The sequence below is a fragment of the Vipera ursinii genome (genome assembly GCF_947247035.1).
Source record: "Vipera ursinii genome assembly, chromosome: 5".
NCBI lineage: Eukaryota > Metazoa > Chordata > Lepidosauria > Squamata > Viperidae > Vipera > Vipera ursinii.
Window position 1 is genome coordinate 10582017 of NC_139518.1, and position 72089 is coordinate 10654105.

Here is a 72089-nt window from a genome sequence, read left to right on the forward strand (position 1 = left end):
AAAAGGAAGGATATCATATTGTATGCTTAATTTGTTGACATAGAGGGTGAGAAATTAAGTAAATGGGATATGTATTTTGAATATTAGATTTTGTGAGGAATGGTGATAGATGAATTGGGAGTATATTAAATTTTTTGGCAATGATAAATATCAAATGTTAAATCTAAATGTTAGTGAAAATTAAAATTCAAAAATTTATTAGGTCATTGATTGTCTAAAAGATTGTATGTTAAAACAACTAGAATATGTGTAAACTAAAAACTATGCATATATTTATATTTATATATATTTATATTTATTAAATGTTTATACCGCCCTTCTCCCGAAGGACTCAGGGCAATAAATATCAAAATACGAAATACAAAAGTTAAAAAACATTAAATAATTATGCCCGATGTAATACATTAGTTAAAATCCATATTAAAATCCCAGACCCCAAACCCATCAGACCAGGCCGGCTTGTTCAAATAAATAAGTTTTTAGATCACGTCGGAAGGAGCGAAGGTCAGGAGCCATCCGGAGCTCAACCGGTAAGTGGTTCCACAGGTCTGGCGTGCCCACAGAGAACGCTCTCCCCCTGGGGGTCACCAGTCGACATTCTCTGATCGGTAGCACCCTGAGGAGGCCCTCTCTGTGGGAGCGCACTGGACGGAGGGAGGTTGACGCCGGCAGCAGGTGTTGCCATAGGTAATCCGGACCCATGCCATGTAGGGCTTTATAGGTCATAACCAGCACCTTGAATCTCACCCGGAGGGCAACTGGAAGCCAATGCAGCTCACAGAGCAGAGGTGTAACATGGGAGTATCGGGAGACCCCCAACACAACTCGCGCGGCTGCATTCTGCACCAGCTGAAGCCTCCGAGTGGTCCTCAAGGGCAACCCCATGTAGAGAGCATTGCAGTAGTCTAAACGAGAGGTCACGAGGTCATATATGTAAGAAAGTTATTTTTTATGTGATTGATAGGATAAAACTTGTCTTTAAATTCACAGACTACATATGAATGGAAAAAGAGAGGAAATGTTTACAGTAGCAATCTGAAATCTGTACTAATGATATTTGTTAGTAATTGAATTACTACTACCCAGCCACCATGCTGCTTTTCAAATATGTAAAAGTAATATTAGAAAATCAATAAAATTTGTAAAAAAAAAGATTTAGGAATAATCTTCCAGTGACTGTGGATACTGCCATCAAGAGGAAACATTCTAGTTTAGGAAGAGTTAATGTTTTTGTGGCTCTTTTTAGTTTTAACCATAAACCTACTGTCAAAGAAAAATTGAGAAACAACACTCTTCCAGCAGAATGTACCAAAAATAACATCCCAGCCTGATTTGCATAAGCAAGGAGATTATCCAGTATATGGAAAAGGCTTTTTATTCAGATTATCTTTGTTGTGTATGTAAATAGTTAGCAATAAGCCATAGAAGATATTGCAAACACTGTGCAGCTTTGCAAGGTTTAAAGCGGGAAAATAAGGTGCAATCATTGGACGCCACAACCAAGGAGCGGGAAAACAGACAGTTTGTATTGGTTACAGTTCAAACGCTTTCTCTATAAAAGGGTTGCAACATTTGACATTTGACAGTTGACTTTGTGTATTCAATAAACTCGTTCAGTGTTAACCACTCTGAGTCCTCGTCAATTCGAACCAAACAATCTTCATCACCCATCTCTTAAAATGGCAGAGATTGTGTGAATCATTTTTAAAATGTATTCCCAGAACTGCACTCAGAGTCTATACTATAGACCAGGAGCATCCTGTTAACAAACATCCTCTAGAAGTTAAAGAGAAACAGGATTTGGCCACTGTCCAGCCAACATCTGACCTCTTGAAATTCATCATATATTGGCTATTACTTGGTATACAGTAGCACATTCATGTGACCCTGAAGTTTATAATCAGAATCCTAAATGTGATCACTAAAATCTAGTCATAATGTTATCAACCATACATAATCACGATTCATGCTTCAATCTTTGAAATTGACAAGAGTTGCCTCCCTCCCTCCCCCTTCCTTCCTTCCTTCCTTCCTTCCTTCCTTCCTTCCTTCCTTCCTTCCTTCCTTCCTTCCTTCCTTCCTCCCTCCCTCCCTCCCTCCCTCCCTTCCTTCTAAATTAAGCTTGTCTCACTTCACCTTCATTTTTAGAAGAGGAATTCCTCAGTAGTAAGAATTTGGATCCTTAAGCATCCACTTTTTTTCCTGCCAGTTCTAAAACCTTTTACAATTTTCCGATCCCATTTTAACTGAAAATAAGAATTTTTTTACAAGGTATTTAATTGGGGGGTCGAGGTACCTGCTACTGGCTGTTGTGTACTTAACCAGCTCTCCAGTCGTTTTTCAACTGACCAGTATTCTTGATAATAATATGTTTTTTAAAAAAAAACATAGGAAAGCACAGAAAGCTAAAGGTGACTCGGTTTAACGCAGATGTATGCCCTTAATGGATGAGCACCTCCAAAGGGCAACAAATCTTTTAGAGCAGTAATGAATACAGATTTTTGTCTTGCGCACTGCATGAGAGAGGAGCTTTTCATGCTTTCTCCCATAGAACTGCTAGGAAAATTGGACCCTAAGCAAGGCTGTGAGTCACTGATGAATACAGCTCCACGGCTCCATGCTGGGTTCTGCTGCGAGATCGGTAAAACACATTATAAGAACACAGAAGTAGGACAAGAATTGAAGGCAGATTATACCAGTTCGAATGTTGTTAACTCTACCAAAATGCATTTGTACAGAATGGTTCTTAAATAAAAACAAAACAAAAGATCCCAGTTCATAATTTTGGATAAGCTATCAAAGTGACAAAGCCACCTATGGGCTGGATTGCTTTTGCTACCAAGTTCCAGGTTTGCATCTAAAACTAAAGTGCAATCATTGCTTGCATTGTTATCTCTGACCGACAATAGAATGAGCAATATTTATTCCATCACCTGAATGGATGTCCCACTAGAAATGTAGATTATTACAAACATAAAGCTAAACCAAATTAGTTGTCTTCGTACACAGAGAGGTTTTTTTTTCCTTGCCCAAATCTGAAGTGAATTTTGCACAAACGAATTTGGCAATTTGAGATTTATTTCACTGAACTGCAAGCAGCTTTTGGTTCTCTTTTTCAGCTGGAAATTCTTAAAAAGTGAAATCAGCTTGCTAAAATCAATATACTTACATTAAATCTTCTTCCTAAATTGTCAAGCCATAATTCCATATCACAGCCAGCTTCTATTCTACAACCATTTTGCACCTATTTGTTTTATGCACTGTGTCCTTTCCTGGATTGAAAGGCCCTTCTCACAGTCACCCCCTCCCCCCAAAAAAATATTTGGACTACTGATTTCTATGAGACCATCTCTGAAGACTACTCAGAAGTTACAACTGGTCCAGAATGCAGCTCAGCATCAATTTATGGGTGTACCTAATTTTGCCCATGTAAAATTCCTGTTCTACAATCTATGCTGATTACTGATCAGCCTCAAGGTACAATTCAAAGTGCTGGTTGTCACCCATAAACCAAGCACTAATAAAGTACATATTTTGTAAGCAAAGTGCTCCTAGTTCAACTTAGACCTAGAAATGCTTTCTCTTGTTGAAAGAAAAATCTTCGTCAGGGTCCAGTCCAAGCTGGGAATAATCAAAATGGAGACTGCTGTAGAAAGAAGGTTGTAGTTTATTGAAGAGGAGAGCCAGACAGAAAGATGGCTCTGGAAAAACTGACTACATGTAGCAGGGAGTGGTGGGTTTTTATACCTTCTTGGGCTTTTGTTGGGAGTTGTTCCTGTGGCATGAACTTTGACCTGAGTCTGAGTGTGCCTTTCTGGTATTCTGATGGGGGTGGCTTAATCCTATTATGACCCAAAGGTCATATCCTGCTTCCCTGGGGCTGTGGCTGATGACTGTTGGATTTTTTTTTGGTGTGAGGGATTGTTGATTCTAGGGATCTTTATTTTTCTAATCCAAGCTTCCTGGCTCCAATCTTTCTGACAAGATTATCACATCTGCATTTCTGCAGACCTGGTTTCTGTTTGGGGCAAAGAGACTTGCGGGGGGGTGGGGGGGTTGGTTTCTGCCTTTAAAATCCTTTGGCGAAACATACTCTGCCTTTTTAATATTTCTCAAAATATTTCTTTCTCTGGATTCTTCCCACATTCTAAAAACCCCACTTCAGTTGGCTTAGGCAATACTATCAATCAATCAGAATAGGCTGGAAGGGACCTTGGAGGTCTTCTAGTCCAACCCCCTGCTCAAGCTGGAGACCCTATACCATTTCAGACAGGTTGCTGTCAGTCTCTTCTTAAAAACCTCTAGTGATGAAGCATCCACAACTTCTGAAGGAAAGCTGTTCCACTGGTTAATTGTTCTCACTGTTAGGAAATTTCTCCTCGATTCCAGGTTGCTTCTCTCCTTGATTAGTTTCCATCCATTGTTTCTTGTCCTGCCTTCTGGTGCTTTGGAAAATAAGTTGACCCCCTCTTCTTTGTGGCAGCCCCTCAAATACTGGAATACTGCTATCATGTCACCCCTAATCCTTTTCTCTAGACTAGCCATACCCAGTTCCTGCAGCCATTCTTCATATGTTTTTGTCTCCCGGCCTTTTTAGTTGCTCTTCTTTGTACTTTTCCCCAAGTCTCAACATCTTTTTTGTAATGTGGTAATCAAAACTCGATGCCATATTCCAGGTGTGGTCTTACTAAGGATTTAGAAAGCGGTGTTAATACTTCACATGATTTTGATTCTATGTCTCTGTTTATAGAGTCAAAATACGAAACAGAGTTGTCCGGTACTCTAGTGTTTGATAAAAACAAACCTTTCCTGCTTAGATATGGTCTGTGTCCTGCACCAGTTCATAACCTCAAAGACCTCATGGAATCAGAGCTATTACGGGCAAATTATTTAACTGACTCTTAAAAGTGGTATAATTACAAAGCAATTGCTTATCTTTTCTCTTCCTCTCAGTGATGTTTGCTTTCTAATCAGCCACCTTAAAATATTCTTTATAATCCCCATAACCATTTTTAAAGATGGTATTTCATTACATTCATGGGTTCTGATAGTTTAAATTGCTTTGTTATTCTTACATTCTGTTGCATGCTGAACAAATATCTATTTTCATTTGTATTGTATTTGGCAAGGTTGTTTCCGCCCCGCCCCCTTTTTTTTCTTGGAAAAAAGAAGTAAAACAATAGATCTGAGAAATCTGGATGTTTGCAAAAATACATATTAAGGACATTTAGTTGCTTTATTATTATTTTTTAAAAAAGAGTTCTTACAACTTCCTTATGCAAGCATCTCTCCTTTTGTAAATAGACATATTTACCAGTTTAGCCAGAATCTCTCATCCACAGTACCGCTTCTTGTTTTGTTCTCATTCACCAATAGTTGTTTCCCTTCTTTCTGATGTTGAATTTCAGCTGTCAACACATTTTCCCATTTAATCTTTAACAAAAGTCTCAATGGTTCACACCATTATTATTTTCTGAACTCTTTATTATCTTAATAGCTTTTCTCAGAATGCTTTCCAACTTAACTTCCTTGTTGAAGTAGGCTGTTTAAAACACAATGCTGCAATAACATCTCACTGCTGTACCGTAAAACGTAGACTACACTGTATCTCTTTTCCATTTCTTAGAAATAAGGTTTTCCTAGAATAATAAGAATAATAATAATCAGGCCCTAAAAGATTTGTTCAGTAATAATAATAAAAAGTTGGTTACATATGGCTATATCTATACAAGGGTATTTTGAGTTTTCAAGTATGCTTACAAATTGATGTCTCTATTAAATAGTAATTTTGATTCTATAGCAGCTTGCCTCAATGATAGAACTCAAGATTACGGTACTGTGATGTCTGTACAATATATCAATAACCCTCTAGGGTAATTAGTTCTCAACTGTGTGAAATTCAGCATTCTTTGTATCACAGTCTTAAGGCTGTAGTGATAGTAGAAACTAGGGATGTGAAACTTTCTTTAAAAAATCAAAGATAGTTGACTCTTGACCGTGAAGAATTCAAACAATATTTTAAGTATCAATTGTATGTACTAGTAGGATGATCGGTTTTAAACTGTACTGGAAACGTGATCAAGAATTTCAAATAACTTGATGACTAGGAAAGTATTAGTTTTCACCACCTCCTGAAGCTGACATTTTGAGTTGAGAAGCAGATGAAAGCTGCAATAAAAACACTTAGATGAATATGGCAAAAAAGCAACAAAACCCTACAAACTTCACAACTTGCCCTCATATGATGGGGTCCCATTTGGTCTACAGCTCTCAGCCTCCCAAAAGACTTCTTCATCCTGGTTTTCTTTGGATATGTTAAGAGTTCAGCTCCCAAATGTTTAGCCAACACTCCCGATTTTGGAAGCTGAAGTCCAGTATATCTGCTCTGTCCCTTTATCATTGCAGTGATATTTGCAATGGGGCACTAAATCTAATTCAATATGGCTCATAGACCCATTATGGAAAAAAAAAAGATTTGTTTTCACATTTATACCACTAATACATTTTGAATGTTTTGCTTTTGATATCAAAGGACTCAATGTGAAAGAGTTGGAATTAAAAATATGCAGACAGGCAGCACCATCTACTGGAATAGTGGCATTTTATATAAAGCAAACATTAACATTCCCAGGCATATTAGTTCTTCACATGCCAAGGCGGGACGTGTGGTCAACTAGCTCAACCTACACCTTTCATAAAGGTCACTCACATTGTTATGCAATCCAATATTCCTTCATCAACTTCAGGTAGTCCATGACTTACAGCAGTTCATTTAGGGACCATACTAAGTGATAACGACACTGAAAAATGTGACTTATGACCGCTTTTCACACTTATGGCCACTGTGGTATCCTTTTGGTCTTGTGACGCATGGCAACTGATTTATATTTATGCTGTTGCAGTGTCACAGGGTCATGTGATCACCTTTTGCGACCTTTGGACAAGCAAAGTCAATGGGGAAGCCAGATTTACTTGACAAGAGATTCACTCTTCTTGTTTTACCACACGTTTCTTAAAACACCCAATTCCCATTGCATTCAACTTATTTTTATGTTTCTCCTAACATATCCAAATCTCTTTAACACAGTGAGCAGAAGCTCATTTTGATATGTAATGCCATTTCCTCTTCTTTTATCCAGCAGCCATCCCCTGTAACAGACTACAGACTCCTGATTACTTTTCTACCAGCATTTGTTAGAATAGAATAGAATAGAATAGAATAGAATAGAATAGAATAGAATAGAATAGAATAGAATAGAATAGAATAGAATAGAATAGAATAGAATAGAATAGAATAGAATAGAATATGGAAGGGACCTTGGAGGTCCAGCCCCCTGATCAAGCAGGAGAACCTATACCATCTCAGACAAGTGTCTGTCCAGTCTCTTCTTAAAAATCTCCAGTGATAGAGTGCCCATGATTTCTGAAGGCAAGCTGTTCGACTGGTTAATTGTTCTCACTCTTAGGAAGTTTCACGTTAGTTCCAGATTTCTTCTCTTGTTGATCAGTTTCCAACCATTGTTTCTTGTCCTGCCCTCTGGTGCTTTGGAGAATAATTTGACCCCCTCTTCTTGGTGGCAGCCCCTCAAATACTGGAATACCTCTATCATGTCACCCCTAGTCCTTCTTTTCTATAGACTAGCCAAACCCAGGTCCTGCAGCCGTTCTTATTGTTGAAAGAAAAATCTTCATCAGGGTCCAGTCCAAGCTGGGAATAAACAAAATGGAAACTGCTTTAGAAAGAAGGTTGTAGTTTATTGAAGAGGAGAGCCAGACAGAAAGATGGCTCTGGGAAAGCTGACCACCTGTTGCTGGGAGTGGTGGGTTTTTTTATACCTTCTGGGGCTTTTGAGGTTGTTTCCTGTTCCTGCTTGAGGTTTTGTATTTCCTGTGTCATGTACTTTGACCTGAGTCTGAGTGTGCCCTTTTGGTATTGGTGGGTTAATCCTATTATGTCCTCAAAGGTCATGTCTTCTAGAGTTTGGGTGGGGTATGTAGATTTTAGGTCTCTTTGTCTTCCTAATCTTTTAGCTTCCTGACTCTAACTTTCCTGAATGGATTATTACATCTGCATTTCTAAAAGCTGGCCTCTGCCTAGTTTCTGCTTGGGGGAGAGAGGCTGGGGTTGGTTTCTGGGGGCTGGTTTCTGTCTTTTCTTTTTAAGATCTTCTCCATTATTCCTTTGCAGAAATATTTCTTTCTCTGGATTGTTCCTAAACTATGTTTTAGTCTCTAGGCCTTTGATCATCTTAGGTAAAGGTAAAGGTTCCCCCACACATACTTGCATTTTTACGTGCTTTCGAACTGCTAGGTTGGCAGAAGCTGGGATGAGTAACAGGCGCTCACTCTGTTACGCGGCACTCGGGATTCGACCCGCCAAACTTTCCGACTTTCTGATCGACAAGCTCAGCGTCCTAACCCACTGAGCCACCGCGTTCTCACAGATATTAATGGATAAATCTCTTTAGAAAAGTTTTTGTAAAATCTGGATTCATGCCACGGCAAGACCGAGCTACCGGCTTGTGAAGATCTAAGATTCAGAGGTTGTTTCCAAAATCTAGTACCAAGTTGTTCAGATATTAAAAACAACAACATTCTTTCCAAATTATTTTTGAAGCCCCCACAGAACTGGTTTGTCATTGGCACACTAATAAATGATCTCTGGAGAGCTCAGGACAGAGGCTGTTCCTCTATCCTAGTTCTTCTAGACCTCTCAGCGGCTTTTGATACCATCGACCATGGTATCTTACTGCAGCGTCTCAGGGGATTGGGAGTGGGAGGCACGGTTCTCCAGTGGTTCTCCTCCTATCTCATGGGACGTTCGCAGTCGGTATTAACAGGAGGGCAGAGATCGAGTTCGAGGCCTCTCACTTGTGGAGTCCCTCAAGGATCGGTCCTCTCGCCTCTCCTATTCAACATCTACATGAAACCGCTAGGTGAGATCATTCGTGGTTTTGGAGTCGGGTATCACCAGTATGCTGATGATACCCAGCTTTTTATTTCAACCCCAAACCACCTCAGTGATGCCCTGGATGTGATGTCCCGTTGCCTGGAAGCAGTTCGGGTCTGGATGGGGAAGAACAGGCTTCAACTCAACCCTGACAAGACTGAGTGGCTGTACGTCCCTGCATCTCGGGATACTCAGAACATTCCATCTCTTTCTATAGGGGGTGAGTTATTAACCCCAACAGATAAGGCTCGCAACTTGGGAGTCCTCCTAGATTCACAGCTTTCCTTGGAAGACCACATAACATCTGTGACTAGGGGAACCTTTGCCCAGGTTCGCCTGGTGCGCCAATTACGGCCCTATCTAGACCGAGATGCCCTACGTAGGTCACCCATGCACTCGTGACCTCTCGTTTGGACTACTGCAATGCTCTTTACATGGGGCTACCCTTAAAGACCACTCGGAGGCTCCAACTGGTACAGAATGCAGCCGCGAGAGTTGTGTTGGGAATCTCCCGATACTCCCATGCTACACCTCTACTCCGTGAGCTGCATTGGCTCCCAGTTGTCCTCCGGGTAAGATTCAAGGTGCTGGTAATGGTTTTCAAAGACCCTACATGGCATGGGTCCGGAGTACCTTAGGAATCACCTGCTGCCAGCATCAACGTCCCTCCGTCCAGTGCACTCCCACAGAGAGGGCCTCCTCAGGGTGCCGCCGTTCGGAGAATGCCGTCTGGTGGCTCCCAGGGGGAGGGCGTTCTCTGTGGGCGCGCCTGACCTATGGAACCGTTTACCGGTTGAGCTCCGGATGGCTCCTGACCTTCGCTCCTTCCGATGCGACCTAAAAACACATCTGTTTAAGCAATCCGGTCTGGTCTGATGGGTTCTTTTGGAATTATTATTTTAAGGTAACTATCTTCTACATTTGGGCTAAATTAGGGTTTAATTTGTTTTCAATATCTGTATTTGTACATTCTATTATTTATGTCACTGTTCACCGCCCTGAGTCCTTAGGGAGAAGGGCAGTATACAAATCAAATAAATAAATAAATAAATAAATAAATAAATAAATAAATAAATAAATAAATAAATAATTGTCTTCTTCTGGATTTATTTTTTAAAAAACTCCCTGGCATTTCCTGGTGGTCTCATATCTGAATTCGGTTAACCTACAGCCCTGTCATCCCCAGCTCAGACAAAATCCACCAGGGGCTGCCACTTGCTGAGCCCCGAGCACTACAATTCCCATCAACCTCGGCAACCCCTCAGCTGTGACTGACAGCGGCTGCAACCAGCAAAAGAGGCGGGGAAGGGAGGCGGGAAGCGCGCGAGCGAGCCGGGTAGACCGAAATCCGAAGCTCCGCGCGGCGGTTGCCGAGGCAACGCGTTCTGGCTGTTGCTAAGGCAACCAACGGCGGCCCCCGCAGCCGCGACGGTCAAATTGAGGCAGGAGCGCCATGAGTAACGAAGGCGATGGCGGCAGCGGCCCCATCATCGGTTCTGCCGCTTTGGTGCTGGCCGAACTCGACTGGGACGATGGGTTCGCCATTCCCGTGGCTAACGAAGAAAACAAGGCGCTGGAGGAAGAGGCAAGGCGGGGGAAGGCGGCGGGTGGGGTGGGGAACTCAAGGCACGCTTTATTTGGATGCAGGGTCCGGCAATGGAGGCTGCAGGCCAGGAAGACAAAAAAAACAAAACCTGGTTCCTCTCAAGATGAGTATATTTCCACCCGAGAGCGAGAGCATTCTCTGTCTCTGTGTATCTCCAGGGAAGTTGTGCGGGTCTTAATTTGCCCAAACAAATAATAATAATAATAATAATAATAATAATAATAATAATAATAATAATAATAATAATAATAATAATAATAATAATGTTGGAAGGGACCTTGGAGGTCATCTAGTCCAACCCCCTGTAACCCAGGATAGCCATTGAGATAAGGAAAACCCGCTCCTTTTTGGCCCGGCTTTGGTTTCCCCCTTCTTGTTATCTCCTCTGGAGGGCTCTCCTTCCAACCAGCTCTAATAAAAATTATCATTACGGGACAGAACCGGAGTTGCCTGGCTGATGCATTTAGAATAAATAATAATCTGCATATTGAGAAGAACTTCATACGAAAACTAAGATCAGCTAAAGAGCCAGTAGCTGTGATTTCACATTGTAATAACAACAGCAACAACAACAATAATAACAACTCAATAGGTAGACAGAAATATCAAATCCAGTCAGTACATCTGGCTGTCTGCGCGATGATCAATAATAATAAAAATAAAATTTAAATGTATGTGTTGCCCAGCTCTGATTCTGCCCTATCTCGATAGGACTGATAATGGAAGGCTCCCTCACTTTCCAGTTCACTAATCCAGACTCAATGGCAAACCAGATTTTTCCCTGGTTTAACATCAAAACTACTGGGACTCAGTGTACTGATTCAGAACATGGTCCATTTTGTATAATTCTATGCATCTATGCATATAGGATGTAAACCTGTCTGAGTGTATTTTTTATTTATTTAGCATATGGCGTCTACAGAGGTTATACAATCACTGATAAACAAATTTGATAGATAGATAGATAGATAGATAGATAGATAGATAGATAGATAGATAGATAGATAGATATGTGTTAAATGTTTGTTAAGCATTCAGAATATACTTGCTTAGTCCCAGATACCGGACAAATCTTATTTCCTGTTTCAGCCTAGCCCAAGGCCATCTACAGGTAATAGCCACAGCAGTGGCAGCTCATATTTGTGTAAATTTTTTGGCTTGCTAACAAAGAATAAAGGGATATATATACATATATCTATATATCTATATATCTATATCTATATCTATCTATCTATCTATCTATCTATCTATCTATCTATCTATCTATCTATAGAGAAAGAGAGAGATACATATACATATATGAGATATATAATATAATACAATATATAATGACAATACAATATAACATCTTCATTAACGATTTGGATGAGGGGATAGATGGGGAACTCATCAAATTTGCAGACAACACCAAGCTGGCAGGAATAGCCAATACTCCAGAAGATAGGCTTAAAATACAGGAGGATCTGGACAGACTCAAACACTGGGCGCTATTTAACAAAATGAAATTCAGTGGTGAAAAAAGTAAGGTTCTACAGTTAGGCAGGAAAAATCAAATGCACAGGTATAGTATAGGGGGTACCTTGCTCAATAGTAGTAACTGTGAGAGGGATCTCGGAGTCCTAGTAGACAATCACTTCAATATGAGCCAGCAGTGTGCTGCAGCTGCCGAAAAGCTGCATTAACAGAGGGATAGAATCAAGATCAACTGAAGTACTAATACCACTTTACAAATGCTTTGGTAAGGCCACACCTGGAATACTGCATCCAGTTTTGGTCACCATGATGTAAAAAAGATGTTGAGACTCTAGAAAAGGTACAGAGAAGAGCAACAAAGGTGATTGGGGAACTGAAGGCTAAAACATATAGGGAAGGGTTGCTGGAATTGGTTATGTTTAGTTTAATGAAGAGAAGGGCGAGGGGTGACATGATAGCAGTGTTCCAATATCTCAGGGGCTGCCACAAAGAAGAGGGAGTCAAGCTATTCTCCGAAGCGCCCAAAGGCAGGACAAGAAGCAATGGATGGAAACTAATCAAGGAGAGAAGCAACCTAGAACTAAGGAGAAACTTCCTGACGGTTAATATAATTAACCAGTGGAACAACCTGCCTCCAGAAGCTGTGAATGCTCCAACACTGGAAGTTTTTAAGAAGAGACTGGGCAGCCGTTTGCCTAAAATGGTATAAGGTTTCCTGCCTGAGCAGGGAGTTGGACTAGATGATCTCCAAGGTCCCTTCCAACTTCTTTATTACTATTATTATTATTATTATTATTATTATTATTATTATTATTAAATAAAGATAAAACCATAATAAAATCACCATAATATGAAGCCATAGATTTTTTTTTTAAATCCCATTTATATCCTGCCCTTCTCCGAAGACTCAGGGCGGCTTACAATCTAAAGCACAAATCAATGTGCTTAGCAATAGCCTTCATTCTACATATATGCCTGCTTATTAGGGCTTTCGCCCCCCCCCCAAAGCGGCAACTTTTTCTGGTGTGATTGTGGTGAGATCATTCCAGGTGCCTTTCCTGAGGTCACATTCTTGACCTATCTGGGTATATATCTACTGTATAGGTGTATATAGCCCAATAAAATGGGATAGTGAATACCATGGGGTGTATGTCTAAATAAAATGACTGCTTATGGTACAGATTTAGATTTCTTAGGAGTAAGCTTTTTCAGTGGCAGCCCTTAGGAACTTCAGTCTAACAGAGATACACTTGATGCTGCTAGTTGTCCCACTTACAGGCATTTTACAGGTATTTTCTTCAGATCTTTTAATGATTTAATTCTATTGTGATATTTTTAAAATTTTACTATTAGTTTTACAGTGGTTTATACTGTACATTTTATCTTACATTTTTACACAATATAGGAATATGTTTTTATTAATGTTGTTAAACTCCCATTTGAATTGTTTGAATTTAGTTGAGAATTATGTTTTTAAAGCATAAAGTGTGGGAAAAATATTAAATTTCTTCCAAATAATCTCTGCAGAGGTTTATCTTTGCAAAACAAGAATATTTACACTCCACAATAGTCATGTTGTTGTGTGCTTCCATTTTCTGATATTTGAAAACATTAAATATATTGATTTTTGCTTTACAGTTGCAAAAGTTACAAAAAGAAAAGGAAAATTCACAAAGTCAGTTGTCCGACTATGAAGACCGTATTACAGCAATGTCCTCACACTTGAAAAATGTCAAACAGGAATTTGATTTGACACAAGTAAGTGGCTGTAGACTTTGATCACCTGTACCTGTAAAGCACAATTTTATATGCATTCATTATATTGTAAGCCTAAGATTTTTGCCATAAGTATTATTCATTGATCCAACTTTTCTCTGTCATGGAATTTGGCAACATACATAAAAGTCTGAAGCAATTTCTCACCCAAGTATTGACCAGACATAGATCTTTTAATTTCAGTAAGTTTATTGCATTGCACAACTTAGTGAGCAGTTCTAAGCAGAATTACTACATGATAATTTTAGTACATGCAATATGATTCAAAGCTAGCATGTTAATTTGGTGTATGAAGCTGTAATCCTATGGATAACAATTTGAAATTAGTCACATAGTGATAATGACTTAGCCCTTTTAAAACAAAACTTAGCTTGGAGTTTCACTACCCCAAATCAGTAGGTGTTTACTTTCCCCACTTTACAGTATATAAGGCACTTGTTATGTCTTTATTTTGTATTTATATTTAAATACTGGAAAAATAGTCCCTTAGTTGTATTTATAAAATCTGTAGATTCATTTCTGCTTCGTATTATTTACCAGTAACATTATGAACATTTTATATAATCAGAGGCAAAATAATAGCATATAGTTTTGTATATGTGTAACTAAATTTTAAATATTTATAAGATGATAGCCTATAAACCAAAAAGGAGCTTAATTACATATTGGATTTATTATGTTAGTTCTAGATAGATAACACCTTCATGAATTGGTATGGGAAAGGAATGTTATTATCTGGTAATATGTTTGTTTATTTGTTAAATTTATATGCTGCCCAACTTCCCTATAAGATGACTCTGGGTGACTTACAGATCATAAAAAGAAAAATAGTAAAGCAATTTAAAACTATGCAAATTAAAATTTTTCATTCCTATATACAGATGGAAAGAACACATAAATACCTGTTAATTCATTAAATCCATTAAAACCATTAAAATGTTCGCTTGAGTCATGCTTCTTGGCTGTAAAGTTATATGAATATAATTAATCCTATTGTTCTTCTGTTCTGGGCTACAAAAAACTACAACAATGGATAGAAAATGGCATCTCAATTTTTTGTGTGCCAAGGATTGAAAACTGATCTGAGAGAGTCAGTGCTGATCTCTTCTTATAGAAGATTCATACGTTTATATAAATACCAATTAATGGGCTTATTACAACAACATTCCTTGGGTATTTTTTGTTTTGATTTTTACATTATTTTTCAATTTCTAATACCTAAACAAGAGAATGAAACTTTAAAAGTAGTTTATAGATTATAATTGCTCACTAAACTGGCAAAGTAATTGAATAACCTTGTTTTTAAAGTCTCTTTTCAGAGCCAGGCAGAATGAAATAGAAACTGAGCGACATTTTAAAGCTGTTGCAGAGAGAGAAGTGGGCCGCCTGAAGACTGAGATTCAAAAGCTGGAAAATGATTTGGTTTCGCTAAGAGAGAAGAAAAATAGTCAGGAAGTACGTTTCAAATATTTCATTATGCCTCTGAAAAATATCTTGTCAAAGACTATTTTTTCCAATTCTTATTCTTCAGCTGTGTTGCTGCAAAGAAAACAAATATAACAGTGCATTTATAACTGGTTTTTGGAGCAGTCATCCCAGTGATGCAAATATTTAACAACGTGCTCCTCTGTTTCAACAGAAGATGGAAAACTTATTCATAATTTTCTCTTGGTCTAGCAGTTGATTGGTCTTATTTTAATTATCTGTATGTTATCTGTTGTTTTTTTAATTGGAGATACCAGGAATTGAGTCTGGAACCTAGTGCAAAATATATTTTATATCATGGAGTTATAGACAGTATGTGTGTGTGTGTGCAGCATATACAAATATATTGTGATAAAATGATACACACACACACACACACACACACACATGCAATATATCTATATCTATCTATCTATCTATCTATCTATCTATCTATCTATCTATCTATATCTCTATCTATCTATATCTCTATCTATCTATCTATACACACACACACACACATACATATATGTATGTACACACACATTATATACATATACATATGTATATTGCACCTTATAGGAAAGGAAAATAATTGGATCAAAAAATCTTTAGGCAAAGGCAGGATTCAAATTCTTACCCAGCAGGATGTCTCTTAAGTGGACTACATATCTCTACCTAGTGAAGAATTATGGGGTTTGTAGTCTAAAAAGTTCCAGTCTGGGAAAGCTGGATTTAAGTATTATTTTTTTCTTATTGCTTTCCCAATTCTAAGTTTTTCCTCAGGAAAATTACCTCAGTTATATATGTTTGCCTTAATCTATAGAAATCCTTCTTTGTATCAGTATTTAATCCATTTTATAAGGATAAAATAAGATTGGGAGTTTTAGAAATTTGAGAAAACTTTGGAATATTCCAGATCATGTCAATTGTAGTGTGCAATTTTGGAATAACGTCTGGATCACTACTGGAATGGCAAGTTCAGGATACCCAGAAGAACTAAACAGTGTTTCCAGATAGAAGGTGTTGCATTTTAAGTACTTTGTTTATACTGTTATGTATGCCTTTCATTTTGTTTAACAGAGTTAAATACTGAAAAACAAATTGTTCACACAAACAAAATAAATTGTTCATATTTAATAAACCCAAATTAATTATTTGTATGACATGTAAATGTGGCTGTGTTCAGATTAAGTTAACTAAGTTTTTGAATTACTTGATGACAAATAGAGAACTGTCAGATACACATTTAATTCTGCCATTGTTTAAACTGAAGGTTTTCTTTTACCAGATACCAGACATAACTTTGTTACAGTGCAATAATAATAGGCTTATTGATTTAATAACAATATGAATATTCCCTTCATCTTATATATTTATTTCTTTTCACCATCAATATTAGAATAACGTTTTCAAGATGAGTCAGAAACTGGAAGCCTTAAGATGCCAAATGAACTGGGACCAACAAGCTTTAGAGGCTTGGCTAGAAGAATCTGCTCATAAAGATAATGATGCACTTACAATCCAGAAATATTCACAACAAGATGATGGAAAATTAAGAGTATGTATGTTGTATTACACATAAAGTTATAAAATACCGCATGCTAGTTTTATTTTGATGGAAAATCTCTTATTGTATAGCATCAGGTTGGATAGGAAACTAATATCAAATTAACTAGGACATGGGAGATGTGTGAATGTCTAGAAACTTGTTGCTTTTTATTTTAATGAAAACATTAAGAATTCTGAATTTGAACAGAACATCTGAGGGTTAGATTATTAAAACCTTTACCACTGAACCATTTTGAAAACTTGTTTTTTTTTCAACTGGGAAGAAAATAGCAAATGATGATGATGATGATGATTGCATTTCAAGGAGAAAGATAATTGGAAGGATAGCTGGAATTAGCCAGTGTGGTCTAATAGTTAAGTTGCTGGTCTAAAAAGTGAGTTAACTCAGATTCTAATGTACTTCTCAGTCTTTGGTCACAACCTGAGTCATAGGGCTTTTGTTATTTTGAAATAAGCTCGCCAAGGAATACAATTTGTGTTATCTTTTCCCTTATGGTGTTGGGTCAAATTTAGTCTGCCCATCAGTATTTAATTAAAGTTAAATGTGTAATTAGCTAGCTAGGCCCATAATATCCATTCCAAAATTCCTTTCTTGTAGAGAGCCAGTACGGAACAATTCTTTGTGACTTAATAGAAGCCTCTCTTACATTTTACCTACCTATATATATAGAGAGAGATACAAATATATCATCATCCTGTCATACCCGTCTTCTTGCAATTTTCTTCTTCCCAGTGAATATTAAATGAACTGGGAGATAAAGGGAAGCTGTAAGAGTTCTCCCATGATTATAGATTATTTCTGTTATGGGAACCAAGGAGCTTAGGCAGAATTCCCCTCCCAGTATTAAGGTGATTCAGCCGAGGATCACTATTTTCAGCAGAAAACAATAGCAAAGTGTCTTCCCTTCCCCTCCCCGCCAATAATCTATCTCCAGATCCGTTGTTTCCTACTGCAATTATCAGAAACAACCAACAATTTAGGTTTTACCTTCGAAATATTCAGCTGGGGGTATGGGACTAGATCAGTAGGGAACTTGTATTTAGTTTCTTAATTGTCATCTACTTGTATTAATTGGTAATTGGTGGGAAATACATATCGATAGCTTCAAAAGCCGTAGTTTTTGCAAATGTGTATAGATTATAATGGGATGTGGTGGCTCAGTGGTTTAGGACGCTGAGCTTGTCATTCAGAAGGTTGGCAGTTTGGCGGGTCGAATCCCAAGTGCCGCATAACAGAGTGAGCGCCTGTTACTCATCCCAGCTTCTGCCAACCTAGCAGTTCGAAAGCACATAAAAAACGCAAGTAGAAAAATAGGGACCACTACGGTGGGAAGGTAACAGCATTCCGTGCGCCTCTGGCGTCTAGTCATGCCGGCCACATGACCACGGAGACGTCCTCGGACAAGCGCTGGCTCTTCGGCTTTGAAACAGAGATGAGCACCAGCCCCTAGAGTTGGAAATGACTAGCACGCATGTGCGGGGGAACCTTTACCTTTACCTTTATAGATTATAATAATCTATAATAGATTATTATTATATATGTATAAATTATCTATTACTCTTGCCACAGATAATCCAGACAACATGCAGTGAAACACAATATATTATAACTGTTTACTATACATAATATAAAATGCTGTTATTAAGTATTGATTAAATTGATTGGAATAGTTCATCTCCCCAATAGCTCTCTATTTAAAACAATATATAATAAGGTTCAAATAAGGAACTAAAATAGTCACCATGGCACAGTGCCTGGTTATAGGGTTTCCTGCCTGAGCAGGGGGTTGGACTAGATGACCTCCAAGGTCCCTTCCATCATCATCATCATCATCATCATCATCATCATCATTATTATTATTATTATTATTATTATTATTATTATTATTATTATTATTATTATTATTTTGTTTCCCCCTGGGCTAGTTATCTGTGCTATTTTGTGGTGTGTTTTTTTAAAAAAATATTTGCTATTTCATAAACAGTGCCACTGTTTCTTTTGAGATTACTGTTTAAAAGAATAAACTTGATTATTCTCTATTTTCAGAAATTGAGTCTGCAAATCGAGATGCTGACAGCTCAGTGCAATAATAAACACAGAATCCTTGACAATGAACTTACAGAAACCTTAGCTTCTCAGGTGTGTTCACAAACGCATTTAGAAAATTAATGTTGCTGTAACATTTTAAGGGTTGCTTGTAAGTAAAATATTTTTGCTAACTGAAACCCATTCTCTTTCAGATCGAATTGGACAAAACAGCCGAAGACTTCCGCAGAGTTCACCAAGAACGACAAGACCTTATCCGACAGTGGGAAAACACTATAGAGCAAATGCAAAAAAGAGACCAAGACATAGATAGCTGTGCCTTGGTAAAAAAAAATATATCTTGGATTTTGTTTCTGAATTATGGAATATCATCTGACCTAATGAGCCTTCCTATATGTATATGCATATGTGTATAATTTTTAATAACTTACTATGTTTTTGTTACGTAGTTTATTCTGTATTGCCCATTTTGTGAGATCACCAGAAAACAGACAGTGCTGCTTTCCTAACTTTACTTAGAATGTGGTTATTCGTTTTATTGTATATCCATTCGTTCGTTTGATCATGTTCTGTTGATAGCTTTTAGCTCAGGCAAGAAGAGCAATCCGTGGAAAGGAAAGTGTGCTTAAAGACAAAGTCCAATTTTTGGCGAATGAGAGTGGGAACAACGTAGAGTATGAGAAGAGAATTACCATTGCTGATCGACAAGCTGCCAAACTGAGATTAGAATACCAGACAGAGGAAAATAACAGAGATGCACTCCAAAATGAGGTAATTTAAGCATAAATTGATATGTATATGAATAATGGTCTTTATTATCTTTTAGGTTAGAATCCATATGTAAACATTTTGTTAGTACTGATTCTGATTACAGAGTGGAAGGGGTATCTTTTAGAATAGAAATAAGAATAGAATTTGAATAAAATTAGTGTAAGGATTGTTTGCTTATTTTGCATTCACACAAAAGCTTTGGATGACAATGGTGCTAAAGACGTAGATGCATGGTAAAATTAAAGAAAATGTTTATGTTCCCAAAATATTATTTTTTTCCAGCATCAAATTATTAAACTGCAAAATTGTTAAAATATTTAAAAAATACAATCTATTTCCCAAAAGGGCAAACAGCATTGTTCCTTATGAACAAAAATGTTCCTTATAACTACATTTCTTTAATTGTTTAGTTGGATACACTGAAAGCTACTGTGGATGGGACAGCTTCTGAACTAGAATCAGTGAGAGCCACTGTAACCAACCTTAAGAAAGAAATCCAGGACAAAACTTTAAGGTATGTATTAAATACTTAAAAAAACACCCTGAAATAGACCTTGAACAATGCTGCACTATAACCTAACTATCTGGCTATGTGCTTTAAACTTCTTAAATTTATGAGGTAACCAACAGCCATAGTCACATAACACACTTAATTTGACTATTAAGTTAGTCCATTTTGTCGATAGATAGTATATTTAACCAGGAAATATTTAACAAGCTGAATTTGCACAGCACAGTAAGCTAAATCTAACTATGTTTAGCCTGCTATACTGTATGCATGCACCATTTCATTTTTAACTGGCTTAGTTAAATGTTGGGCGGCTTGTAGATCAGCGGTTAAGATGTTGGCTGGAAATCTGGCAGCCCAGGTTTGAGACCTGAGCACCACCCAGTGGTGTTAGCTCCTTTTTTTAACCCTAGCTCCTGCCAACCTAGCAGTTCAAGAGCATGCAAATGTGAATAGATAAATAGGTACCACGTTGGTGGGAAGATAACGGCACTCTGTGACTTCATACCACGAAATGTCTTCGGGCAGTGCTAGCTCACTGAAACAGGGATGAACACAAACACACACACACACACACTTATAGTTGGCAATGATTAGCGGAGTAAAATCTACAAGGACTCCTTTTTTTTAGTTAAAGTAAATCTATCTCATATTTGAACTAAATAGAAATCTAAGAAATAGATACCTAGCTAGTTAGGATAGCTTCAGATGAGTTTTGATTGGACATTTACCCTATCTCATTTACAGAATTTGACTAGCATTAAACAACATGTTCTGATGTAAATCTCCATGTTTTCCTTCCATTTTCCATTAAGAAGGAAAGCCAGATTTATTACTTTTGTTAATAAAAATTATAATATTAGTAGCCCTTTGTGCAGGGGCAAAACGTCTGATTCAAGATTCAGTGTATATGGATCAACCACACAACAGTAAAATCTCACAGAGAGAAAGGCCTTTTTTAGTTGGATAGATGTAACTTTGCTGATTTTAACTAGATGCTAGCTCTTTTCAGATTACTGGGTTGTTTTTTTATTAGCTACCTTGAATATCCTGGGAATGGAGAGGTGGTAATAAATTGAAAATAATAATATTATCTAATTCTCCCCAGAGTCAGTATTAATATGGCTTGCAGACATAAGCAGATTTCTATCAGATCTCTCTTAATAAAAGCTTTTTTAGTGCATTATATAATGGAATTTTAAACTGGCTTTTAATATACAATGGCTTTTATTTATTTATTTTATTTTATTTATTTGTTTGTTTTTATATACCGCCCTATGTGGCTTTGTCATTAAAAATTATTTTTAAAATGCTCAATGTTTGTCTTGCATCTAATAAGCAAAACTGATTTTTAACAGTTGTATGAATAATTTTTAATTTCTGTAATATATTTTATAAACTCTGCCTTAGGCTAAACTTGATTATGGAGCAGAATGAAACTCTTACAAATAAATTGAAATTTGTGACATACCAAGCATTAAGTGAAGAAGAAAAAGCATGCAAAATGGAGGAACTATTAAAAGACAAAGAAAAAAATTTGAAGGTAAAAACACTTATTTCAAAGAGTCTTGCAATCTGTTTGTTATTTTTTTAAAAAAGTCTGCAAAATACTATTTAAACAATTGTTGATTTGGCCCAAATGGGGAAACCAGAGGCACCATATATCGCAGGCTATGTAGATAGATGAAGCAAATAGGCTTCGCTGTCTGTTATTACTATCACGTGACATGTAGGAAGTTCTAGCAATATTTTTATAGGAATTGGTTGTACAACAAAATTCTCAATGATTACTGTTTTACTTTTTCAGATGTGCCAAATCATAACATTGTAATAACATGACAAGACCTGTACTCTAATTGTGTTTTTTGTCTGAGAATTATGTACTTGGTTCACACATAATGTTAGATCATAATTTGTTTCTATCATGATTTGTTGAAAAGATCATAAAGGTCCGATTAACAAAATATACCGAGGCAAAATCCTTGCTTTATAAACCATACTGGCTGGATTCACACATTACTCCACAGTAAAAAGAAGAAACTGCATTGTGGATTAGCAAGATGCTCAAAACTATTTAGGTTATTAAATCTTAAATGTCATTGTAATTGAATGTACTTTAAGCCCTGACCCGCAGACATGTAAAATTGATTTAATGTGCATTAGCTATCTACAGGTAGTCTTCAACTTACAATAGTTCGTTTAGTGACTATTTGAAATTACAACTTATGACCGTTTCCCACACTTAATGACCATTGTAACATTCCCATGATCATGTGATCAAAATTCAGACAGTGGGCAACTGGTTCATATTTATAACAATTACAGTATCCTGGGGTCATGTGATCACTTTTAGCGACCTTCTGACAAGCAAAGTCAAAGGAGAAGCCAGATTCACTTAACAACCCTGTTACTAAATTAATAACTAAAGTGATTCACTTAACAAATGTCGCAAGAAAAGTCATAAAATGGGGCAAAATTCACTTAACAAAAGTTTCACTGAGCTCATTTGTGGTCGTAAGTCAAGGACTACCTGTATAGATCCTTAATTTTTAAAAATGAAATTCCTAAAATCATTTATATGGTGCAGGTTAATTCAGCATACTGTAGAAAATATATATATATATATTTATATATTCAAAAGACTTGACAAATTTATATATGAAGCGGAACTAAAGAGCCTCTTGTTGCGAGTGAAGAAGGAGAGTGCAAAACTTGGGTTGAAACTAAACATTAAGAAAACCAAGATCATGGCATCTGGCCCTCTCAATTCCTGGCAAATAGATGGGGAAGAAATGGAGGTAGTGACAGATTTTATTTTCCTGGGCTCCAAGATCACTGCAGAAGGGGACTGTAGCCAAGAAATTAAAAGACGCTTGCTCCTTGGGAGGAAAGCCATGGCAAATCTAGACAGCACACTAAAAAGCAGAGACATCACCCTGTCGACAAAAGTACGTATAGTCAAGGCTATGGTCTTCCCAGTTGCAATGTATGGCAGTGAAAGCTGGACCATAAGAAAGGCTGAGCGCCAAAGAATTGAAGCCTTTGAACTATGGTGCTGGAGAAGACTCCTGCGAGTCCCTTGGACTGCAAGGCGATCAAACCGGTCAGTCCTAGAGGAGATCAACCCTGACTGCTCTTTAGAAGGCCAGATCCTGAAGCTAAAACTCAAATACTTTGGCCACCTAATGAGAAGGAAGGACTCACTGGAGAAGAGCCTAATGCTGGGAAAGATTGAGGGCAATAGAAGAAGGGGACGACAGAGAATGAGGTGGCTGGATGGAGTCACTGAAGCAATAGGCGTGAGCTTAAATGGACTCCAGAAGATGGTAGAGGACAGGAAGGCCTGGAGGAACATTGTCCATAGGGTCGCGATGGGTCGGTTGCGATGGGTCGGACACGACTTCGCAACTAACAACAACAACATATATATAATTTCAAGTAATGTATTCAGATCTCTGGGTATGGGTGATTGATAACCCAAGATAATGCAATGTAACAATTCCAGTTTAACATGGATGAATCATTCTTGTTTCTACAGTGTTTTAGCTGGAATATAGCTTTTCATCAGAATTAATTCCACTTGTGATTTGACATCCATTAATATAATATGAAAAAATACAGCTTGAAGATTATAAAGATATGGATAAATATGTGTCTTTTCTTAAGACATACGTGGTTTGCAAATTAGGTAGTCTTTATGTTTGGCCTGCATTGTTGCCCATCAAGAAAATAGGCAGCCAGAACGTAGGAAGAGTTAGGCTAAAGGGATATTGCTCATCTGAAATAGAAGGGAAAAGAAAATATCAATGAAAGAGGATCAGGGATAATAGAGCCGAACATGGTTGGCTGGCTCAGGAATTCTGGGAGTTGAAGTCCATGAGTCATAAAAGAGCCACGGTTGCCTACCCCTGGCTTAAGCAAAACTTGGTTCGATTGACATCTGACTTAATTTTTACAACTTCAGATTTAGGAAAAAATGTATAAAATATTTATAAACATTAACATATTATAATTATAATGTCAGGAGAAAGAGGCACAAGCATTACAACTGAGAGACGCACATTTCAAGAAAACAAAGGAGTTGAAAACACTTCAGGAAAATGAAAAGGGTATCACATCTTTAATCGAAGGACATTGTGGTCAGAAAAAAAATCTTCGGAACCGATTACAGCGGCTGGATATACAAGCACTTAACCAGCAAGAACTCATGTATAATCAGGTAAGGCTTGTTTGTATGCATATCTGCAGATATATGAACTTCATTTAATCTTATAGCAAGATGGCAGTGTCACAAAAAAAATAGGCACGAGTGGAAAAAAAAACCCTAACAGAGCTTTAAAATCTGCTGTGTGCCATGATGGTTGATTTTAATGTCTTGTCTTCTTTAATGTTTTATGATGTAAGCCATCCAGTTGTTGGATACGAGATGAGTGGTAAATAAATTTTGTAACATGAATGAATGAATGAATGAATGAATGAATGAATGAATGAAATAAATGGAATTCCACTTAATTTCAAATCAGTGTTATAAACTGGGTTGTGCAGTCGAGAAACCAGGTTTTTGTAATCACTTCTCTTGCAGAGAAGTTACACATATAATTCTCTTAACAAATAATAAGAATTGGATATGTTCATCTCTTCTGTTCTTTCAAAAATTTACCTTGACAGTTATTTCTGAAGGAATGTATCCAAATCTTGCTATTATTTTATGTATAAATTATGTGCACCACTTTGAAATCACTGGTGGTCCTCGGATTATGACTACTCATTTAGCAACTGTTCAAACTTGTCACAGCACTAAATAAGCAGAACTTAACGACAGTCCTAGGATTTTTTGCTGCTTCAACATGTCTGCGGTCACATGATGGCAATTTCCAAAATTTCCTGCCTGTCAACGTTACCACGTTGCTTAGATTGCCAATTCCAGCAGTCCCAGTTGCCATGGTTAAATGAGGATTGTGCAGGTCATAAAATGAGACTTCATGTGACTGCAACTTCTGACCGGCCTGCAGGAAATTGGAAGTTGTAGTCACATGAGATCCTCATTTAATAACCTTCATAATCCTTGCTTAATGATGGCAACTGAGGCTGACAGAATTGCCATGCTTACAATTGACATAGTAACGTGATGTCATCGCTTAGCAACGGCGATTCCACTCTCAATTGGCATCATAACCCGAGGATTACTTACGCAGCTAGAAGCCTTTCTATTTAGGAGTACTTTATTATATTTTAGCAAGTTAATCATCAGGGATTTTTCTACCCTTTCTGCTAATTTTTTTTTCTTGCTTGAAATATTTGAATAGGATTTTTACATACAGCAAGTGGAGAGACGGCTGTCACGTTTGAAGGGGGAACTTAACACAGATGAGAAGCAAATTTTAGAAGCCAAACTTGCTGACCTAATAAAGATAATGGATGAAAAGAAACAGGCATTCAGTACTTTACAATCACAGGAAAAGAAACTTCAGGTAATGTGATTTTTTTCCCCATGAGAAGATGCTTTGTGGCATTATAGTAATATTTAAAGAATCGTTCATCATCTACATTAATCCTGTTTTCCCTGAAAATGCCACAAATGGAAAGGAAAGGAAAGGAAAGGAAAGGAAAGGAAAGGAAAGGAAAGGAAAGGAAAGGAAAGGAAATGGCAGAGAGGAAGGAACAGGAAGGAAGGAAGGAAGGAAAAGGAGGGGAGGAGAACAAGGAAGGAACAGAAGAAGGAGGAGAGAGGGAAGGTAGAAAGGAACAGGGTTGAAGGAAGGAAGGGAAGAATGTGAAAAGGAAAGAAAGGGAGGGAGGGAGAAAAGGAAGGAATAGGAGGAAGGAAAGAGAAGAGGGAGATGGGAGGGAAGGAAGAAAGGAAGGTTTCCAATACTTCAATATTAGTTAAAAAATTATCTCTTAAAATGATGACACAATGGGTCACAGGTTGTCTAATATAACCCAGCACAAAAAACAGTAAGATGAGATATTGGAAACCATGCCTCCTAACATGGATGACTTTTGTTTAATGCATTCCTGGTTTAAACTAAAAGGAGATTTTGTATTTGTTTCTTTCCAGAGTGAAATCCATTTTAGCAAGTTGGCCATAGATAAAACTGGAGAAGAAATGCTTGGTTTGAATACTAGACTGGATGAAATAAACCTTTTCACAGATAAATCAGACAAGTTATTAAAAAAAGCCAGAGCAGAAAAGCAGGTGTGGTTATTTTTCAAATGCTAAGTATGTGTTTTGAAAAAGTGCTTAATATATAACAACTTTGCTGTCTGAAATGAATGTTTTGGCTTGGGCTGTCAGACAAATTTGTATATTTTTATGTCACACTTGTGGGCATTTATCTTCTTCAATGGTTTTAAAATGTTATATTTTTATAAGCCTGGGCATCTTAAGGGGAGTCGGGTGGAGTGAATGGAAACATCTGGGTTATGATATCATCACACAAAGGCTGTGACTTGCATCTGACCTCTTAATGCAAATATTCTTTCTGTCCTATCAATGGAAGGATCTGATGATTGAAGACAACCTCCTAAAACTGGAACTGAAACGTGTAAGAGACTTGCTGTACAATAAGGCAGAGACAGTTCTCTGCCTCGAGAAACGGAAGCAGCAGTTAAAAACAGCAATGGAGGAGAGAACTGCTGATATCAAAGTTCATCAGGAAATGATTGAGACTCAGACACGACTCATTGAGCAAGAGCGTCAGACTCTAAGGTAATCACTCCGCGAAGCTGAGAGCAGAATCTGCTTTCAAGAGAGTATCTACTTTTCAGAGATTCTGTAAGAATTGCCCAGGTCATGTATTCTGTTTTTGAGCATCTCCTAACAACTAGCATTTCAACAGCCTCTTAAACTGCATGGAGGAACAACTTGTCCATTTCTTAGTGGTTAGAAAATGCTCCGCCTATTTTCCTCCGCATCAATATTTTAGTGAATTCAAGTATTCATAATTCAGAACAGCCAACGGTACCCTTTATTTTCTTAAAACGCTTTCCTTGAAGAAGCTGTAAAGCCTCTCATTTAATTTGTTGTATCACCTAAGCTGTAGTTTCTTGCTGTGATTTAGTGAACAAGCCATAGAAGTTTGATTAATATAACATGCTAAGTCCAAAGCATAGGGGTTGGGTAAAAGACAAAGCTAAATGGAACACTTTTTAGCTTACTGTGAATTGTTGAACTTGGCTACTACTGCCAGCAAACTCGTCGTTGAGAGGGATCTTAACCTGGCATTTGCTTGCTCTTCATCTGCAAACTTTTCTGAAATTGCATTTATTCATCTTTTCGTAAAGCATTCTTGCTGTCCTTCAGATTTCCTTTACGTTACATTAAAATGCAGGGGTACAGGTAGCCCTCGACTTAATGATCACAACTGAGCCCCAAATTTATGTTGCCAAGTGAGAAATTTGTTAAGTGAGCTTTGTCCCATTTTACGATTTTTCTTGCCACAGTTGGTAAGTGAATCACTAAGTTAGTAGCAGGGTTGTTAAGTGAATCTGGCTTCCCCATTGACTTTGCTTGTCAGGTCGCAAAGGGTGATCACATGACCCCAGGACACTGCAACCGTCGTAAATATGAGCCAGTTGTCAAGCGTCTTGAGTGTAAATCATGGGGATGCGGCAACGCTCATATGTGTGTGAAAAATGGTCACAGGTCACATTTTTCAGTGCCATTGTAACTTCGAATGGACACCAAACCAACTCTTGTCAGTCGAGGGCTGCCTGTGTGGCAGAAGCAAATGCTTACTCTCGAAATTCTCTCCTGCAGAATTCTCATATCGGGAACTTAAATGTATAACAGAAAAGAATCTAAAGCACTTGACAGTAAATTACCAGTCACACGTTAGGGACTAGAAAGCCCTGTTTTCCCCCCCAACTTTAAATAACAAGAAACAAGGCTGTGTGTGCAGCGGGTGGTTAAACCCAACTGGGAAATGAACACTCAGCCGGCTGATCTGGCAGTCGTTTCCCCACCCTCCTTTTCCATCCACAACCCACGCAATAGGAAATTAGAGTGTTTTACTATGACTGGAGCTTACTCTTTCGCCAAAGAGGCAGACTCTTGTGTTTTTCCGTTGATAATTACATTACTAATTGGTACTTGCATATAATTTGATTTGAGGTTGTTTCCTGCTGTTGCTCATTCTCTTCTAGCAGTGGCAATATTAAGATATAATCAGCAGGGGGCAGCTTTTGCAGCTGTAGGACTGAAATGCCAATCTTTAAATATTTGGGTAAGATTCACTAGATAGTTACTCCCTGTGATGCAGGGATCTGCAATGTAATACCATTTTTTTCTTTCTTTCTTGAAAAAGTAGGGAGAATTGGGAGCGCACTTTAATTATTGCTCCATCGCTCACTCTGCTTAGAGTTCATCCTCTGTCTTATGGGGAAGCAAAAACTACCTCCCAGTTGCTTTTTTATAAAGTTTGGGACTCACAGTTTTGTGAAAAGGCAGTGTGTCTTGTGTCTTGTCCCTCAGTGTTATACGTTGGTCCTGTTGGAACTATCAAATAATATTTAGATGATTTCCTCTAATAACATTCATGATTAAAGAATGCGTTCCCCAGTTGCCCTCCTCTAATTTGTTTTACAGGCTTCCATGTTTTAGCCAGAGTTTAAGGACACAGGATCAAATAAAAAGAGGGCTCACTATGAAGATTTAAAAAGACTCGATTGAAAAGAATGTAGTTATAATAATAATAAACTTGGAAGGGACCTTGGAGGTCATCTAGTCCAAACCCCTGCTTCACTGCCAACCATGTTCTGTCTCTCTTTTACAAAAATGAAAGGGTGACAGACAGACCTAGTTTTTTATGGGAAACCATCTCATGTTTGAAATGTGTCGTCTCAGTTGATGCAGTTTGTAAGTTCATAAATAAAAGTAAAGCACTTTTTTTTCCTGTCAAACATCTGTTGGCTTATTTTTCAATTTCTCCCTCAATTAGTTCAGAATTTCACGAGCGACTGAGTAAAATTGAGAAACTGAAAAGCAGATATGAAATAATTACCATTGTCATGATGCCTCCAGAAGGAGAAGAAGAGAAAACTCAGGCTTATTATGTTATAAAGGTAACTTTTTACTTAGATTCAATCTGGTATCTTGAAAACTCTGTTGTTGTTTTAAAAATTATTGATATGCTGACTATAATCATGAAATAAAGAGATGCTACTTAAGAGAAAGACTGACATATGGAGATAAAATTGAAGTGAAGAATTATTTTTCTGACAACAAAGGTGAGGAGGAGGAGGAAGTCCATACTTTATCCCAGTTGTAAAATATGATTGTAAAAGCTTGACCGTCAAGAAAGCTGAACAAAGAGAAATAATGCTGTTAAAAGAGAAATTAAATCTTTGAATTGTGGTGCTAGAGCAAATAGTCGAGAATATCTTGGACAGCATGAAGAATAAATCAGTATTAAATGAAAGTAAGACACTAGACACGGTAGAAAGAATGACAATCAAACTAAAACTTAAATATTTTGGATACGTAACGTGAAGGCAAGAGTCATTGGACAAGTCCCTGAGGCTTGGAAAAATGAAGGCAGTTGAACAAGAGGCCAGCAGAGGATAAGGAGATTAGACGCTGTCACTGAAGTTGTTACTAAGCACAGAACTTAAGCATTTACTCAGAGAGTAACTTCAGCTTTTCTTTTTAACATAAATGTTTATTTCAAGGCTGCCCAGGAGAAGGAAGACCTTCAGCGTGAAGGAGATTCCTTGGATGCAATGATCCAAAAAGCTGAGAAAGAATGTATAGCCCTAGAAAATACTCTGCACGTACTTGATAACTGTAACAGCAACTACAGGAACTCATTCAAGCAAGTTGTAGAGAAAAGTGAGTACATTACGGCTTTATGTGCAAGGCAGAAATGTGAGGCATAAGAGCAAAGAAAGGATGAGAAGGAGCTATATTGGGTATGGTCCATGCAAATGTAAATAGAATGCCTTTGTACTAAACCCGTGGGGATTAGAAAAGATCTAGCTATGACAGTACCGTTGTCATACAATGCCAGTTTTGGTGGAGAAGATATCCAGGGGCATTCTGGGAATCTTGACTTGCTGCATAGCTTTGGGCAAGTCATTAGTAAAAGTATAGCTTATCTCCTAGAGCTCTTGTATGGATATGCCTGGAGTAGATGGAATAGGAATAGGATATAAATTGGATAAAGATACATACTATACTTACATACGTGTGTGTGTGTGTGTGTGTGTGTGTGTGTGTGTGTGTGTGTGTGTGTGTAAAATACCTGTGACTACAAATGAATTTTTTGGTGTAGAAATTGTGTTTCACTTTCCAGTTGCATTCATAATTTTCAGGACTGAGTAATACTATTTAACTGCCTGATTGGGCAACCATCTCCTCCCCCCCCCCTTTTTTTCCTTTTCTTTTCTCCTAACTGCAACTTGTATTAGGATGAAATCATATATATATATATATATTATCAAGTATTACCAAAATAAAATAAAAATATTGTCAGCCAAAGGACAGTAAATTCTGCACTTAGAACGAGACAGAAAGTATTTAATTGAAAGATTATTTAAAAACAAAAAATCTTCCCTATTCATTGAGCCCCGATGTTACAGTTACTACTTCAGAATAATGTAGGTCTCGAAAGCTATTTTCGATAAGCTTTTGCTCCCTCTGCTGGCTCTATTATTTATGATTATGCATCGTTATAATTAATATATGATTTCTTAAAATAATGTGAGGCAGCATAAAAAAGAAAATGCTTTTTTTTTTAAAAAATGAAAGTTTTATCTAAACGATCTTGAGCTAACTAAATGATAATTAAGTAGTGGCTAAAACGTCTTCAAAAGCCCATCGACATTTAATTCATTGGATTACATGTCATCTAGATTTGTATAATGCCGCTTGGGAGGGGGGCGAAAGCCCTAATAAAGCAGGCATATACATAGAATGAAGGCTACTGCTAATCACATTGATTTGTGCTTCTTAGATTGCAAGCCGCCCTGAGTCTTCGGAGAAGGGCGGGATATAAATGGGTTTAAAATAAAATAAAATAAAATAATAATGTATTCCATATTGGAAGAGCTATTGCAGGCTAGCTATATCCATTTCATTATGTTAGAAAGGAGACCTAAGTAGCTTCCCTCAGTGGAACATATAATGGCTTCAATATCCAGTAATACTTCATAGGTGAAGAGCATAAAGAGAAAACGAAACTGGAGGAAGAGAAGAGAGCTGCTGATGAAAAACATCGATATAAGCGAAGGCAGATCAAGGAGCTTCAAGAGGATATTCAGGTAGAGGCGACTGGAAGTAATTTTCTTCAGATCCTGATGCATTTTTCCTTAGAACACTCTATTCGTGTCTGCCTATATCAGGCGTGTCAAACTGCCGGCCCGCATCACGACGAAACCGCGCCCTCCCCATTGCCGGCAATGGGGAAAAAGTCGCGATACGTCACGCGACGTCGCGAGTTTGACATGCCTGGCCTACATTCTCCCCCCCCCTTTGTGTATTATGACTTCACACAAACATGAAACTGCTGGGCTTGTGTCACAAAAGGGCTGCTTTTCAACATTTTGAGGAAAAGCGTGAATCCTACAGACGGCTTTGGACCTGAGTCATGCCCAGTGCATTTAGATCCAAAATCAGTGTGCAGGTTGGATATTTCTGATGGGCTTTTAGGAGTAGTAATTGCAGGAATAGGTTATGGAAATATGAGAGTAAACTGCAGTCTCAAAAGTGTAAAGATGGTATCTTTTTCTCACACCAGAAGTGCCTAAAATATTGTTACTGTAAAGTGGATTTTATATTTTACATTATTTTACTCCTAAATAGATATAGGTAGTTCTCAATTTTACAACCACAGTCCAGCCCAAAATTTCTGTGGCTAAGTGAGATGTTTGTTAAGTGAATTTTGCCTCATTTTACCATCTTTATTGCTACAGTCGTTAAGTGAATCAGTATAGTTTTTAAGTTAGTAATATGGTTGTGAAGTGAATCTGGCTTCTCCACTGACTTTGCTTGTCTGAAGGTCACAAAAGGGGATCACTTGACCCTGGGATACAGCAATGGTCATAAATATATGCCAGTTGCCAAGCGTCTGAATTTTGATCATGTGACCATGGGGATGCTGCAATGGTTGTAACTGAAAAATTGTCATAAGTCGCTTCAGTGCTGCTGTCATTTCGAACACCCATAAATGAACTGTTGTAAGTCGAGGACTACCTGTATTGACATAGTCCATAAAAAGGAACTTTTCAGAGTTGATACATGAAGAAAGCAATTTTTTTTAGTTTCAGCTAAAAAATAAAAATAGGTTGTTTTTATTATTTGTGTCTGAGTCTGAGTCCTCCGGGAGAAGGGCAGTATATAAATAAAATCATCATCATCATTATTATTATTATTATTATTATTATTATTATTATTATTATTATTATTATTATTATTATTATTATGTCTTCTAGAAAGAGGAGGTAATGCATATTCAAGCTATAGTGTTTATTTGTTCATATTTGTTTTGTTATAATGATTGCTAGTTGGATAGTTTCAAATAAATTTCTAAAGAGACTTTACATATACCGGTACATTTGTTTTTCTAGGCTATGCAAAACAATCTTGATACTCTTGTGAAAAAAGAGGCCCTCCTCCAGGAAAAAATTAAAGATAAACATGCACATGCTTTGAAATTAACCAGAGAAGTAGATGATCAGAAGCCCAGACTAGAAAGAGTCTCAAAACAGGTTAGTTTAAACTACTATGATATATTCAATTTAATTTAGAACTTGGTAAAATCATAGTTGGGGTAAACACGATTGGTTGTAGCTAAGATAACACATTTTAACATAAAAGAACTGGTATTTTAGCATCTAGTATTCTGCTTTAAATCTTTTGCTGCATGTCTAAAAAAGGTTGCTCGATTATCCCGAGAAATCCGAACACTACAGGACACTCGGTCACAAACACGAGAGGAAAAAGACATTGAACTTCGTGCACTGAAGGACTTCAGCAAACACGTAGATAAAATGCTGATTGATACTTCAGAAGCACATCCAGAATTACATAACATCTTCCTAAAATACTTTGGACAGGTAACACTTCAGCTGTTTTAATAATTTAATAATTTAATGCAAAAATGCATATGCTTGCCCCTTAGTAACAATGTGTGAATGTCACACTAGATCAGGGGTAGGCAACCTTGGCTCTTTTATGACTCGTGGACTTCAACTCCCAGAGTCATAAAAGAGGCAAGATTGCCTACCCCTGCACTAGATCATTTTTAATAAGTGTCTTTAATGTGTTCATCACAATATCAATAGCACTTAGACTTATGTACCACTCCATATTGCTCTCTAAATGGTTCACAGAGTCAGCATATTGCCCCCAACAGTATTTCCCCCGGGTCTTCATTTTACCGACTTTGGAAGGAGGGAAGGCTGAGTCAACCATGAGCTGGTCAGAATTGAATTTCTGGCAGCGAGCAGTGAGTTAGCCTGCAATACTGTATTCTAAACACTGCGCCACCATGGTTCCTCATGCTGACTAGAAAATCTGGATTTTGTAACCTCAACATATTTATATAGGAAATCAGACTGGGGAAAGCTGATTTATCAGATCACAGATTCTGTTTTACAATGATTGCAGCTTGCTGTATCGTCAATATCTGATATGCCCCTAATTCTGATTGGTGATCAATCAACTTGAAACCATAGGTAATTCATTTTAATTTAGCATAGTAAAGGTGAGGCAAAATTTACTATAGTAGAATCATTAAAAATGAAGGTAGAGGAGAAAGTTGAATAGCTCAGTACTTTGCTAAGCTATGCAGCCATTTTAATTAGCACCATAAAATAAAGGCAGTGTTTTTATTCCTATAGATTTATAGCAGACTTCATCCCACCTCTGTTTATTTGTTTGTAGGCTTCATTGCATCTGCCTTCGGCTTCCACTTCTCGCCTCAGTGTTCGAACTGTTCATGGCTCATCTTCCGGCGCGTGAGTCAAATAATGTAGCTACGAATGTGCTTAGAGATGTGTGTTATTGTGTGTGTTAAGTCTATCCTCATAGACTCTGATGTTCAGAAATATTCCCTTACATTTTGTAAAGGCTTGTACAGTTTGGACCAAAAGTGGGTTTCATTGGCAACTGAAGAAATTTAAAATAACTTACCATTAATATGATTACTTAATAAGGCATCTTTATGGTGATAAGAAAAAGGACGCGGTGGCTCAGTGGGTTAGGACACTGAGCTTGTCGATCAGAAGGTCGGCAGTTTGGCGGGTCGAATCCTGAGTGCCGCGTAACAGAGTGAGCGCCTGTTAATCGTCCCAGCTTCTGCCAACCTAGCAGTTCGAAAGCACGTAAAAATGCAAGTAGAAAAATAGGAACCGCTACGGTGGGAAGGTAACAGTGTTCCGTGCGCCTTTGGCGTCTAGTCATGCCCGGCCACATGACCACATGTCCTCGGACAAGCGCTGGTTCTTCGGCTTTGAAACGGAGATGAGCACCGGCCCCTAGAGTTGGAAACGACTAGCACGCATGTGCGGGGGAACCTTTACCTTTTATGGTGATAAGAACATTTTATTTTGTATTCCACTTGCATGTTTTTGGAGTAATGTAATATAATCGCTTGTTTTTCTAGGTCCGTTAAGAGCTCACATTCCAGTCAACCACATGTCAAAGTTGTATCTCTGAGTTTGGACTCCAGTCCTGAACCTTCAGGCCCATCTTCTCGTCCTTCTAGCCAGGGTAGCGCCAGCACATCTTCTCGTAGCAAAAGCCCATATTAGGGTTTTGGGTTTTTTTTACTGTTGCAAAGTTTTCAAGAATTCAGAAAGTCATCTGCTAAGCTACAGCATACGTTTGACTACACAACTACAATTAATTTATGTGATAGTGAATGAATTACTTTCATTTGGAATACATGTTTTAGGATGAACTCAAGTTTTATTTTTATAGCAAAAAAGCCCTTAACAATAAAAACAATCTTTGTAGAATGTCACAACTTCATCACTCCTCCAGTTTCTTTATCATGTTTAGAAATGTGTATTTAACATTCCTTCAATCCTCCCACTTGAATCTGAACCAGAGCACCCCTACGTTTCAGGTGTTGCTGAATTACAACTCCCATAATTCCCAACCAACGTGTCTAAGATAACAGCTGCTAGGATTTCTCCTGGACTATCTAAAGGGCCACTAGTCTCTTTCAGTGTTATCCAAGAGCCAATAAGCACTGGCTGTGTGCATTTTATCTTACGAAGGGAAGGAATAAGAAAATGCACTCTCTAGGTATCTTCACAAAACATGCTCAACCAGATGATAGAATTAATCTGTATTTGGCTTCACACATTATGCAAAACCTAAATAAATCAAAGCTCAAACAAGCTTTCTGTGAATACAGCCACTAGCTCATAAAAGTCCCTTAGTCTTGAGGGCCTGTGGACACATTCTGCATATTTATCAATACCATGGTTCCCCCAAAATATTGACCATTGGCCACTGAAGAACTGTTAACACCTTTCAATCTCCCTTTATATATCTTCTATTCTTCCATGAAGAATTGAGATCGAGCTTCTTGACTAAGGTATATCGAGTTTTATTAGAACTAATGTATAGGAGATGATTTTGTTTGAAGGGAGATGCAGTTGATCTGAGGCATCAGGTTCCATCAGACTGAGAGTAAAGCTGTGGCTCTTCTAGTTTTACAGAAAGTAAACTTTCCTCCCATTGAAAGACAAAGCTGAAATGCTTTGTGATCTCTCTCAGAAACTGCTGTGATCAGCCAGTAGTTGCACTCACGTAACAGTTAACCTAGTTGCAAAATGAACCCATTTCCAAAATTCACACAGTTGACTGCTGGGTTTAACAAAACATGCTGAGCTCCATCAGAAACGGAGGGAGAAAGTTTTGAATGTTTTTGTTCATAAGAAATTTATTTCCTTCCTTTCATTCCTGGATCATAAGAACAAAACAGGTAAGGTAGCAGTTCATGCTAAATGTTACCGTTAGGGTACTTTGCAGGAAATTGGCAGAAGGAAAAAGTATAATTTAAAATACCTTTCAAAGTTGCTGACTGGGTGTGGAGCTTAAGAGGGCCGAATGTGTCTGGCATTGTTTGCTTTTAGGTGGGAAGGGATAAAGGGCACCACCATTTCAAGCACAAAGGTCAGTATTTAGTGGCATTATACTTAACTGATCCTTATGAAGTCCTAGGAGTCCTTGGAGCCCTGACATGCCAGCAGCCTGGAGGCCTCATGGGAAAAATATTGGATTGGTGGTCAGCTTAGAGATGACCTTGACAGCATAAGAGAGGTGAGGAGCCTCAGCTTCTGCAAAGGTATATAGGCTACAGCTGTTGTGGAGGTCAAAGATTTGTTCCTTCTCTAGAGTTTGGAGGCTGGTTTAGATCACTGAAGACAGATCTCTAGCTTTGGGGACAAGGTGATTAGATTCCACCACTACCCCCTTCCAATCCTATTAGTTTGTTTTGGTAGGTTTATGGTTGATATTTTGCTGCTTTAACCCATTGGGTCCTTTATATGATTGGTCTTTTTTGACTGTAAGCCTCGAGTCATTTAGGAGTTGGGCACCTCAAAACTTCATTAACAATTGTTTGATCCTCTTAGGCTACCTTTGTTGAATTCCAATATTCTACCTTCTTTTTCCTCTGTCTTGGGAGCTACTAATTGCTAAGAATGCATACTCATTCCTATGAACTCCACCTTTCCCACAGGAATGCTTTAAAAAGTGTCTTGGTTACTGGTCAACTACCCAATGACCTGGTAGGTGAGGCAAGAATTAAGATCTACAATGGCTGCTTTCTGTGCCATGAATTTCTTAAAGCATCATCGGCTTTGCTCCAAAATGCCACTTCTAAAAGCATAATAAAACAACTATTAACACTTACTAAATGTTGCTAGGCCTATTGCAGAGCACAGTCATTTAAAGTCATCTTTGAGCTTCATAGCTAAGCAGAGCACTAGTTCCCTGTAGCATTTACTGTATGTGTTGAATGTGTCTGAGCCACCCAATTGCAGGGGTGTCAAACTCGCAAGGTCACGTGATGTGTCGCGATGTATCATGACTTTTTTTGCCATTGCCAGCAATGGGGTGGGTGCTGTTTCGCCATGAGGCATCCAGACCGCAGGCCGGTTTGACACCCCTGCCCTATTGCATTCCCTTCCTCAGCCGATCCTCTTGTATTGCTTATTATCCAAAACCTCCCAACTGCCCTCCTTAGCGGTTGTGAATAGTAACTCCACATGGCATTTTAGAGATTCCTCTTACCCAAGCCAACCTGACTCCTTGTTTCTTCTGTTCGTTCTATCAGTGAATACGGTTAGAAAAAAAAAGTGATTTACAGGATTCAAAGCAACACATACACAAATTTGAACACACAACCTTGGGTCTTTAGATTAGTGTTAGCAGAGGCTTCCCCGGGCATAACTGCCACATCACGTCCCCTTGTTTTGCAAGTTCTGAATTAAAATTTAGGAAGCAGTAATGTTTTTGTAAAAAATTTAATAGTAAGACAGACTATATACACTGATGATATACATTAAAATATTTTCAATTAATTTATCAATACATGGTTATATTATTAACAGTAGAAAGTAACAGTCATCTGTACCTTGTGGGGAAAATGTTTTAAAGTGCAATTTTGATGCCAGATAGCACAAGTGGCAGTCTTAAGGGTTGTTCAGCCAGGCATGCCACCATACCTTAATACCCTAACAGCATAAGAAACTCAAATTGGGAAAAAAAATACAACTCTTGCACATTTATCAACCTTGACCACCATAAGACCTGTGGACTTCAACTCCCAGAATTTCTCAGCCAGGCATGCTGGCTGAGGAATTCTGGAGCTGAAGCCCACAAGTCTTCAAGTTGCCAAGGTTGGAACATCCCCAGTTTAAATCAATACCTAACAAGCAAATTTAAATAAAAACTTAAAAAAGAGTAGAGAGTTGTCAAGTGATTAAAAGCAGATACTTTCCCGCACCTGGCTTAACTGTTTTTCAATTCACTGATTTTTCTGCTTGCTTCCTTTTTCCCTTTCAAATTCAGCAATCTGATTAAATATATTGAGCAAGTTCTGAGGCAGCTGTTTTTTAGCCCTGCTGCCTAATTGTTCTTTACCGTTCAGCACAGCTTCCTCATCTCCTCCTTTGCCTCTTGGAGAGTCTCTTTCCCTGCTCTTCGATTCTTTCTCATGTTTACCCCTGGCCACCTCAGCTCTACCATCTGCATTGTACCTACTCGGTTCATTCATCCATCGGCTGGTATACTGTTTGTAATGTTCAGCGGATTTGGAGGAGTAATCGGACCCTGTGGGGGACGTGGAGTACTTGGCTAGGCTTGGGCTGAACTTGTGATAACTCTCTCTCCGGCCCAGCTCTTTTTCCGGCCTTCCTGAATCACTGGCCTTACTTCTCTCATCCGGGTGTCTATGGTAAGATCCTGTACTATCCTTCCTATCGGAGGAAGCTCGGTCTGACCTACTCCGTCTTTCAGTCTTGCTACTACTAGACCGCATCTTAGGCTGATGGTGAGAATCCCTAGAATCTTCAAACTTACCTCCACAGAGGTCATCTTCGGCATACATCTTTAAAAACCTACAATCTCCTTCTCTGTCTCTTACCTCAGGTTTTTGATTGGCTAGCCTGTCTTGCCTCTCTAGCAATTTTTCCACTTCGTGCTTTTGATTAAGGAAAGAAGCAGAGGTGTTGGCGGGAGGGGAATAGCTGTCCTCTTTCCTACTCAGATGGGAAAAGATCCTAGATGTGTGTTTTTTAGAGCTGCAGGAGGATTCGGACCGGTTCCGACTCCTTTTCTTACACTTTTTGTTATCAGAGGAGGAGGAGGAGGAAGAGGAGGAGGAAGAAGAGGCAGACTCATCTGATGAAGTACCGCAGGAGGAGGAGGAAGAAGTTGACTTTTTTCTTTTCTTCTTCAACCTAAAAGTTTTAATTAATCATGAGGCACTGCAATTAAATTTCACAATCAGGTTGTGCGAAAGCTGCAACTGCTGAGCTAGCAAAAGTTTGGGTATTAATAGGTAAAATACGAGGATATAGTTTGACTGTGGGGTGGTTAAATTCTGGGTTTCTTTCAATTACACAACAAGTTAGTTTTTGAAGTTTTCTAACAGGTATACCTGAAAACTCAACTACTACTGCTAGACTTCATGTAGAAGAGAATATACATAGCTCAGGGTTGAACTGTGGAGTCCTTGGTGAACTCTGGTCTTGATCGCTTGGCTTGCAGATGTTTCATTACCCAACTAGGTAACATCATGAGAGCTAGTGTGTGTGTGGGGGGGGGGGTTTGCTCCCTGTTTATATACAGTAGCTCGCCCTGCTACTGTGAGCATCCTAGACCATGCTGAATGCAAAAGTGCTATGGAATTCCTGGAAGTTTAGCCTTTAGACAAATCAGTCATCAACATAAATATAGAAATAAATTATATTTACACACCATTCAAAACAGACAATTAAAAAGCTAAGAAGAAAACAAAGGCCAGAAGAGATCCCCTCCAGCAGCCAATACTCGGATAAGCAGGGATTAACAATAGACAAGCAAGCAGAAAACAATATCCTAATTAAGGAACTGCAACACAACTCACCGGTACCAATGATGTTATCTAGTACCGAAACATCTGCAAGTAAACGACAAAGCTCAGCACCAAGGATACCACAGACGGCGTATTTCTACTACACAGAATCTACAGATGATCAACATTTCATATCAGAGATCGGAACTATACTTTAATGATGCATATACATACATACAGTGCATTCAGAAAGTATGCAGACCCCCTTAGCTTTTGTCAGTTTTGTTATGCTGCAGCCTGATTCTACAGTTGTTGAAATTCATTTTCCCCCCTCATTAATCTACACTCAGTACCACATAACGACAAAGTGAAAACAAAACTTTAGAAATCTCGGTAAATTTATTAAAAAGAAAAAACTGAAGTATCACATTGGCATTACGTATTCAGACCCTTTGCAACAACACATGAAATTTAGCTCCAGTGCCTCCCATTTCTCTGGATTGTTGTTGACACGTTTCTACACCTTGATTGGAGAGTCAATCTGTGGTAACTTAAATTGATTGGACATGACATGGAAAGGCACGCACCTCTATAGAAGGCCTCGGAGCTGACAATGCCTATTGTAGCAGAGCAAATGCTACGAGGTCAAAGGAACTGCCTGCAGAGCTCAGAGACAAGATTATTGCAAGGCGCAGGTCTGGGGAAGGCTACAATAAAATTTATGCTGCACCGAAGGTCCTAAGAACACAGTGGCCTCCATAGTCCTCAAATGGAAGATGTTTGGCGCAACCAGGACTCTTCCAAGATCTGGTCGCCTGGTCAAACTGAGCAATCGGGAGAGAAGGGCCTTAGTAAGGGAGGTGACCAAGAACTCAATGGTCACTCTGACTGAGCTCCAGAGATTCTATGTGGAGATGGGACAGAGTTCCCAAAGGACAACCATTACTGCAGCCCTCAACCAATCAGGGCTTTATGGCAGAATGATGTAAGCCTCTCCTCAGTGCAAAACACATTAAAGCCCAATTGGAGTTTGCAAAAAAAAAAAGTACCTGAAGGACTCTCAGACTGTGAGGAACAAGATTCTCTGGTCTGATGAAACCAAGATTGAACTGTTTGGCCTCAATTCTAAACGTGTCTGGAGGAAATCAGGCAGCTGACTGATACCATCCCAACAGTGAAGCATGGTGGTAGCAGCATCATGCTGTTGGGGTGTTTTTCAGCAGCAAGGACTGGGAGACTGGTTGGGGTTGAGGGAAAGCTGAATGGAGCAAAGTACACGGATATCCTAAATGAAAACCTGTTCCATAGCACTTAGGACCTCACACCTAAGGTTCACCTTCCAACATGACAACGATCCTAAGTACACAGCCAAGATAAAACAGGAGTGGCTTAGGGACAACTCTGTGAATGTCCTAGAGTGGCCCTGACTTGAACCTTATTGAACATCTCGGAGGGACCCGAAAACGGCTGTCCACTGATGGTCGCCATCCAACCTTACTGAGCTTGAGAAAATTTGCAAGGAAGAACGGCAGAAAATCCCCCATTCCAGGCGTGCAGTTTGTCGCATCATACCCAAAAAAAGACTCAAGGGCATAATTGCTGCCAAAAGTGCTTCAACAAAGTACTGAGTGGAAGGTCTGAACACTTGTGCCGATGTGATTTTTCAGGTTTTTTTTTCTTTTTAACAAATTTACAGACATTTCTAAAAGTGTTTTCACTTTATCATTATGGGGTGCTGAGTGTAGGTTAATGAGAGAGAAAAATGAATTTCAGCAACTGTAGAATCAGGCTGCAGCATAACAAATTTGACAAAAGTGAAGGGGGTCTGAATACTTTCTGAATGCATTGCACATACATACATACTAGATAAGCCTAATGTGGATGTATCTTGAGGACTATCTGTACATTAGCCAGTGGGAAGACCCAACAATTTCCATGCTCACAATCAGTATAAAACAGTTATTTTTAGTCCCCACCCTCCGACTCTGTATTTTTGCAGGGTCTAATTTTTCTTTCATTGTTGTTATACCTTAAAGCAATACAACTTACGGCTCATAAAGACTCTCCCCAATTTTGTGTGGTTCCCCAAATTACATGTTTACAAATTTAACTACTTATGACCTAGAAAAGAAAATCTATAAATTGTTATACAATATATTATTTTGCACCCTATTTTCATAGCTACATTTCATATATAATATACCCATCATATGTTGCCGAATGTTTTCATTTAGACCAGACATGTCAAACCCGCGACGTCACAGAGCTTTTTCCCCATTGCCAGCAAAAAGCTTTTCTTTGGGATGTATCTTAGCCTTTTCTTTGGGATGTATCTTAGCCTGAACTCAAACTCCCTAAGCACTCCTGAACAGTTATTTAGTGAAATATTCTATTCCAAGCTTTCCATTTATTCCAGGAAGTTTCAAGACAACTAAGAATGATGGGAAAAAAATATTACAAATATACCTGCCTCACTTCAAGTCAAATCATCCAAAATGTTCAACCTGTACAACAATCACATTCTATTTTGGAAAGGGCTTAAAGCATTCAAAAACCATGTCTTTAGAACAGTTTTGTTTAAATTTGACAACTTTTAAGAAGTGTGGACTTCAACTCCCAGAGTTCCCCCGGGAGCATGCTGGGAGTTGAAGTCCACATCTTAAAAGTTGCCAAGTTTGAAAAACACTGCCTTAGAACTAGTCTTTTGTTGTAAAGTAAATTGCCAGCAGTACCTTCTTTTTGAATAAATAACACTGAAACACATTAAAAAGCAGAAAAGCAGCATCAGCTTCAACAGTGAATTATTATACTTACACGAACCATAGAGCAATCTGATGCTGTAAGAAAAGCTGTATGGACACACAGGTACGAGACAGTAGACTGATTAAAACAGGTTACCTTTTTTCTTCTTTTAAGAGTTTGCGCAGTTTTTCTGCACTTGTTTCTACTTTCTTTTCTTTCTGCCTCTCTTCTTTTGCCGCTTGTTTCTCTCTAATTTCCAGAGATTTCTTTTTTAAATCCCAATATCAAAAATACGGCATTAACAAGTTATAACGAACGAGTCCCATTCAACCCGCAATATACACAATTTACAGAAGTCCCAAAGGAAACAGGTGGAAAAATTAAAGAGATATTAAAGGGAAAAAAATATTACAAAGGATGGTTAAGCGATAGGGATGAATGAGCATGGTATTACGGTTCATGTTGCAGTTTGTAGCCCAAATTTTAAAAGGCAAGGAGAAGAAAAAAAAAAGTCCAGGTTATTAGTATCCCGTAACCCATTATCAATCCGGGAAGTATGAATGGAAGATTAATATGGCAACCAGCAAAACAGTTGGTCACAAAAGAATAATCAACCGAGCAGAAATTAAGGAATGTGCCATTATTGAATTTATACGTAAACATGTGATCCCCATCAAAACAGAATTGAAAAGGGCCATGTATGAATACAAACCATTTGGCAACGGTATCACAGCCCAGTTTGATGCACAGTTTACACACGGAATCATATTCCACAGGGTTGTTGGTGATGAGCAGCACCACAGGTCACACACAGCAGCAACAGTTCCAATTCGGAGGAAAATGCATTGGAGAAAAACGTATCATCAGTATTACAGGAGAAGACCCGGGCAGGCTCAGATGCATATCAAGGGAGCTTTATAGAGAGCAGGGGTAGGCAACCTTGGCTTTTATGACTCGTGGACTTCAACTCCCAGAATTCCTGAGCCAGCTGGCTCAAGAATTCTGGGAGTTGAAGTCCATGAGTCATAAAAGAGCCAAGGTTGCCTGCCCCTGATATAGAAGATGCTCAGAAGGATGTTCTAACTGGTGGGCCCCCACCAAGGAAAGCAGAGCAAAAGTGGGCACGCACTTCTATTATTATTATTATTATTATTATTATTATTATTATTATTATTATTATTATTATTATTATTATTATTATTATTATTATTTTATTATTCAAACACTTCCATTCCTCAATTACTTTTGGCTATCACATTAAATGGGGAAGTTGTGGATAAAATGACGTAATCGCTTAGACGTCTCACATGTACCTCTCTTCACCTCACAGAAGTAAAACGTTGGGAGACAGGCACATACAGAGTGACCCCCAGTCTCTTTCCAACATGCATTTTAATTAAAAAAAAACAACAACAAAACTCTGATCCACAAAATCCCGGTGAATAAATTTTGAAGGTATGCCAAAAGTTAACCGCTCAGGTCACAAATCTTTATAAATCGTTATCAGGGCCACGATTAAAATGCCTTGGTGCTACGTCTTCCCCTTGCCTGCTCCCAGTCAGACATCCCTGACAATGGCCATACGAGATTAAAAAAAATAAACATTTAGCTCTGACTAGCAGAAAATGCTTCCTCAAGCAAAAGGGATTGCAGACAAGAAAAAAAAAGGGCCAACACACAATTGCTTCTGCAGTACTACATTGGTGGCTTTCTTTAGTCGACTAACAGAAAATAAAGAATCACCTGTATCTGCTTACGGAGCTTCAACAAGGCCTCTTCAGCTTCTTGAAAGCTTTCATCTATGCTTAAAGCCTTCTTGTAGTAACTCTCGGCATTCAACAATTTCTCTTCCTCTTCCAACCTGTCAAATGAATTTGAGGGCATGTGTGAACCGGAAGCACTTTAACCTTAATACATTTTTAAGAAGGCTCTTCTCTTAGTAAAAGGTAAAGGTTCCCCTGCACATGCGTGCTAGTCATTTCCAACTCTAGGGGCCGGTGCTCATCTCCGTTTCAAAGCCGAAGAGCCAGCGCTTGTCCGAGGACGTCTCTGTGGTCATGTGGCCAGGCATGACTAGATGCCAAAGGCGCACAGAACGCTGTTACCTTCCCACCGTAGTGGTCCCTACTTGCATTTTTACGTGCTTTCGAACTGCTAGGTTGGCAGAAGCTGGGACGAGTAACAGGCGCTCACTCTGTTACGCGGCACTCGGGATTCGACCCGCCAAACTGCCGACCTTCTGATCGACAAGCTCAGCCTCCTAACCCACTGAGCCACCACGTCCCTGCTCTTCTCTTAGCCTGACTCAATTATTCTTCAGGTATGGACCACCTCCTAAAACACAATTCAGACCTCAATGTGGGCAAAGCAGAATAGGATGAATCTACTCCTGTAAGGTGGCACGTTTATGGCTGTTCTGTCTTACATCCGCAAAGTCCTCTTTTTAAACAGCTGTACCACTAGTCCTCAATTTATGACCGCAATTGGGACCAGAATTTCTATTGCTAAGCAAGGCAGTCGTTAAATGTATCACAACCAATTTGACGACTTTTTTTTTTTTACCATAGCTCAGGGGTAGGCAACCTTGGCTCTTTCATGACTCATGGACTTCAACTCCCAGAATTCTGGGAGTTGAAGTCCATGAGTCATGAAAGAGCCAAGGTTGCCTACCCCTGCCATAGCTATTGGGAACAATTGCAAATGTGATCACATCACCTCGGGACACTGCAACTGTCGTAAATATATGTCAGTTGCCAAGCGCCCAAATTCTGATCACGTGACCATGGGGATGCCGCAACAGTTGTTAAGTGTGAAAAACAGTCATAATTCACTTTTTTTGAGTCCTGCTGTAACTTCGAATGATCACTGAATGAATGGTTGTAAGTCAAGGACTATCTGTATTGCAATGTGGTGTTCGTATTCATCAACTACTATTCCAAATTCATTTTCACAAGCAATATTACCAAACTAGTATAAAAGGGGTCTCAGCTGTCAATAGCCAACCAGTGAAAAGATTTGGGGTTAGGATGCTAGACAGAGGAATAACAAGACGTTTGGCAGCTGTGAAGCATACACACACTATTCAGGTAATCATGAAGAAAGGAAGGAACTAAAAATAAAATTGCCAACAACATAATGTCCTTTTACAAAATGAGGGCAGAGCCACATCTAGAGAAGCATGTACCCTTGTAGTGACTGCATTTGATAAAGGATGTAACAGCTGGAAAAAGGCAGAAAAAGCAACAGTGATGAACATATGTCTCAAACCTCTTCCCCACAACAAGAAAAGGGCTGAATGTTTGGGATACTTTAGTTTGGAAAAAACAACAGCAGGAGTGGGCTGTATCTCCTAACTGCAAGCACCCTAGAACAGGGGTGTCAAACTGCCAGCCCGCGGGCCGGACGCGTCCCGCGGAAGCTGCGCCCACCCCATTGCCGGCAATGGCAAAACCATCCCGATACATTGCGCGACGTCACATGACGTCGCGAGTTGGACATGTCTGCCCTCGAAGCATATAGTTGATGACGAGAGAAACACGAAGCCAGACTAAGATGGACTTCAGCCTGACCCAGCAAAGCTATTATGTTCTTAACCAACTTTGCTGCATCTCAAAATCTGATCAACGTTCGCTTTACCTCCTTATCGCCTTCATGAATAAACCTGCTGAGGGCTACAGGATCCAGGATCTCTTGGCATCCACTCAGTGCTACTTTGATAGGGAAACACTGAGGAGCACAATTTTTGAGCCACCTCTATATCCACGTAATTGGCATGCAAACCAACCCACACTTCTGGCTTGCTAATCGGAAAGCTGTTTTTATTTTGAAGCACAAAACAGATGGCGGTTATATCGAGCAAGCAGCTATAAGTGGGAGGTGAACAGGTGATTTCATATGAAGCTGTGCTCCTGAACTAGCTACACAATCAGATCTAACCAAGTTACTGTTTAGCTTTAGCCAGGTATAAAATATAGATGAAAGAAACATTAAATGCACAGAGTACAGAAAACTATAAAGAACACAAGGCAACACTTACTGGCCTCCTCGTTCAACAAGCGTTTGACAAAGGTATTTTCTAGCATTTCTGTGTGTAGGGCACTGCTCTAAAGCAATTTCAAAATCCTCAATTGCTTTATTCAAGCTTCCCTTTGTTGCATATCTAGAAGGGGAAAAAAATTACCTGTAAGAATTCCTATTTTTCACTTGCGGGTGAAATTATTGGGTTGCACACATAAAACAAGATACTTACAGTGCTCCACGGGCTACTAAGGCTTCAACATTTTGGGCATCAATTTCCAATGCTTTGTTGTATTCATTCATGGCATCAACATGGCGGCCCTCTTTAAAATAATCAACACCAATTTTTACACTAAAAATAAAATTAGTTAAATTAAGATTTCAATATGAAATCTTTATGAAGAATGCAAATTAATCACTATATAAAAACAAATTCCAATCATTTATTTTACAACTGGTTTCTCTTATCAGGCTTGCAATTTTTCTCCAAAACTATTCAAAAACCAAAATGCAGAAAGACAATAAGAAACAAGGAGGATTCTTGAGGAATTAAAACTTACTGTTTATCATTCGCCTACAGTTGGAAGACTGAACAATAAATTGCTACTAACAAAGTACTGGTAGTCCTTGACTTAAGACCACAACTGAGGCCAAAATTTCCATTGCTAAAGCAAGACAGTTAAATGAGTTTTGCCCCATTTTGCAACCTTTCTTGTCACAGTTGTTAAATGAATCTGGCTTCCTCATTGACTTTTTGCAAAAGGTGATCACATGACCCCGGGACATTGCAACGGTCATAAATATGAGTCCAAATTTTGATGAGGTGACCATGGGGATGCTGCAATGATTGTAAGTGGGGAAAACGGTCATAAGTGACTTACTTCAGTGCCGTGGAAACTTTACTCACTAAATGAATAATTGTAAGTCAAGGATTACCTATAATTCCACCTTTAGCGTCACGTAAACCTTTAATATGGCTGAACGACAAAACTATTATCTGCTTCCAAAATTCAGGCTGGGCTTTTATTGGCCTGGAAGAAAATAGTTCTCTCTCAAGATCTAGAATTATCTCATAATGAAAACAAAGCTGTGTGTACCATTTTAAGGCCCATGAAGAAGACTGTCTTTTCCTCAACGCAACGGCAAAATCCTCTTCATTGAAATTTTTGCTGGGGGAAAAAAAAAGGAGACAAAATGTTTAATCAGCTAGTCTATTTGCAGCCTGTCCAAATAAATAACAAATCTACTGGAGTTGTCTCGCATCGCACTGTCAGAAGCGCCAAGGCACTTCCGGGTTGAAAGGATTAGCCAGTGACATCACTGTTGCATGGAGCAGGGGTCCCCAACCGTGGCAACTTTAAGACCTGTGGACTTCAAGTCCCAGAATTCCCCAGTCATCCATGCTGGCTGGGGAACTCTGGAAGTTGAAGTCCACAGGTCTTAAAGTTGCCAAGGTTGGGGACCCTTGGGCTGGAGGATGCCCAATTGGGGGCTCCTTTCATGTCCCTGGCAGGAACTGGCATGAAGGATGGGAACTCCTCCCAAGTCATGGATGCACTCAGGTCTTGAACTCAGGTTTACTAACCTCCAAGCCAGCATCCTAACCACACAAGCCACTGTACTCTGGAGCTATCTAATTCTAGTCAGGAATGTTAGCCAAACAGCCAAATTTAGCTTACATTTGGTTTTTCTACCTGATTAGGTAGAAATTTTAAGTGGTATGAAAACATGCTTTGTCTTATAGCAGTGGTTCCCAACCTTTTCCTATACCCCACGCCCTTAGAAGGCTTCTGAAATATTCTCGTACCCCTTACAAAAGTCCGAAATTAATGGCAATGAATTATGCATATACGCTATAATTTTGAAAACCCAAGTTTTCTCACCCCCCTGGAATATCGTCTCACCCCCCTGGTTGGGAATGCCTCTCTTATAGTATAGTTGAAATAGTGATGAACTCTGATAAATCTTTGGGGGGGGGAAACTCCTCTCAGCAAATGATGGAAATGTCATTTTTAACCGACTCATCACTGAAGGAATTACATTTCGGTTAAGATGTTGTTTATGTTACCTTTGTAGTCCTCTCATTAAGGAGGGGGGACTGGATTCATCTAGTCCTAATTTGTTTCCTAGGAACTCCACTACAGCAGGATTGGCAAAGCCCAAAGAATTATGCAAAACTTTTTCAAATGTTTCCAAACTACTGGCTACGTCAATGCTCCTCCTGAAAAAAAAAACAAAAAGACCATCATGAACTGAGATAAAACAATATTTTCCTCTGTTCATCTTGTATTACCAACACAAGAAGTACTATGAAAAGACTTGAAATAAAGCTCGTCCCTCTTGGAATCAGGGGTCCCAAACTCTTCGGCTCATCGACCCGTTCAGGAAATTCTGCAATGTTCCTCGACATACCAAGCATTTATTATATGAAAATAGATGAATAAATACTTAATAGTATTACAAAACAATCGTATCAACCCCTATCAATCCCATCGGCCTTTGGGGAAACCCTGTTTTAGATACATTCTAGTGTTTCAAGTCAAGTACAGGTAGTCCTCGACTGATGAACACAATTGAGCCCAAAATTTCTGTTGCTAAGTGAGACAGCTGTTAAAGTGAACCACTGCAGTTGTTCAATCAGTAACAGGGTTGTTAAGTGAATCTGGCTTCTCCACAGAGTTTGCTTGTTCAGAAGGTTGCAAAAGGTGATCCCGGGACACTGCAACCGTCAGAAAGATGAAGCAGCGGCCAAGCATACAAATTTTGATTATGTGACCATAGAGATGCTGCAGTGGTTGTAAGCATGAAACGCCCAATGCTAAATTATTTTAGCGTGAAGCCAATAACTTTTCTGAAGCATGTCACAGTACTCTCAAATGTTATATCAATACTCTGATATAATTGAGGCACGCAGAGCTATGAAATTGCATGTCTTATTCTCATCAATAAGAGGACTGTATTTCATATCTTACAGAGCTCAATGCAGGTAGTCCTTGACTTACAACAGTTCACTTAGTGACCATTCAAAGTTACAATGGCACTGAAAAAAAAATTATGACTTTTTCACACTTATGACTATTGCAACATCTCCATGGTCAGGGGATCAAAATTCGGATGATTGGCAACTGACTCATACGGACGACGGTGGCCGTGTTCCAGAGTCATGCGATCACCTTTTGCGACCTCCTGACAAGCAAAACCACTTAACAACTGCGTTGCCAACTTAACTACAGTGTTTCACTTAACTGTGATTAAGATACAGCCAAATTCATTTAACAGATGTTTCGCTTAGCAACAGAAATTTTGAGCTCAATTATGTTCGTCAGTTGAGGACTACCTGCGTATAAAAAAAGGGTTTATTTAAATCACACAAAAAAGTATACCTCATTTCAATTTCATACCTGTAATGCACAGGCAAATCTTCAGAGCTGATTACTCCTAATTTGGTATTTGCTAAGCTGGGAGATAAAGCAGACTTGTGCAGTGATACACTGAGCTTTTCATGGTAGCGATCAATATCCTTGATTGCAGCTATTAAAATGGCAGGGGGGGGGAGAAAGACCAAAATTAAACATCAGAAAACAATGCAAAATATAGCTAGGGGCAAATTGAAGAGTGATATGTACTTGCCTTGGATAAGGTCACCATTTTGATAATATGATAAGGGATCCCCATGGCTGCTTTGGGAAGGCACATCTCTTACTGGACAAAGAGCCTAAAAATAGAAAATACATAATTCCAAAAAATTAAAGATAGACATACTCAGTTGCACTCCACAAAAAAAATACTGAAGATTTGAAGGACATTTATGCAAAAGTATTAACCTTCTACAGCTTTAAAGGCTGAATTTTTAATTTCAAAATTTGAGTGGATAACCTGGGAGAAGAGCATTCGTATCCTGTGTGACAATCACAATTTGTATCCAATATAAAACTCTTAATACTATTCTACATAGGGCAGCAGTAATGTTAATGCAAATCCAGTCTGGTAAGGACTAAATCAACAGACACTACAGCTGATTATTCTTGCCAAGTCTAAAGTATAGAAATAGGAACATTCTTTGTTGGCCAAGTGTGATTGGACACACAAGGAATTTGTGCATGAGCTCTCAGTGTAACAAACATAGTGGTAAGTCACAGATTAAAAATTGCATGATACAATCATAAATCATAAGATACAAACAATAAGTGACAAATCATAAGATACTGCTAAGCTTGTAAGCCGCCCTGAGTCTTCGGAGAAGGGCGGGATATAAATGGAATTAAAATAAAAAAATAAATAAAATACCAATAGAAAAAGGTAATAGGAAAAATGAGAAGATAAGGAAGATGAGAAGGATAATACTAATGCAGTCCTACTACATGGGTAAATACCTTTAGATGTAAGATAGTGCTGTGGGAGTTACACGTTTAGCAGAGCGATGGCATGTGTCTAGTTGTACATTTTACATTAAGTCTTTTGTATATTTTGCACAATTTCACGTTGTTCCAATATTCTATTGAACACTATCAACTATTCTCAGTTGCTCATGCCCTGGTCACTTCCCGTATGGATCGCACTTGATCAGAAATGCAACCAAACTACTTACTCTGTTCAGTTCAGGGCTTTTGTAACTTTTAACACATAATCCTTGAGTATAAGAAAGGTCATTTTGGCTAAGGCAGCACAAAAATCTACCTGTCAACTGGCAAAGGCAAAAACACATGAAGATTCTGAATCAGAGTTCCTTACGTTTCTCGGATCAACTCAGCCAATTCAGTAGCACAAGAAATATATGTGAGAGAGAGAGAGAGAGAGAGAGAGAGAGAGAGAGAGAGACTTCAGAAAGCTATATCTCCTTTGCAGTAACTTGCAGTTAACACCTCTGACTTACCGTGATTTCTAAATCTGCTATCTCTCGCACAACGCCACTTCGCAGGCAGAACAGCACCATGAAAAAGCCAAATTCGCGAATGGAACTAATCCTTCCAATCACTATGTCACCGCGTTCAATATCCCGGAAAAAGAGCTCTCTCCTCTCTGCGCTGGGAATTTCCATAAACTGCTCCAATGGTGGCATAATAGCATAACAATCTTCGGTAGATGCAAATTTAAAAAAAAAAAAGTTTTAAATACTGAAACACTACAGGGATTGCCAGACAGTTAATTGGCAACAGTCAAGCATGCAAATCACTTGCAATACCATTGGAATCAAATCCTATCAAATTAAATGGGTTCGCTTTTGAACAGGCATGCTTTGCCTGCATTGAAACTAGGAAATGTGTCCTTACAAGATGGTCACCATGATGGCTGTATAAAAACATTAAAGAGGATGTTATCCAATCATCTTGAAAGTCTACTGGGGAAGACGAATACAGACCTAATAAATAAAGTATACTGCTAAAATAGATCTGACTTTCATAAAGATGTCTCCCAAGTCCCTGTGGAAGCAGATAGACCTCTGAGTCAATGCAGCCAAGTTCTTACTTTTCCTTTGTTATTATTCTAGTTACTGGATTAGAACATAATACAACTGACTGAAAATATTTCAAATTTTAACTTGATTTTATTCTCATTGCACAAATACTTCTCAATCTAAAAATACTCCACTCACATTACAGAATCTAAACTGTAATCCTTACAGGTTGCTCAGGAAAAGTTACAAGCAAAGTAGTATATATAATATTGATCGGGGTGACACCCAGATAAACAGGCTAAAGATTACAGATCTGAAGAAACTGGGGGAAAAAATCATCCACTAGTTTATTTATTTATGCAAATTATATGGCCATTCAATTCCAAAAGGGATCTGAATAATTTACAATGAGAGACAAGTAGATTGAATAGTAGATAGGTAAGTAGATCGGAAGGTAGGTAGGTAGATGGGAAAATAGGTAATAGGAAGGTAGGTAGGTAGATGGGAAAATAGGTAAGTAGATCGGAAGGCAGGTAGGTAGATGGGAAAATAGGTAAGTAGATAGGAAGGTAGGTAGGTAGATGGGAAAATTGGTAGACAGGTAGACAGGAAGGTAAGTAGGTAGATAGATAGATAGGAAAGTATGTAGTTAGGCAGATAGGAAGATAGGTAGGTAGATAAGAAGGTAGGAAGATAGAAAGGTAGGTAGGTAGATAAGGTAGGTAGATAAGAAGATAGGTAAGTAGACAGGAAAGTAGGTAGGTGGATAGGTAGGAAGGTAGGTAGATAAATAGAAAGGCAGGCAGGCAGTAGATAAGGTAGACAGTAGATAGTCCTTGTTCAGCAATCAGCTAAATTTACGACAGTGACCAACCAATCCTCACAGCTATAAACATAGGTCTGTAAAGCAAAAGAACGTTGAAGATCTTAAGCACAGTCATCATTTCACTTAGTGACTGCTTTTTTTTAGGAACCAAGTTGCCAGTCCCAATTGTGATTGCTCAAGAAGGAATACCCGTATATCAAATAGCATTAAAAGTAGAAAAAATAGGCAAAAGCATTACAAACTCTTTGCATATTACAAATCCACAATTTTATGGAGAATTTTACTACTGGTCTACACTTCCCAAGGTATAGGTATCAATTCAGTTGATTCAATTCCTGTGAATTATCATTTTCTGCAAATCATTCAAAAATTAACATACATTTTTTAAAATTGTATCAGTGATATTCAAAGGTTTTAGAAGTTGTTCTCACCAAAATAGAAACCCAATGTTTTTAATATTTCAAAAATGTTATAATAAAACATATGCTTATCAAACCTGGTAATCATTTATTAGTCATAGCTAACAATTTTGTTCTGATAATTTGATTTAAATTACCGGTACACCCAAAATTTTTATATTTTTCTTCAAATTCATATGTACACGAGTACATACTGTACAGAGCAATTTATTAATTTTTCTTCTCAAAAAAGTGTGCCACTATTTTTTTTTATTAAAAATCAAAATTAAAAATAGTAAACACCCCCTGAGGGCTTTCTTTATCAGCTGTCAAATGAAATGCTCCAATGTTCATCTTTTTTTGGCTTTACATCTCTAATTCCAACCATTGACCGTAAGATGCACATTTATAAACATATCCAACTGTCATGTAACTTCATTCTCTTACTTTCATTCTCTTCATTTCCATCTTTTATTACTGGCAGATTTGTTTTCCAAGAATGAGAAAAAAGAAGATCCGCTTTTTTTGAAATGAACTGTTGTATCTCAATATTTTCAACCCCTCTTTCTTTTCTGAAAGAGAAGAAAACAAATCAACATCCGTAAAAACATACTTTCTTAAACAAGGACCTGGCAATTTATTTGATAACAAGGAAGTAACTATTAAAAGAAATATAGCTTATTCAAAAGCATTGTTACGCTGTTTATGATAGATTCCAAATAGTTGTTTCTTTGTAATTATAAATCAACTGTTTCGCTTTGAGGCATTTTTACCCTCAAAATACACTGCCTCGTATCCGGCTATCTGGATAAGAATGCCTAGTCAGGCACTCAGAATCTCACAAAATATATTTTTATTTATTTTTATTTTAATTCCATTTATATCCCGCCCTTCTCCGAAGACTCAGGGCGGCTTACAAGCTTAGGCTTTTATTTGACACCATAAAACCTAGATCTGTACATTGCAATACTTACCATGCATATTTAGAATTAGCTTTCATCAAATTTCTTAATAACATTTAGACAACAGGCTTATAGAATGCTTAGTGCCTGTCAATTAATATCTACTAACATCTAAGGTCCAGTTTTACAAATCCAACCATCTCCAGAAGGAGAGGCAATCATATTTTGTTTTCAATGGTAAATATCTAGGGAAAAAATAGGGAATTTTATGTTTTTTTTTACATACATAGAGGGGCCTCGCTTTTAACCATGGCATTTCCAGGGAAAATTAAAGAATTTAATTTGCAGTATTACGAACCAAATCATCTCAATGAATAAGGAGAGACGATTATGCCGTTCTCAGAAAAATAGTAGGGAATGTATTACAGGCAGTCCTTGAGTTACAACCATTTGCTTAGTGACCGTTTGAAGTTACAATAGCACTGGAAAAAAGTGACCTACGACCATTTTTCACACTTACGACTGCTGCAGCATTCCCGTGGCCATGTGATCAAAATTCAGACGCTTGGCACCTGGCATGTATTCATGATGGTTGCAGTGTCCCGGAGACAAGCGATCCCCCTTTTGCCACCTTGTGACAAGCCAAATCAATGGGGAAGCCAGATTCACTTATCAGCCATGCTACTAACTTAGCCACTGCAGTGAGTCACTTAAGAAAGTTGGCAAAATGGGGCCAAACTCACTTAACAACAGAAATGTTGGGCTCGATTGTGGTCGTAAGCCGAGGACTCCCTGTATGTCTTATTCAGGGGTCCCGGATGTTAACCACGACAAATGTGAAACATGGAAAGCGCTGCCAGCAGGCTGCTTAAAAGCACGTTCATTGGAGTGGTTTGAAACACCGAATAAGGAGATGCTTCCATGAGTTAGGGATGCGGTGGCTCAGTGGGTTAGGAGGCTGAGCTTGTCGATCAGAAGGTCGGCAGTTTGGCGGGTCGAATCCCGAGTGCCGCGTAGCAGAGTGAGCGCCTGTTACTCCTCCCAGCTTCTGCCAACCTAGCAGTTCGAAAGCACGTAAAAAAATGCAAGTAGAAAAATAGGGACCACTACGGTGGGAAGGTAACAGCGTTCCGTGCGCCTTTGGCATCTAGTCATGCCGGCCACATGACCACGGAGACGTCCTCGGACAAGCGCTGGCTCTTCGGCTTTGAAACGGAGATGAGCACCGGCCCCTAGAGTCGGAAACGACTAGCACGCGTGTGCGGGGGAACCTTTCCCTTTACCTTCCATGAGTTACCTGGGAAGCTTCACTTGCCAGTCCTGAGCCCCCATGTAAGTCGAGGCACAGCTGTGAACAGACCTTACACTCTGCATATGATCAGAGGCACCCTGGCTTATGCACGGGTTCCAAGGAAATGTCTTCTTCCTTCCCCTTCCAAGGCCCCAAAGGCTGAGTTTGCACCAATTCGCCTCCACTCTCCATCCCACCCCCGCCCCAACCACCCACTCCAAAGAGAAGACTCCGCCCCACCTTCTCAAGGACACGCCCTCCGGTGCGGCCCCGCCCCCTCCGCTACGGCGAGGGCGGAGCCACAAAGACTTTCGGCTCACCTCGCTGACGACAGCGACTCCAGGCCGCCCCCAGCGGGGGGGAGCAGGCCGCAGAAATCGGGATTGTCCTGCTGTTCGGCGTGGAGCAAGGAGAGCAGCGGCGGCCCGTGGAAGCCGAGCGCCTGGCGAAGCAAGTCCCGCTCCATCTGTCTCAGCCAGGCTACCGCCCACCCGCTGCGCCTTGAGCGGCGGCGACTCCTCCCCTCACGCAGACGGATTTCCCCGACCCGGAAGTTAAACCTTCCGCAGAGTTCCCTTTTTCCTCCCTTCCCGTGGCTCCAGCGAGGCTTGACGCATGCGCCTTATCAGCTGTCGCCTACGGAAAGGAGGCGGAGCTGGCTAAAATAGGCGGAAGAGGCCTGGTGGCCCCGGGGGGGGGGGGGAGGGCTGGTTAGTGCCGCGGTGTTTCTTGCCAGCCTGAGGAATTCTGGGAGTTGAAGTTCACACGTTTGTCAGGTTACCAAGGTGGAGGGAAACTGATGTAACCTCTTAGCGCTGATGCGTTTGCGCAAAATGCTGAGCTGGCTTGTGATTTGAGCGTGTGGAACGAGTCCATTATATAAACTCTCCAAATTGAGCGCTTCTGCTGTGGGAAATAATGGCTGGGAATATTAGTGCTCTATATTAACACATCACCCTGTCAACAAAAGTGCGTATAGTCCAGGCTATGGTCTTCCCAGTTGCAATGTATGGCAGTGAAAGCTGGACCATAAGAAAGGCTGAGCACCAAAGAATTGAAGCCTTTGAACTCTGGTGCTGGAGAAGACTCCTGCAAGTCCCTTGGATTGGAAGGCGATCAAACCGGTCAGTCCTAGAGGAGATCAACCTTGACTGCTCTTTAGAAGGCCAGATCCTGAAGCTAAAACTCAAATACTTTGGCCATATAATGAGAAGGAAGGACTCACTGGAGAAGAGCCTAATGCTGGGAAAGGTTGAGGGCAATAGAAGAAGGGGACGACAGAGAATGAGGTGGCTGGATGGAGTCACTGAAGCAATAGGCGTGAGCTTAAAAGGACTCCAGAAAATGGTAGAGGACAGGAAGGCCTGGAAGAACTTTGTCCATAGGGTCGCGATGGGTCGGACACGACTTCGCAACTAACAACAACAACAAAATATTAACACATATTCATACAGAGTATGTATTGGACGAAAGGCTGCTTACTGAAATAATGCCCAACACCTGGCTGGCCTTGGCTGATCTGGGAAGGCTGAGTCAAAGGTGTTGAGCCTCTCAACAAAACAACAGATATGCCAGGAAATCACCAGGAACTGAGTAAGACTGGAGATTTACTTGGGAGTAAGCACTATCAGTTCCATGCAGAATGCCTGCAAAGTCCCTGACAGCTTTAGGAATGAAAGCTTAGAAAGAAACAACATGTTTGGAGCAGAGGATTTAACAGATCGTGGCATAACATGATATTGATATACAGGATGTGGCAAAAAGTACGTTTTATAAATATATCAGCCTGAAGATAGGAAGGCCATAAGTGGTACAGCGAGCTGCTCTTTTGCCCAGCCAGCAGGATCCACAACAGGGGTCTTCAAACTTGGCCCTTTTATGACTTGTGGACTTCAACTCCCAGAATTCCTCAGCTAGCGTGCCTGGCTGTGGAATTCTGGGAGTTGAAGTCCACAAGTTATGAAAGAGCCAACTTGGAAGATCTCTGATCCACAACAAACCTCCATAGCACCTGAGTCAACCTGATTAAAAGAATTGCAGAAGCTTCTTTCTGCAGAATGCAGATCTGTGGATGCATTTTGGAATCAAAGTTTCCAACTTAATAGCGAAGTTGCCGCATGCAAGGTAGAAGGATTTATGCCATTACATTTATTTATCTGGTATCACATTATTGTGGATGCAGGAGTATTATAATATTTTCAACATAATTGTGGGAGACATGTGGAAACCTAGTGACCTCCAGCAGAAAATTGAAAACGTGTGTATTTCCTTGCCTATTGGATATTTCTACCATTTCCATGTTTTTTCTTCCAGTAAGAGAAATTCACAGCACTACATTAATCCTTTAGCCAAAAAGCTGAGAAATCTGCCTATATGCAGAAATAGAAGCTTCCAAAAAGATACAGGGAAAAACAACAAAACATAAAACTGCTTTTCTTTGAAAACCCATTCATATGATCATTTGCTAATTTATTTGAAACACCAAACTTCTTCCTGTCCAAGGAACTCTCAATACCACAAATCACTGCTCAGATACTGGCCCATAAAATTGGGGCTCTCAGATTTTAAAGTGTTAATCATTTGTTAATTTTCCTAATTTTCTTTCTGAAAAATAGAAGGGCAAAAAGTGTGGGTGAAAGGCAATAAATAACATTCAGATACTGGTAAATCTTTGTAGTGTAGTGATATTCCACTAGAGGGCGAAATAAGATCATTTTGACTAAAATCCTCCCATCTCTAACGGCAATTTGATACTGTACTTAATGGAATGCAAGGGTATATATTTGGAATCACAGTTTCAAAATAAATGATGAAGAGTGATATTTCAAGGCAAAAATGGCATTACTATTTATCATGGCAAGTTGACTGTATTAAAATAAATGTTACAAAACTCAGCAAAAAAGAGTTCTTTCAGGCAAAACAGAATTTCCCTCTTGGCTGGAAGAAATAGATCTTGTCTGTGAGAGATAACCCATCAGATTATTTTTTTGGGGGGGGCAATTAATTGCCCTTTAAGAAACAGAGTATGACTTCCCTGTCTTGAGCACTGAAATAAAATGAATAATATCCAGTTGAATTCTGATTTTTAAAAGATGGTTGAATCGTTTGTTGAACTTAATTTACATCCAGACATCCACCTATTAGGACAGTCAGAAACTTGCCGGATAACAACTTTAATCTGCTTCAGTCCTGGACACAAGAATGGGTTTCTGTTGCTCCTCCAGAACGTCACAACATTCCCTGCTTTACAGCTGAATCAAAAGGATTCGATCTTCCCCTTAAGACCTGGTCCATCCTCAATAAGATTATGACTCAGCATGGCAACTGCGCTAGTCTCTTCCATAAATGGGGAAAGCTCTCTTTGGAAGGCAGCTGTGGGGCTCCAAAGCAGACAGTGTGACGTATCGTGGAGTAATGGCCTTTGAGTGCCTATCGGGGAAAGCCAGAGAATTTCTGTATGCAACTCCACCATATATTGATGATATAGCCTACCTTTGAATTTGTAGATCGTGTCATGTTTGCTCACTGAGAATGTAACTGTGATGTGCTTTTTAACATTTTGTCATAGGCTAAATAAACACAACCCTCTTTTCTAATCCTATGAAATGCTTACGCTTTCTTAACTCCATGGAATAATGTAAAAGAAAAAAGAAAAAAAAATCAGTATTAATGGGGCAAGTTCTAGCCCATTACCTCAGAAGACGAAATCTCAAAGAATAAATGGCTGCTCTATATTCTCCGTAACATGAAATTTGGGACAAAGCTCACCTTTCCTCTCGCACACAATACAACATTATATATGGCTGCTCAGAATTCAGTGACTTAACCCCAGATAAATACGCTTATAATTACTGCAGAGCTCAACCTTTGTGCATCTGGGGGCTGCAGGTTCATTTTTAATTGGAAGCCAAGGGCAGGTTGATGTTGCCAGGGCATCACCTAAAGGAGGTGATTTCGAATCACCCAGAATAGTCTTGCTTGATCCAGCCTTTGCATTTTGTTTCCGACAGTGGCCAACTAAATGTCTCCGAGGCAGAAAATGCAGGCATACTAAAAACCGTCTAGATTCAGAATTGTCCTAAAAATTCTAGCCTTGGAGGCAGCGATAAAAAAAATCTACAGTGTATGTTGGCTGGAGAAGATGGTTTGATGGAAGGTAATAAAGAAGGGAGCAGTCATCTCCTTCATTTTTGTCTGTATCTTGTGATTTTCCATTAGTTTAGTATTTTCTCTGATTAATTGGTTTCACAGAAGATGTTATTTAATCAAGTATAGTTGGCTATTTTACAAAATCAGTGAATATTACTTAGAATTTGATTAATGTATGACAGAGAGAACACTCCCAAATATTCAAACACTCTCAAAGACTAGTTGGAAAGCAGCAATGCCGATTAAGAATAATTATTTATTATTTATTTATTTATTGGATTTATATACCGCCCCTCTCCTGAAGGACTCGGGGCGGTGTACAGGGCAATTGAAACACGATGTAAAACACATAATATACAAAAATTAAAATAAATTAAACCAAGTAGCCCTAACCAATAAAACACGTTCTAAAATTTAAAATCTAAAACCCCAATCCCTCAGTCCAGGCCGGCAAGTTCGAATAGCCAGATTTTCAGGTCGCGGCAAAAAGAGCGAAGGTCGGGAGCCATCCGGAGCTCAACAGGAAGCTGGTTCCAGAGGGCAGGTGCGCCCACAGAGAATGCTCTCCCCCTGGGGGCCGCCAGTCAACATTCTCTGACCGACGGCACCCTGAGGAGGCCCTCTCTATGGACAGGACAATGGGAAGTTAACGCTGGCAAAAGGTACTCCTGTAAATAATCCGGGCCCATGCCATTTAGGGCTTTATAGGTCTTCACCAGCACATTGAATCTCACCTGGAAGACAACTGGAAGCCAATGCAGCTCGCGGAGCAGAGGTGTTACATGGGAGTATCGGGAGACCCCCATCACAACTCGGGAGACCCCCATCACAATTCTGCACCAGCTAGAGCCTCCGAGTAGTATTCAAGGGCAGCCCCATGTAGAGAGCATTGCATTAGTCTATCCGAGAGGTCACGAGCACATGAGTGACTGTGCGTAGGGCATCTCGGTCCAAATTAAGCTGGCAGGAAGTGGGGAAGAGCATTAAAATGCTACTTTTTCTACAAGCACGCATTTTCTAATCAAGTGGATTCCCTCATGAACATAAAGGTTTCCTCTGTCCAGTCGTGTCTGACTCTAGGGCAGGGGGTCTTCAAACTTGGCACTTTTATGCTTGTGGACTTCAACTCCCAGAATTCCTCAGCCAGGCATTCTGACTAAGGAATTCTGGGAGTTGAAGTCCACAAGTCATAAAATGGCCAAGTTTGAAGACCCCTGCTCTAAGGTGTAGTGCTGATCTCCGTTTCCTAGTTGAGGGAGTCAGCATTGTCTGAGGACACTTCCATATAACATGATTATATGCCAAGGTACATGAAACACTATTACCTACCCAGTGAAGTGGTACCGATTGATCTACTTGCATTTCCATGCAAGTATGGAATGGGTTTCTGTTGCTCCTCCAGAATGTCACAACATCCCCTGCTTTACAGCTGATCCAAAAGGATTCGATCTTCCCCTTAAGACCTGGTCCATCCTCAATACGATTATGACTCAGCATGGCAACTGCGCTAGTCTCTTCCATAAATGGGGAAAGCTCTCTTTGGAAGGCAGCTGTGGGGCTCCAAAGCAGACAGTGTGACGTATCGTGGAGTAATGGCCTTTGAGTGCCTATCGGGGAAAGCCAGAGAATTTCTGTATGCAACTCCACCATATATTGATGATATAGCCTACCTTTGAATTTGTAGATCGTGTCATGTTTGCTCACTGAGAATGAAACTGTGATGTGCTTTTTAACATTTTTGTCATAGGCTAAATAAACACAACCCTCTTTTCTAATCCTATGAAATGCTTACGCTTTCTTAACTCCATGGAATAATGTAAAAGAAAAAAGAAAAAAATCAGTATTAATGGGGCGAGTTCTAGTCCATTACCTCAGAAGATGAAATCTCAAAGAATAAATGGCTGCTCTATATTCTCCGTAACATGAAATTTGGGACAAAGCTCACCTTTCCTCTCGCACACAATACAACATTATATATATACGGCTGCTCAGAATTCAGTGACTTAACCCCAGATAAATACGCTTATAATTACTGCAGAGAGCTCAACCTTTGTGCATCTGGGGGCTGCAGGTTCATTTTTAATTGGAAGCCAAGGGCAGGTTGATGTTGCCAGGGCATCACCTAAAGGAGGTGATTTCGAATCACCCAGAATAGTCTTGCTTGATCCAGCCTTTGCATTTTGTTTCCGACAGTGGCCAACTAAATGTCTCTGAGGCAGAAAATGCAGGCATACTAAAAACCGTCTAGATTCAGAATTGTCCTAAAAATTCTAGCCTTGGAGGCAGCGATAAAAAAAATCTACAGTGTATGTTGGCTGGAGAAGATGGTTTGAAGGAAGGTAATAAAGAAGGGAGCAGTCATCTCCTTCATTTTTTCCTGTATCTTGTGATTTCCCATTAGTTTAGTATTTTCTCAGATTAATTGGTTTCACAGAAGATGTTATTTAATCAAGTATAGTTGGCTATTTTACAAAATCAGTGAATATTACTTAGAATTTGATTAATGTATGACAGACAGAACACTCCCAAGTATTCAAATACTCTCAAAGATTAGTTGGAAAGCAGCAATGCCGATTATGAAGATTGATTGATTGATTGATTGATTGATTGATTGATTGGATTTATATACCGCCCCTCTCCCGAAGGACTCGGGGCGGTGTACAGGGCAATTGAAACACGATGTAAAACACATAATATACAAAAATTAAAATAAATTAAACCAAGTAGCCCTAACCAATAAAACACATTCTAAAATTTAAAATCTAAAACCCCACTCCCTCAGTCCAGGCCGGCAAGTTCGAATAACCAAGTCTTCAGGTCGTGGCGAAAAGAGCGAAGGTCGGGAGCCATCCGGAGCTCAACAGGGAGCTGGTTCCAGAGGGCAGGTGCACCCACAGAGAATGCTCTCCCCCTGGGGGCCGCCAGTCGACATTCCTTGACCGACGGCACCCTGAGGAGGCCCTCTCTATGGACAGGACGATGGGAAGTTAACACTGGCAAAAGGTACTCCTGTAAATAATCCGGGCCCATGCCATTTAGGGCTTTATAGGTCTTCACCAGCACATTGAATCTCACCCGGAAGACAACTGGAAGGCAATCCAGCTCGCGGAGCAGAGGTGTTACATGGGAGTATCGGGAGACCCCCATCACAACTCGTGCGGCCGCATTCTGCACCAGCTGGAGCCTCCAAGTGGTATTCCAAGGGCGTTGCAGTAGTCTATCCAAGAGGTCACAAGCACATGAGTGACTGTGTGTAGGGCATCTCGGTCCAAATTAAGCTGGCAGGAAGTGGGGAAGAGCATTAAAATGCTACTTTTTCTACAAGCACGCATTTTCTAATCAAGTGGATTCCCTCATGAACATAAAGGTTTCCTCTGTCCAGTCGTGTCTGACTCTAGGGCAGGGGGTCTTCAAACTTGGCACTTTTATGCTTGTGGACTTCAACTCCCAGAATTCCTCAGCCAGGCATGCTGACTGAGGAATTCTGCGAGTTGAAGTCCACAAGTCATAAAATGGCCAAGTTTGAAGACCCCTGCTCTAAGGTGTGGTGCTGATCTCCGTTTCCTAGTTGAGGGAGTCGGCATTGTCTGAGGACACTTCCATATAACATGATTATATGCCAAGGCACATGGAACACTATTACCTACCCAGTGAAGTGGTACCTATTGATCTACTTGCATTTCTATGCTTTCCAACTGCTAGGTTGACAGGAGCACTAACCCCATTATACAGCGTTTGGGTCTCGAACTGCTGATCTTCCAGTCGACAAGCCCAGTGTCTTAACCGCTAGGCCACCCTACCCCCTTTCATTACTAATGAATAAATCTAATTATTTTACATGAATGAGGTAATCCATGAAATCTCTCCAATACAGTAATCATTCTTAGCAGCTGATATTCAATAGCATTCTGACTGCCTTTAAAAATACCAGTCAAGACTTGTTGGCTTCGTACGATTCTTGAACACGTGTAGTTGGCTGCAGTAGGAACTAGGATAGTATTAAATAGACAAATGCTCTTATCAAGCAGGACTCTTCTTTGCTGTATAGGATACAGTGATATCTAAATCCAAGTATTTATAGAATGGCTCTAATCATCTTATTTTTCAACCCCCTGCATATATCTTTGGCAGGAATGGACAGTCAGGTTCTCCAAATGTTGATGATTTACAAAACCATCATCTCTCACCGGTGGTCATGCTCCTCTAAATCTAACATGATTTGAAATTCAACAGCATCAGAAGGGCCATATGCTGCCCACCTTCGTACCATTCTTATACTGATATATTTAGGTATTTATAAAGTACTAAGCTGCTTAGGAGATTCACTCACCCTCGAATAATTAGCTTCCCTCTGGCTCTTTGTTGTTTTAATCAATGTCCCAATTTGTGCAACATGCGTTGCCACGAGTCCCTAAAGAACAATTAAAAGAAAGTGCCCTCTGAACATTTAATGAAGCAGATGTTTACGCATCACCCCGAAGACATTAGCATCCCCCTTTCTTAGTTGCCTTAAATCCAGTTTAAATTAAAATACCTGGAGAAGTAGTTGCTTTCAGTTGACAAGTGCATACGGTATGTAGACACATAGGAAGAAATGTATGGAAGGACATTTTGACCAAAAAATATAATCTAGACTGTGACAATCACACGTTCTCATATAAAACTCACCCTAACTTATAAGAGACATAGCAGCAAATACTCAGACCTATGTAAATGTCATTAAGGCCAATGGGCTGAACTGTACCACTAAAAGAGAATATTTGAAGCTCAGGGTTGAAATGAGGGGTCCATGGTGCTCTCTGAGCTTGGTTAGTTTTTTGGGTTTTACTGGATAGTTTGGGTAATAAATGTCTGCAACAAAACAACCAAGCACCAAGGGCTGCATTATAACTCACATAATACCAGTTCCACTTTAATACTTATTTCCCACAAAATAAAGCAAACAAAATATTATGTTTGTTGTTATGATTGTTACTTTTAGCGTCACTTCCAAGACAAGCGGAATAACAAAAACTGACTAGAATTATAACAATTAAAAACCAAAAAGGAATGAATACAGAATTGTAGACCTTTTTTAATCTGACTTCCCCATGGCATTCTATGGGAGGCTGAATTTGGAGGCCTTGGTTATATTTTTGCCCATTCTGAATGCCTTGTTCCATCCCATTATTACTGGGTGTTTGACTACCCAACCTTTCCTTTTCCTAATTCTTAAACCTATTAAATCGGAAGAGCGCAAGACTGGCGCATTAATTCTCCTCTCCTCAAAAAACAACAAAGCTATTAGGGCCAGGAGGGGGCGCCATAGAGTTGCTTTTCTATTTTAATCATCCACATTAATGCAAAGGATTCCTTCTTGTTGTTGTTAGTTGGGAAGTCGTGTCTGACCCATCGCAACCCCATGGACAACGTTCCTCCAGGCCTTCCTATCCTCTACCATCTTCTGGAGTCCATTTAGGCTCATGCCTACTGCTTCAGTGACTCCATCCAGCCACCTCATTCTCTGTCGTCCCCTTCTTCTCTTGCCCTCCATCTTTCCCAGCATTCGGCTCTTCTCCAGTGAGTCCTTCCTTCTCATTAGGTGGCCAAAGGATTTTAGTTTCAACTTCAGGATCTGGCCTTCTAAAGAGCAGTTCTTACCTTCCCCCAAAATGTGTAATTCTTAGAGACTGAATACAGGCACTCCTCGACTTACAACAGTTCATTTAGCGACTGTTTGAAGTTACGGTCATTGGAAAAAAAAATGACTTATGACTGTTTGTCACACTTACACCTATTGCATCATCCCTATGGTCACGCGATCAAAATTCAGACGTTTGGCAACTGACTCACGTTTATGACGGTTGCAGTGTCCCGGGTTCATGTGATCCCCTCTTGAGACCTTCTGACAAAGTCGATAGGGAAGCCAGATTCACTTAACCAATGTCTCACTAACTTAACAACTGCAGCGATTCACTTAATAACCATGGCAAGAGAGGTCGTAAAGTGGGGCAAAACTCAACCGTTAACAAGTGTTTTGAAATATTGGGCTCATTTGTGGTCATAAGTTGAGGATTACCTGTATAGCCTTGAAGAACTCAAACACAATGACGCAATCTTCCAGAGAGGAAGCTTTGCATGCATTTTAGCATCATTGCTGAAGCCCCTTGTAGAATTAGGTCAAAGTGGGGAAATCTGGCAGTATGATCTGGGACGCTGCTTTGAAGGAATGCTTTGATCAAAGCTTTGTCTAAGAGGGCTTGTAGGCTTCAAAAGAAAAAAATAAATTGGAAGGTTGTCCTTCCTACCAAAATAAGCAACGGAACAGGTCTGGGATCCTTCTAGATACTTATTTCCTTTCTGGGAACCAGCAGTATTAGTGGGGGGTGGGTGGGAGGTGGGAAATTGCATCACTTAGGCAGCGAGCCTAGCAAGAAACTAAAGTGGTCCCACAGAGTTCTTGCTTACATATCATGAGGCAGAATTCACATTATCTTCTGTCATTCTCTCCAGCAGTGCCTTTAATGCAGGGGTGTCAAACTCAATTTCATTGAGGGCCGCATCAGCATTGTGGTTGCCCTCAGGGGGGTGGGTGGGCGTGGCCTACTGGGTGGGTGTGGCTAGAGTGCATATGGCCTACTGGGTGGGCGTGGCCAGCTCTACATCGTTCGCATCAAGGGTGCCTATGGGGGCCTGGGCAGGAGTGGGACAGATCTGAGGGTCTCTGGCAGGAGGAGGGTCTCTGGGCCAGGGCCAAGGCAGTGGGGGCCGTTCCCTCACTGTTTCCAGGATAGCTTCACGGGCCACATGAAACCACTTCACGGGCCGGATCCGGCCCCCGGGCCTTGTGTTTGACATGTCTGCTTTAATGCAAATAGCTCTAATTGCTGTTTAAGTATCGCATACGGGAGAGATGCCGCCAAAATAATCCAAGGAAAAATTATCTGCACACACATCTTTTGTGTATAAGCCTGTCCATTTATTCCCTGAAACAGCACAGGTTCACCTAAAACCAGTTTCCCCCCCCCTGCAAGAGCTTTTCCTCAAAGAAGAAGTTAGGATATTGTTTTCTCTAGCATTGTTTCAAAGGGCACTGATCAAAGTTGAAAAATCAAAGAGTTTCAAAGAGAGGCAGGCAGTGGTTATGCAAGGACAATTTTAATGACACAAGGAAACTTTTCAGACATCGCAAACGCCAATACATTTCTCTTGTGGCTTGACATGTGCTCTAACTCTGTTATTCCAAAGCAGCGACAGAGGTCTCCAGCTGGTCGGCCCCGCCATCATTTGGGGTCTTCAGCAGCTGTTGCCGAACATCTGCTCCTACATAAAACAGGAAGTAAAAAAGAGAGAGAGAATTAAATAGGCAAACAGATCAAAACGATGTCTGAAAAAGCACACTTTTTTCTTGCATTTTGCATCTTGCTTCCAACCCTCCCCCCCCACCATCTCCTTGTACTGCAGTTCAATTTTATAAAAATACATTGGCCTAATGAAACTAAGAAAAAGAATTTGCTAGACAAAGGGAAAGCAAAAGGTTTTTCTTTCTCCTTCATGTCCTATCCATTCTTCTTTCAGCTTGGAGCATAAAAATGCAGTCATTTAAATCTGCAGGCACTTTCTGCTCATTTGGAATCAGTTGTGGCTTTCTGTAGCGAGAAAAATATGCAACCTAAACAATTCCCAATTTTTCTCTCCGTGCACCATGCTGTTGCACATTTTAGCAGCATGACACGTCACGGTGATTAATGCCAACGATATGGCAAACCTCCAGAGTAAATAAATATACATTGCAACAAGCAAATCTACAAGAATTTCCCCTCCAAGCTAGTAAAAAAATCAAATCCCATCAGAATCTGGAGTCATTTTCTTGTGTCTTTAAGATTTGATTGGTCTTTCTTTATCACTGTAGTACTGCTCAGGAATTCTGGGAGTTGAAGTCTACGAGTCATAAAAGAGCCAAGGTTGCCTACCCCTGCCCTAGATGAATGGAATCAGCTAAATCAAGTTGATGTTTGGAGCTATAGGTATTTGGGGTTTGAACAACAGCCTGTTATCTTCTTAAAACAATTCCCATAGATTTGTTCTCAAAGTACCAATGGGGGATGTTTTCCTTTTAGCATCTGGCATTCCTAAATGCCCCCTCTGCTTGATTTATGGGATATGCCATCTTCTCTTGCTTTATTGATTTATTTATTTCTCCTTTTGGTTTATTGCATTCTTCCTCCTCTTTGTTTTCTTGAAAGTAAGCAGATGCAGGAAGTAACCCGGAGATGAATATGCATGCTTACATTATCTGTTGCCTGCTCGGTTTGTTTTTGAGGTGTACAAATATTAGTGCACCCCTTTGTGGGGGAGGGTCTCTTTCAATGTTCTTTGGAGAGAGTTCCACCAATACATGTGTTTAATAAAAACTGCAGTCAGCCTTGATTATTTACTTTGAGTCCCGCATTTTGATTCCACAAAAAAACTGGTGTCAGCAGTGGGATTCACAATCTATGAATAACAGAATAGCAGAATTGGAAGGGACCTGGGAGGTCTTCTAGTCCAAACCCCTGCTCAAGCAGGCGACCCCATATTATTTCAGACAAATGGCTGTCCAATCTTCTTAAAAACCTCCAGGGGTGAAACAACCAGGGATGGTGGCAGGGTGTTCTTTCTGGGTGAGTGCTATGGGGAGCTTGATCCCATGTCCCTTTCCCGCTGCCAAACTCCATTGCTGCCAAACTCCATTGCATAAGGCAATAGTCTGTGTCCAAATGTCTTTGGTTAGGTTATGTGTGTTTATTTACTTTTTATTGGGGTTTTTTTTAATTGTTTAAGCTGCCCAAAATCATTTTGAGGTTGGGCACTTTTTAAGTCAAAGGAAGGAAGGAAGGAAGGAAGGAAGGAAGGAAGGAAGGAAGGAAGGAAGGAAGGAAGGAAGGAAGGAAGGAAGGAAGGAATGTATATATGTATGTATGTTATGGTGGAGGTTGCTTAATATTCTCCTAACATTCTTCTGATTACCAGTTCAGGGCCCCTTTGGTTTAGCCTTCTCTACTTTAACCTCCTTTTTTCCTAAAAGGAAAAAAAAGATATTTGTAAAGCCCATTTCTGATTGGAGAGGCTCCATTACAAGTTACAAACTATGCATGTTCACCTCCTTGAGTTACTTATAAGTATTATTTAGTATTTATAAAGTAGTAATAAAAATTATTAAATAATTTTGAAAGAAAAAGGAAAACAAAGAAAATAAGTACCGTAAGTTTAAAAAAGTGCAAAGTAAGAAATAGACAAGAGGGGGCAAAAAGAGGAAAATGTTATAAAGAAGTAGCTTCCAATCTTCTTAACATTAATTACCAGTATATCAATATTTTATCCCCTCTAAGATTACAAAATAATTTCCTTCTTTTATTTTTTAAATATGATTTCATTGAAACTTTTTTAAAAAAAAGAAGATGCCAAGAAGTGGCTTCCAGTATTCTTCACAGTAAATACAGTTTTATTTTAACCTCTCCCTATAAAGTTACCTCATGATACAATTTACCTCATGACAGTCTTCTTTCTATAGTCTCCCCTATCTAATCATCAAAACCATAAATCACAAGTTCATTTTTCCCCTAACTTTTACACAAAAAGTCCATAAGAGATTTCCAGTCACCTATAAATGTAGCTGGTGTCTTTTCTCTAATCCAAGAAGTTAATTTATCCATCTCAGCATGATTTCCTCCTTTGTCTAGTCTACCCTTTCTAATCATCAAATCCATAAATCACAAGGTCATTTTTTTTTCTTGTTTCAGCAAAATGTCCCTCAGAACAGTCCTGCATCTTCTCCAGTCTTGGCTATGGTTGATTCCTACTTTTCAGACCATAATGAAGAGATATATAGAGAAGAAGATACAGGCAGACTTAAGACTTCTGCACAATATTTACTCAGTGGATTGAAAACTAATGAAAATAGAATACAGATAGTCCTCGGCTTGCAACAGTTCATTTAGTGACTGTTTAAGTTACAGAAGTGCTGAAAAAAGTGACTTATGACCGTTTTTCACACTTACCACCGTTGCAGAAGCCCTGTAGTCTCATGAGCAAAATTCAGACAACTGACACTTGACAACTGACTCATATTTATGACGGATGCAGTGTCCTGGGATCATGTGACCACTTTTTGCAACCTTCTGACAAGCAACGTCCATAGGGAAGCCAGATTCATTTAACAACTGTGTTACTAACTTAACAACCGCAGCAATTCACTTAACACGCGTGTCAAGAAAAGTCGTAAAATGGGGCAAGATTCACTTAATAACTGTCTCGCTTAACAACATGAATTTTGGGCTCAGTTGTGATCGTAAGTCAAGAACTACCTGTGTGGATGTATGGCAATGTCTTTAATCATAATTTTTGCCATTTATTTAATCATAAATTTTGCCATTGCAAACAGCAGCAAACTCTTAGCAAAGAAAAAGGAGATTAAAAAGAGCTACAGAGAGATGAAAAGCATCAGAATGCTCAAGCTTTATCCTCCATTTCAATGTGAACTAACATCTGTAATATTAACACACCTACTGTTTATTTTCTATATAACTTCAGTGAAACATTTTAAGAAAAATCAGCTATACTCCTGCCTGCTCTCAGGCAGTTGGAAGTACACAAGTCATAATAGGGCGATGGTTCCCCACCCTGACGTAGGGTCTTGAACCGGGAGCAATGAAACCCAGATTCAGGAACTCAGTAATAATAAACAGTTAGACAACCCATGACCCATTGGGTGATTGTTTCAAAGATATTTCCTCACTACCTTTAACAGTGGTAGAACTTACAGTTTCATTGGAAAACTGGGGATACATTCAGAGATGTATCTGCCTTGAAAACAGTCCATGTTGAACTGTACAGTACAGGAAAACATCAACACATGAAGTATTTTATTATATTTTGTATTATGTCACAAGCTGCTCTATGATAACTTTTATGTCCTAATATGTTTTATAAAATTTGCCAAATTTTAATGACATGGGAATCATGGGTCCCAGATTTTGAATGCATTCTGTAAGTTATCTCTGATTTGAAGTACCTTGGTTCAAAAATTGTTGTCCTATATTGCACCATTTTGCCCAGTTAAGGTTACAGGAATGATGGCTTTATTAAAACAACAACAACAACAACAACAACAACAACAACACAACGATTTTGGGCAGCCTCCCTCTCCTTCCCTCCCTCTCCCCCCCCACTATGTTCTTGTAGAGATATCCTGAAGGGTGTCACTCCCCATACGTCCCCTTTAGCTACTAAAGAAATGCTGGAATATAATTCTAACAAACATATAAAAAATTAAAAATGAAAGATAATGATGGAATTCAGCAGAAAGCCTCCTGGTTCCTCTCTCTTTCAAAGTGTGCCATTTTATTTGATCCTGTAGACTCTACAGGATCAAGTAAAATGGCACACTTTGAAAGAGGATTTCTACTTTTTTTTTAATTAAATGACAAACAGTACATTTAGGAAATTCTAGACATTGCAGTCCCAGAACATCTGGTGGTTACCAGTTGGAGGTAGGGGAGCAGGCTGCCATATGGCCTAGCAGAATTGTGTTTACTCTCCCCTTATAATGCTTGCGCAGATGCATAAAACACATGGGGCTGCTATGGAGAATTTGAAGGATGTACTGGTCTTTCATATCTTCTTTCGTTTTCATTTAATTAGGACTGATTAATTAATTAATATTAGGACTAATATCAGGATAATTAAAACAAAGACAAATAGGCTGAAAAATATACTGCTCAAAAAAAAGTAAAGGGAATGGAAAATAAGACATCCTACTATTAAATACAGTACATTGTGTTGTTTAAGTGTTCCCTTTATTTTTTTGAGCAGTATAGTTTTTATCCCAGAGCTGTAACTATATTAAATACCACTGCATAGTGCAACATTGAAGTGCAGTATTAGGGGCAGTGCAATGGTGAATAGAATGTGAAGGATGTGTGTATATAATGTACGTTCTTATTTGTGGTTTTTACTTGTGGGTAGTGTGCACTGCGGACAGCACTTAATTTCATTGTGAGTTACACAATGACAAAGATATTCTATCCTATTAGCACCTGCTAATAGAATAGAATGGAATTAGCACCTGCTAATAGAATAGTCCGTGGAATTCAAGGGAGGCAGGACTTAGTTCGCTTGTGGCTACCTAGAGATTCTAGGCTGATCCCTCTTTTAATCCCAACTCCAAGTTCTACCTGTCCTTCCCCTACATTCAGTTTTGTTAAACTGCAGCCCCTTTATACCCAACCACGGTCATGTTGTTTGGGCATTATGGGAAATTAAAGAGTCAATCATTTTATACTCGGGTGGTGAACAATTTCTTTCTTCAGAGGCTATGTATACAAAATCTCTAGAGATTAATTATTAAATGTTTTATTAATAATCCCTCAACAGCAGAGAGTCACAAAATAATTAAATCTCAAAATTTAATTATTACACAAATGTTAATTATTCATTGGTGCATTGTGATTTTTTTTTGTTTAGTTCTTTTTGACATAAGGTCCCCAATCTTCAAGACTTTTTTAAAATAATAATTTAGGGTCATAAATCATAAAATAAATCAATCCAGACTTCTCAATCAAGGCAAAATGACTTGATGTCAGTCCTTCAAGGTAGACCAGTCTAAGAAACCAGAGTCATGCAGACTAATATTACTTTTATTATAAAGTTATTATGAAGGGTGAGG

The 72089-nt window shown here is 39.3% G+C and overlaps 2 protein-coding genes across 3 annotated transcripts; one reads left to right on the forward strand and one right to left on the reverse strand.

The window, feature by feature from the left end:
- The first annotated feature begins 10236 nt into the window (after window positions 1-10236).
- On the forward strand, window positions 10237-34949 carry CCDC39 (coiled-coil domain 39 molecular ruler complex subunit). Its single transcript, XM_083363263.1, has 20 exons — window positions 10237-10535; window positions 13668-13787; window positions 15114-15260; window positions 16672-16830; window positions 18889-18981; window positions 19083-19211; window positions 19468-19659; window positions 20070-20173; window positions 21578-21710; window positions 24192-24386; window positions 25474-25638; window positions 26229-26366; window positions 26671-26879; window positions 29110-29233; window positions 29840-29999; window positions 31323-31429; window positions 32735-32875; window positions 33044-33223; window positions 34053-34126; window positions 34774-34949. Exons 1-20 carry the CDS (start codon window positions 10404-10406, stop codon window positions 34919-34921), a joined length of 2850 nt encoding a protein of 949 aa, XP_083219389.1. The 5' UTR covers window positions 10237-10403; the 3' UTR covers window positions 34922-34949.
- Window positions 34950-37635: 2686 nt separating this feature from the next.
- On the reverse strand, window positions 37636-55783 carry TTC14 (tetratricopeptide repeat domain 14). Of its 2 annotated transcripts, none has more exons than XM_083363924.1 (12): window positions 55576-55783; window positions 53510-53634; window positions 51317-51516; window positions 50074-50158; window positions 49845-49974; window positions 48512-48664; window positions 47541-47612; window positions 46676-46795; window positions 46463-46585; window positions 44170-44287; window positions 42583-42692; window positions 37636-39088 (listed from the first exon to the last, which is right to left on the reverse strand). In XM_083363924.1, exons 1-12 carry the CDS (start codon window positions 55719-55721, stop codon window positions 38155-38157), a joined length of 2316 nt encoding a protein of 771 aa, XP_083220050.1. In that variant the 5' UTR covers window positions 55722-55783; the 3' UTR covers window positions 37636-38154. The 2 variants fall into 2 exon arrangements, with proteins under 2 accessions (XP_083220050.1, XP_083220051.1); XM_083363925.1 differs by lacking the exon at window positions 55576-55783 and adding an exon at window positions 55262-55311.
- Between the last annotated feature and the right edge of the window lie 16306 nt (window positions 55784-72089).

Excerpts from the sequence above, each read along its gene's own strand:
- CCDC39 (XM_083363263.1), top strand. The coding sequence starts at position 10,404 with ATGAGTAACGAAGGCGATGGCGGCAGCGGCCCCATCATCGGTTCTGCC. Across the intron at positions 19,660-20,069 it reads GAGATGCACTCCAAAATGAG|TTGGATACACTGAAAGCTAC; the intron begins GTAATTTAAGCA and ends TTAATTGTTTAG. Across the intron at positions 31,430-32,734 it reads AGCTTCAAGAGGATATTCAG|GCTATGCAAAACAATCTTGA; the intron begins GTAGAGGCGACT and ends TTGTTTTTCTAG.
- TTC14 (XM_083363924.1), bottom strand. The coding sequence starts at position 55,721 with ATGGAGCGGGACTTGCTTCGCCAGGCGCTCGGCTTCCACGGGCCGCCG. Across the intron at positions 46,586-46,675 it reads TTAGTAGCCCGTGGAGCACT|ATATGCAACAAAGGGAAGCT; the intron begins GTAAGTATCTTG and ends TTCCCCTTCTAG. Across the intron at positions 42,693-44,169 it reads AGCTCCGTAAGCAGATACAG|AAATCTCTGGAAATTAGAGA; the intron begins GTGATTCTTTAT and ends GATTTAAAAAAG.